This window comes from Hoplias malabaricus, chromosome X1 (assembly GCF_029633855.1).
Source record: "Hoplias malabaricus isolate fHopMal1 chromosome X1, fHopMal1.hap1, whole genome shotgun sequence".
Lineage (NCBI taxonomy): Eukaryota > Metazoa > Chordata > Actinopteri > Characiformes > Erythrinidae > Hoplias > Hoplias malabaricus.
Window position 1 is genome coordinate 10,981,390 of NC_089818.1, and position 72,089 is coordinate 11,053,478.

Here is a 72,089-nt window from a genome sequence, read left to right on the forward strand (position 1 = left end):
GACCAAAAGCAATGGCTGTTGGCTGTAGAAGACTATTTGTAATGACTGTTCTAAGAGTAACTCTTGTTACAGAGCTGCTTGTAAACTAAAAAGCCTCACAACTCAAAATAAATGACTGGCTGTACAATGTTTTTTGTTTGTTTGTTTTTTTATTTGTTTGTTTATTTTTTATTCATTTATTGTTTATTTGTTTATTTTTTAAAAGTTTTGATCTCCTCTTGTGTTTAAATGACTGTAGCCACAATCTTCACAATCGGAGCCTTAAGCTTAAAAGCTTACAGCGCCTAGTGTTCCCTCGCAGTCTCCATTCCAAGTACTAACTAAGCGCACACGATCGGGATTCCTAAGAGTGCTATGGCCAAAAGCAATGGCTGTTGGCTATAGAAGACTATTTGTAATGACTGTTCTAAGAGTAACTCTTGTTACAGAGCTGCTTGTAAACTAAAAAGCCTCACAACTCAAAATAAATGACTGGCTGTACAATGTTTTTTGTTTGTTTGTTTTTTTATTTGTTTGTTTATTTTTTATTCATTTATTGTTTATTTGTTTATTTTTTTAAAGTTTTGATCTCCTCTTGTGTTTAAATGACTGTAGCCACAATCTTCACAATCGGAGCCTTAAGCTTAAAAGCTTACAGCGCCTAGTGTTCCCTGGCAGTCTCCATTCCAAGTACTAACTAAGCGCACACGATCGGGATTCCTAAGAGTGCTATGACCAAAAGCAATGGCTGTTGGCTGTAGAAGACTATTTGTAATGACTGTTCTAAGAGTAACTCTTGTTACAGAGCTGCTTGTAAACTAAAAAGCCTCACAACTCAAAATAAATGACTGGCTGTACAATGTTTTTTGTTTGTTTGTTTTTTTATTTGTTTGTTTATTTTTTATTCATTTATTGTTTATTTGTTTATTTTTTTAAAGTTTTGATCTCCTCTTGTGTTTAAATGACTGTAGCCACAATCTTCACAATCGGAGCCTTAAGCTTAAAAGCTTACAGCGCCTAGTGTTCCCTGGCAGTCTCCATTCCAAGTACTAACTAAGCGCACACGATCGGGATTCCTAAGAGTGCTATGACCAAAAGCAATGGCTGTTGGCTGTAGAAGACTATTTGTAATGACTGTTCTAAGAGTAACTCTTGTTACAGAGCTGCTTGTAAACTAAAAAGCCTCACAACTCAAAATAAATGACTGGCTGTACAATGTTTTTTGTTTGTTTGTTTTTTTATTTGTTTGTTTATTTTTTATTCATTTATTGTTTATTTGTTTATTTTTTAAAAGTTTTGATCTCCTCTTGTGTTTAAATGACTGTAGCCACAATCTTCACAATCGGAGCCTTAAGCTTAAAAGCTTACAGCGCCTAGTGTTCCCTCGCAGTCTCCATTCCAAGTACTAACTAAGCGCACACGATCGGGATTCCTAAGAATGCTATGGCCAAAAGCAATGGCTGTTGGCTATAGAAGACTATTTGTAATGACTGTTCTAAGAGTAACTCTTGTTACAGAGCTGCTTGTAAACTAAAAAGCCTCACAACTCAAAATAAATGACTGGCTGTACAATGTTTTTTGTTTGTTTGTTTTTTTATTTGTTTGTTTATTTTTTATTCATTTATTGTTTATTTGTTTATTTTTTTAAAGTTTTGATCTCCTCTTGTGTTTAAATGACTGTAGCCACAATCTTCACAATCGGAGCCTTAAGCTTAAAAGCTTACAGCGCCTAGTGTTCCCTGGCAGTCTCCATTCCAAGTACTAACTAAGCGCACACGATCGGGATTCCTAAGAGTGCTATGGCCAAAAGCAATGGCTGTTGGCTGTAGAAGACTATTTGTAATGACTGTTCTAAGAGTAACTCTTGTTACAGAGCTGCTTGTAAACTAAAAAGCCTCACAACTCAAAATAAATGACTGGCTGTACAGTGTTTTTTGTTTGTTTGTTTTTTTATTTGTTTGTTTATTTTTATTAATTTATTTTTTATTTGTTTATTTTTTAAAAAGTTTTGATCTCCTCTTGTGTTTAAATGACTGTAGCTACAATCTTCACAATCGGAGCCTTAAGCTTAAAAGCTTACAGCGCCTAGTGTTCCCTGGCAGTCTCCATTCCAAGTATTAACTAAGCCCACAAGATCGGGATTCCTAAGAGTGCTATGGCCAAAAGCAATGGCTGTTGGCTGTAGAAGACTATTTGTAATGACTGTTCTAAGAGTAACTCTTGTTACAGAGCTGCTTGTAAACTAAAAAGCCTCACAACTCAAAATAAATGACTGGCTGTACAATGTTTTTTGTTTGTTTGTTTTTTTATTTGTTTGTTTATTTTTTATTCATTTATTGTTTATTTGTTTATTTTTTTAAAGTTTTGATCTCCTCTTGTGTTTAAATGACTGTAGCTACAATCTTCACAATCGGAGCCTTAAGCTTAAAAGCTTACAGCGCCTAGTGTTCCCTGGCAGTCTCCATTCCAAGTACTAACTAAGCGCACACGATCGGGATTCCTAAGAGTGCTATGGCCAAAAGCAATGGCTGTTGGCTATAGAAGACTATTTGTAATGACTGTTCTAAGAGTAACTCTTGTTACAGAGCTGCTTGTAAACTAAAAAGCCCCACAACTCAAAATAAATAACTGGCTGTACAATGTTTTTTGTTTGTTTGTTTTTTTATTTGTTTGTTTATTTTTTATTCATTTATTGTTTATTTGTTTATTTTTTTAAAGTTTTGATCTCCTCTTGTGTTTAAATGACTGTAGCCACAATCTTCACAATCGGAGCCTTAAGCTTAAAAGCTTACAGCGCCTAGTGTTCCCTGGCAGTCTCCATTCCAAGTACTAACTAAGCGCACACGATCGGGATTCCTAAGAGTGCTATGGCCAAAAGCAATGGCTGTTGGCTGTAGAAGACTATTTGTAATGACTGTTCTAAGAGTAACTCTTGTTACAGAGCTGCTTGTAAACTAAAAAGCCTCACAACTCAAAATAAATGACTGGCTGTACAGTGTTTTTTGTTTGTTTGTTTTTTTATTTGTTTGTTTATTTTTTATTCATTTATTGTTTATTTGTTTATTTTTTTAAAGTTTTGATCTCCTCTTGTGTTTAAATGACTGTAGCCACAATCTTCACAATCGGAGCCTTAAGCTTAAAAGCTTACAGCGCCTAGTGTTCCCTGGCAGTCTCCATTCCAAGTACTAACTAAGCGCACACGATCGGGATTCCTAAGAGTGCTATGGCCAAAAGCAATGGCTGTTGGCTGTAGAAGACTATTTGTAATGACTGTTCTAAGAGTAACTCTTGTTACAGAGCTGCTTGTAAACTAAAAAGCCTCACAACTCAAAATAAATGACTGGCTGTACAATGTTTTTTGTTTGTTTGTTTTTTTATTTGTTTGTTTATTTTTTATTCATTTATTGTTTATTTGTTTATTTTTTTAAAGTTTTGATCTCCTCTTGTGTTTAAATGACTGTAGCTACAATCTTCACAATCGGAGCCTTAACCTTAAAAACTTACAGCGCCTAGTGTTCCCTGGCAGTCTCCATTCCAAGTACTAACTAAGCGCACACGATCGGGATTCCTAAGAGTGCTATGGCCAAAAGCAATGGCTGTTGGCTATAGAAGACTATTTGTAATGACTGTTCTAAGAGTAACTCTTGTTACAGAGCTGCTTGTAAACTAAAAAGCCCCACAACTCAAAATAAATAACTGGCTGTACAATGTTTTTTGTTTGTTTGTTTTTTTATTTGTTTGTTTATTTTTTATTCATTTATTGTTTATTTGTTTATTTTTTTAAAGTTTTGATCTCCTCTTGTGCTTAAATGACTGTAGCCACAATCTTCACAATCGGAGCCTTAAGCTTAAAAGCTTACAGCGCCTAGTGTTCCCTGGCAGTCTCCATTCCAAGTATTAACTAAGCGCACAAGATCGGGATTCCTAAGAGTGCTATGGCCAAAAGCAATGGCTGTTGGCTGTAGAAGACTATTTGTAATGACTGTTCTAAGAGTAACTCTTGTTACAGAGCTGCTTGTAAACTAAAAAGCCTCACAACTCAAAATAAATAACTGGCTGTACAATGTTTTTTGTTTGTTTGTTTTTTTATTTGTTTGTTTATTTTTTATTCATTTATTGTTTATTTGTTTATTTTTTTAAAGTTTTGATCTCCTCTTGTGTTTAAATGACTGTAGCTACAATCTTCACAATCGGAGCCTTAAGCTTAAAAGCTTACAGCGCCTAGTGTTCCCTGGCAGTCTCCATTCCAAGTACTAACTAAGCGCACACGATCGGGATTCCTAAGAGTGCTATGGCCAAAAGCAATGGCTGTTGGCTATAGAAGACTATTTGTAATGACTGTTCTAAGAGTAACTCTTGTTACAGAGCTGCTTGTAAACTAAAAAGCCCCACAACTCAAAATAAATAACTGGCTGTACAATGTTTTTTGTTTGTTTGTTTTTTTATTTGTTTGTTTATTTTTTATTCATTTATTGTTTATTTGTTTATTTTTTTAAAGTTTTGATCTCCTCTTGTGTTTAAATGACTGTAGCCACAATCTTCACAATCGGAGCCTTAAGCTTAAAAGCTTACAGCGCCTAGTGTTCCCTGGCAGTCTCCATTCCAAGTACTAACTAAGCGCACACGATCGGGATTCCTAAGAGTGCTATGGCCAAAAGCAATGGCTGTTGGCTGTAGAAGACTATTTGTAATGACTGTTCTAAGAGTAACTCTTGTTACAGAGCTGCTTGTAAACTAAAAAGCCTCACAACTCAAAATAAATGACTGGCTGTACAGTGTTTTTTGTTTGTTTGTTTTTTTATTTGTTTGTTTATTTTTTATTCATTTATTGTTTATTTGTTTATTTTTTTAAAGTTTTGATCTCCTCTTGTGTTTAAATGACTGTAGCCACAATCTTCACAATCGGAGCCTTAAGCTTAAAAGCTTACAGCGCCTAGTGTTCCCTGGCAGTCTCCATTCCAAGTACTAACTAAGCGCACACGATCGGGATTCCTAAGAGTGCTATGGCCAAAAGCAATGGCTGTTGGCTGTAGAAGACTATTTGTAATGACTGTTCTAAGAGTAACTCTTGTTACAGAGCTGCTTGTAAACTAAAAAGCCTCACAACTCAAAATAAATGACTGGCTGTACAATGTTTTTTGTTTGTTTGTTTTTTTATTTGTTTGTTTATTTTTTATTCATTTATTGTTTATTTGTTTATTTTTTTAAAGTTTTGATCTCCTCTTGTGTTTAAATGACTGTAGCTACAATCTTCACAATCGGAGCCTTAACCTTAAAAACTTACAGCGCCTAGTGTTCCCTGGCAGTCTCCATTCCAAGTACTAACTAAGCGCACACGATCGGGATTCCTAAGAGTGCTATGGCCAAAAGCAATGGCTGTTGGCTATAGAAGACTATTTGTAATGACTGTTCTAAGAGTAACTCTTGTTACAGAGCTGCTTGTAAACTAAAAAGCCCCACAACTCAAAATAAATAACTGGCTGTACAATGTTTTTTGTTTGTTTGTTTTTTTATTTGTTTGTTTATTTTTTATTCATTTATTGTTTATTTGTTTATTTTTTTAAAGTTTTGATCTCCTCTTGTGCTTAAATGACTGTAGCCACAATCTTCACAATCGGAGCCTTAAGCTTAAAAGCTTACAGCGCCTAGTGTTCCCTGGCAGTCTCCATTCCAAGTATTAACTAAGCGCACAAGATCGGGATTCCTAAGAGTGCTATGGCCAAAAGCAATGGCTGTTGGCTGTAGAAGACTATTTGTAATGACTGTTCTAAGAGTAACTCTTGTTACAGAGCTGCTTGTAAACTAAAAAGCCTCACAACTCAAAATAAATAACTGGCTGTACAATGTTTTTTGTTTGTTTGTTTTTTTATTTTATTTTTTTTTTTTATTCATTTATTGTTTATTTGTTTATTTTTTTAAAGTTTTGATCTCCTCTTGTGTTTAAATGACTGTAGCCACAATCTTCACAATCGGAGCCTTAAGCTTAAAAGCTTACAGCGCCTAGTGTTCCCTGGCAGTCTCCATTCCAAGTACTAACTAAGCGCACACGATCGGGATTCCTAAGAGTGCTATGGCCAAAAGCAATGGCTGTTGGCTATAGAAGACTATTTGTAATGACTGTTCTAAGAGTAACTCTTGTTACAGAGCTGCTTGTAAACTAAAAAGCCCCACAACTCAAAATAAATAACTGGCTGTACAATGTTTTTTGTTTGTTTGTTTTTTTTATTTGTTTGTTTATTTTTTATTCATTTATTGTTTATTTGTTTATTTTTTTAAAGTTTTGATCTCCTCTTGTGTTTAAATGACTGTAGCCACAATCTTCACAATCGGAGCCTTAAGCTTAAAAGCTTACAGCGCCTAGTGTTCCCTGGCAGTCTCCATTCCAAGTACTAACTAAGCGCACACGATCGGGATTCCTAAGAGTGCTATGGCCAAAAGCAATGGCTGTTGGCTGTAGAAGACTATTTGTAATGACTGTTCTAAGAGTAACTCTTGTTACAGAGCTGCTTGTAAACTAAAAAGCCTCACAACTCAAAATAAATGACTGGCTGTACAGTGTTTTTTGTTTGTTTGTTTTTTTATTTGTTTGTTTATTTTTTATTCATTTATTGTTTATTTGTTTATTTTTTAAAAAGTTTTGATCTCCTCTTGTGTTTAAATGACTGTAGCTACAATCTTCACAATCGGAGCCTTAAGCTTAAAAGCTTACAGCGCCTAGTGTTCCCTGGCAGTCTCCATTCCAAGTATTAACTAAGCGCACAAGATCGGGATTCCTAAGAGTGCTATGGCCAAAAGCAATGGCTGTTGGCTGTAGAAGACTATTTGTAATGACTGTTCTAAGAGTAACTCTTGTTACAGAGCTGCTTGTAAACTAAAAAGCCTCACAACTCAAAATAAATAACTGGCTGTACAATGTTTTTTGTTTGTTTGTTTTTTTATTTGTTTGTTTATTTTTTATTCATTTATTGTTTATTTGTTTATTTTTTTAAAGTTTTGATCTCCTCTTGTGTTTAAATGACTGTAGCTACAATCTTCACAATCGGAGCCTTAAGCTTAAAAGCTTACAGCGCCTAGTGTTCCCTGGCAGTCTCCATTCCAAGTATTAACTAAGCGCACAAGATCGGGATTCCTAAGAGTGCTATGGCCAAAAGCAATGGCTGTTGGCTGTAGAAGACTATTTGTAATGACTGTTCTAAGAGTAACTCTTGTTACAGAGCTGCTTGTAAACTAAAAAGCCTCACAACTCAAAATAAATGACTGGCTGTACAATGTTTTTTGTTTGTTTGTTTTTTTATTTGTTTGTTTATTTTTTATTCATTTATTGTTTATTTGTTTATTTTTTTAAAGTTTTGATCTCCTCTTGTGTTTAAATGACTGTAGCTACAATCTTCACAATCGGAGCCTTAAGCTTAAAAGCTTACAGCGCCTAGTGTTCCCTGGCAGTCTCCATTCCAAGTATTAACTAAGCGCACAAGATCGGGATTCCTAAGAGTGCTATGGCCAAAAGCAATGGCTGTTGGCTGTAGAAGACTATTTGTAATGACTGTTCTAAGAGTAACTCTTGTTACAGAGCTGCTTGTAAACTAAAAAGCCTCACAACTCAAAATAAATAACTGGCTGTACAATGTTTTTTGTTTGTTTGTTTTTTTATTTGTTTGTTTATTTTTTATTCATTTATTGTTTATTTGTTTATTTTTTTAAAGTTTTGATCTCCTCTTGTGTTTAAATGACTGTAGCCACAATCTTCACAATCGGAGCCTTAAGCTTAAAAGCTTACAGCGCCTAGTGTTCCCTGGCAGTCTCCATTCCAAGTACTAACTAAGCGCACACGATCGGGATTCCTAAGAGTGCTATGGCCAAAAGCAATGGCTGTTGGCTGTAGAAGACTATTTGTAATGACTGTTCTAAGAGTAACTCTTGTTACAGAGCTGCTTGTAAACTAAAAAGCCTCACAACTCAAAATAAATAACTGGCTGTACAATGTTTTTTGTTTGTTTGTTTTTTTATTTGTTTGTTTATTTTTTATTCATTTATTGTTTATTTGTTTATTTTTTTAAAGTTTTGATCTCCTCTTGTGTTTAAATGACTGTAGCTACAATCTTCACAATCGGAGGCTTAAGCTTAAAAGCTTACAGCGCCTAGTGTTCCCTGGCAGTCTCCATTCCAAGTATTAACTAAGCGCACAAGATCGGGATTCCTAAGAGTGCTATGGCCAAAAGCAATGGCTGTTGGCTGTAGAAGACTATTTGTAATGACTGTTCTAAGAGTAACTCTTGTTACAGAGCTGCTTGTAAACTAAAAAGCCTCACAACTCAAAATAAATAACTGGCTGTACAATGTTTTTTGTTTGTTTGTTTTTTTATTTGTTTGTTTATTTTTTATTCATTTATTGTTTATTTGTTTATTTTTTTAAAGTTTTGATCTCCTCTTGTGTTTAAATGACTGTAGCCACAATCTTCACAATCGGAGCCTTAAGCTTAAAAGCTTACAGCGCCTAGTGTTCCCTGGCAGTCTCCATTCCAAGTACTAACTAAGCGCACACGATCGGGATTCCTAAGAGTGCTATGGCCAAAAGCAATGGCTGTTGGCTATAGAAGACTATTTGTAATGACTGTTCTAAGAGTAACTCTTGTTACAGAGCTGCTTGTAAACTAAAAAGCCCCACAACTCAAAATAAATAACTGGCTGTACAATGTTTTTTGTTTGTTTGTTTTTTCATTTGTTTGTTTATTTTTTATTCATTTATTGTTTATGTGTTTATTTTTTTAAAGTTTTGATCTCCTCTTGTGCTTAAATGACTGTAGCCACAATCTTCACAATCGGAGCCTTAAGCTTAAAAGCTTACAGCGCCTAGTGTTCCCTGGCAGTCTCCATTCCAAGTATTAACTAAGCGCACAAGATCGGGATTCCTAAGAGTGCTATGGCCAAAAGCAATGGCTGTTGGCTGTAGAAGACTATTTGTAATGACTGTTCTAAGAGTAACTCTTGTTACAGAGCTGCTTGTAAACTAAAAAGCCTCACAACTCAAAATAAATAACTGGCTGTACAATGTTTTTTGTTTGTTTGTTTTTTTATTTGTTTGTTTATTTTTTATTCATTTATTGTTTATTTGTTTATTTTTTTAAAGTTTTGATCTCCTCTTGTGTTTAAATGACTGTAGCCACAATCTTCACAATCGGAGCCTTAAGCTTAAAAGCTTACAGCGCCTAGTGTTCCCTGGCAGTCTCCATTCCAAGTACTAAGTGCACACGATCGGGATTCCTAAGAGTGCTATGACCAAAAGCAATGGCTGTTGGCTGTAGAAGACTATTTGTAATGACTGTTCTAAGAGTAACTCTTGTTACAGAGCTGCTTGTAAACTAAAAAGCCTCACAACTCAAAATAAATGACTGGCTGTACAATGTTTTTTGTTTGTTTGTTTTTTTATTTGTTTGTTTATTTTTTATTCATTTATTGTTTATTTGTTTATTTTTTTAAAGTTTTGATCTCCTCTTGTGTTTAAATGACTGTAGCCACAATCTTCACAATCGGAGCCTTAAGCTTAAAAGCTTACAGCGCCTAGTGTTCCCTGGCAGTCTCCATTCCAAGTACTAACTAAGCGCACACGATCGGGATTCCTAAGAGTGCTATGGCCAAAAGCAATGGCTGTTGGCTATAGAAGACTATTTGTAATGACTGTTCTAAGAGTAACTCTTGTTACAGAGCTGCTTGTAAACTAAAAAGCCCCACAACTCAAAATAAATAACTGGCTGTACAATGTTTTTTGTTTGTTTGTTTTTTTATTTGTTTGTTTATTTTTTATTCATTTATTGTTTATTTGTTTATTTTTTTAAAGTTTTGATCTCCTCTTGTGCTTAAATGACTGTAGCCACAATCTTCACAATCGGAGCCTTAAGCTTAAAAGCTTACAGCGCCTAGTGTTCCCTGGCAGTCTCCATTCCAAGTATTAACTAAGCGCACAAGATCGGGATTCCTAAGAGTGCTATGGCCAAAAGCAATGGCTGTTGGCTGTAGAAGACTATTTGTAATGACTGTTCTAAGAGTAACTCTTGTTACAGAGCTGCTTGTAAACTAAAAAGCCTCACAACTCAAAATAAATAACTGGCTGTACAATGTTTTTTGTTTGTTTGTTTTTTTATTTGTTTGTTTATTTTTTATTCATTTATTGTTTATTTGTTTATTTTTTTAAAGTTTTGATCTCCTCTTGTGTTTAAATGACTGTAGCCACAATCTTCACAATCGGAGCCTTAAGCTTAAAAGCTTACAGCGCCTAGTGTTCCCTGGCAGTCTCCATTCCAAGTACTAACTAAGTGCACACGATCGGGATTCCTAAGAGTGCTATGACCAAAAGCAATGGCTGTTGGCTGTAGAAGACTATTTGTAATGACTGTTCTAAGAGTAACTCTTGTTACAGAGCTGCTTGTAAACTAAAAAGCCTCACAACTCAAAATAAATGACTGGCTGTACAATGTTTTTTGTTTGTTTGTTTTTTTATTTGTTTGTTTATTTTTTATTCATTTATTGTTTATTTGTTTATTTTTTTTAAAGTTTTGATCTCCTCTTGTGTTTAAATGACTGTAGCCACAATCTTCACAATCGGAGCCTTAAGCTTAAAAGCTTACAGCGCCTAGTGTTCCCTGGCAGTCTCCATTCCAAGTACTAACTAAGTGCACACGATCGGGATTCCTAAGAGTGCTATGACCAAAAGCAATGGCTGTTGGCTGTAGAAGACTATTTGTAATGACTGTTCTAAGAGTAACTCTTGTTACAGAGCTGCTTGTAAACTAAAAAGCCTCACAACTCAAAATAAATGACTGGCTGTACAATGTTTTTTGTTTGTTTGTTTTTTTATTTGTTTGTTTATTTTTTATTCATTTATTGTTTATTTGTTTATTTTTTTTAAAGTTTTGATCTCCTCTTGTGTTTAAATGACTGTAGCCACAATCTTCACAATCGGAGCCTTAAGCTTAAAAGCTTACAGCGCCTAGTGTTCCCTGGCAGTCTCCATTCCAAGTACTAACTAAGCGCACACGAACGGGATTCCTAAGAGTGCTATGGCCAAAAGCAATGGCTGTTGGCTATAGAAGACTATTTGTAATGACTGTTCTAAGAGTAACTCTTGTTACAGAGCTGCTTGTAAACTAAAAAGCCTCACAACTCAAAATAAATGACTGGCTGTACAGTGTTTTTTGTTTGTTTGTTTTTTTATTTGTTTGTTTATTTTTATTCATTTATTGTTTATTTGTTTATTTTTTAAAAAGTTTTGATCTCCTCTTGTGTTTAAATGACTGTAGCTACAATCTTCACAATCGGAGCCTTAAGCTTAAAAGCTTACAGCGCCTAGTGTTCCCTGGCAGTCTCCATTCCAAGTATTAACTAAGCGCACAAGATCGGGATTCCTAAGAGTGCTATGGCCAAAAGCAATGGCTGTTGGCTGTAGAAGACTATTTGTAATGACTGTTCTAAGAGTAACTCTTGTTACAGAGCTGCTTGTAAACTAAAAAGCCTCACAACTCAAAATAAATGACTGGCTGTACAATGTTTTTTGTTTGTTTGTTTTTTTATTTGTTTGTTTATTTTTTATTCATTTATTGTTTATTTGTTTATTTTTTTAAAGTTTTGATCTCCTCTTGTGTTTAAATGACTGTAGCTACAATCTTCACAATCGGAGCCTTAAGCTTAAAAGCTTACAGCGCCTAGTGTTCCCTGGCAGTCTCCATTCCAAGTACTAACTAAGCGCACACGATCGGGATTCCTAAGAGTGCTATGGCCAAAAGCAATGGCTGTTGGCTATAGAAGACTATTTGTAATGACTGTTCTAAGAGTAACTCTTGTTACAGAGCTGCTTGTAAACTAAAAAGCCCCACAACTCAAAATAAAGAACTGGCTGTACAATGTTTTTTGTTTGTTTGTTTTTTTATTTGTTTGTTTATTTTTTATTCATTTATTGTTTATTTGTTTATTTTTTTAAAGTTTTGATCTCCTCTTGTGTTTAAATGACTGTAGCCACAATCTTCACAATCGGAGCCTTAAGCTTAAAAGCTTACAGCGCCTAGTGTTCCCTGGCAGTCTCCATTCCAAGTACTAACTAAGCGCACACGATCGGGATTCCTAAGAGTGCTATGGCCAAAAGCAATGGCTGTTGGCTGTAGAAGACTATTTGTAATGACTGTTCTAAGAGTAACTCTTGTTACAGAGCTGCTTGTAAACTAAAAAGCCTCACAACTCAAAATAAAGAACTGGCTGTACAATGTTTTTTGTTTGTTTGTTTTTTTATTTGTTTGTTTATTTTTTATTCATTTATTGTTTATTTGTTTATTTTTTTAAAGTTTTGATCTCCTCTTGTGTTTAAATGACTGTAGCCACAATCTTCACAATCGGAGCCTTAAGCTTAAAAGCTTACAGCGCCTAGTGTTCCCTGGCAGTCTCCATTCCAAGTACTAACTAAGCGCACACGATCGGGATTCCTAAGAGTGCTATGGCCAAAAGCAATGGCTGTTGGCTGTAGAAGACTATTTGTAATGACTGTTCTAAGAGTAACTCTTGTTACAGAGCTGCTTGTAAACTAAAAAGCCCCACAACTCAAAATAAAGAACTGGCTGTACAATGTTTTTTGTTTGTTTGTTTTTTTATTTGTTTGTTTATTTTTTATTCATTTATTGTTTATTTGTTTATTTTTTTAAAGTTTTGATCTCCTCTTGTGTTTAAATGACTGTAGCTACAATCTTCACAATCGGAGCCTTAAGCTTAAAAGCTTACAGCGCCTAGTGTTCCCTGGCAGTCTCCATTCCAAGTATTAACTAAGCGCACAAGATCGGGATTCCTAAGAGTGCTATGGCCAAAAGCAATGGCTGTTGGCTGTAGAAGACTATTTGTAATGACTGTTCTAAGAGTAACTCTTGTTACAGAGCTGCTTGTAAACTAAAAAGCCTCACAACTCAAAATAAATAACTGGCTGTACAATGTTTTTTGTTTGTTTGTTTTTTTATTTGTTTGTTTATTTTTTATTCATTTATTGTTTATTTGTTTATTTTTTTAAAGTTTTGATCTCCTCTTGTGTTTAAATGACTGTAGCTACAATCTTCACAATCGGAGCCTTAAGCTTAAAAGCTTACAGCGCCTAGTGTTCCCTGGCAGTCTCCATTCCAAGTATTAACTAAGCGCACAAGATCGGGATTCCTAAGAGTGCTATGGCCAAAAGCAATGGCTGTTGGCTGTAGAAGACTATTTGTAATGACTGTTCTAAGAGTAACTCTTGTTACAGAGCTGCTTGTAAACTAAAAAGCCTCACAACTCAAAATAAATGACTGGCTGTACAATGTTTTTTGTTTGTTTGTTTTTTTATTTGTTTGTTTATTTTTTATTCATTTATTGTTTATTTGTTTATTTTTTTAAAGTTTTGATCTCCTCTTGTGTTTAAATGACTGTAGCTACAATCTTCACAATCGGAGCCTTAAGCTTAAAAGCTTACAGCGCCTAGTGTTCCCTGGCAGTCTCCATTCCAAGTATTAACTAAGCGCACAAGATCGGGATTCCTAAGAGTGCTATGGCCAAAAGCAATGGCTGTTGGCTGTAGAAGACTATTTGTAATGACTGTTCTAAGAGTAACTCTTGTTACAGAGCTGCTTGTAAACTAAAAAGCCTCACAACTCAAAATAAATAACTGGCTGTACAATGTTTTTTGTTTGTTTGTTTTTTTATTTGTTTGTTTATTTTTTATTCATTTATTGTTTATTTGTTTATTTTTTTAAAGTTTTGATCTCCTCTTGTGTTTAAATGACTGTAGCCACAATCTTCACAATCGGAGCCTTAAGCTTAAAAGCTTACAGCGCCTAGTGTTCCCTGGCAGTCTCCATTCCAAGTACTAACTAAGCGCACACGATCGGGATTCCTAAGAGTGCTATGGCCAAAAGCAATGGCTGTTGGCTATAGAAGACTATTTGTAATGACTGTTCTAAGAGTAACTCTTGTTACAGAGCTGCTTGTAAACTAAAAAGCCCCACAACTCAAAATAAATAACTGGCTGTACAATGTTTTTTGTTTGTTTGTTTTTTTATTTGTTTGTTTATTTTTTATTCATTTATTGTTTATTTGTTTATTTTTTTTTAAGTTTTGATCTCCTCTTGTGTTTAAATGACTGTAGCTACAATCTTCACAATCGGAGCCTTAAGCTTAAAAGCTTACAGCGCCTAGTGTTCCCTGGCAGTCTCCATTCCAAGTATTAACTAAGCGCACAAGATCGGGATTCCTAAGAGTGCTATGGCCAAAAGCAATGGCTGTTGGCTGTAGAAGACTATTTGTAATGACTGTTCTAAGAGTAACTCTTGTTACAGAGCTGCTTGTAAACTAAAAAGCCTCACAACTCAAAATAAATAACTGGCTGTACAATGTTTTTTGTTTGTTTGTTTTTTTATTTGTTTGTTTATTTTTTATTCATTTATTGTTTATTTGTTTATTTTTTTAAAGTTTTGATCTCCTCTTGTGTTTAAATGACTGTAGCCACAATCTTCACAATCGGAGCCTTAAGCTTAAAAGCTTACAGCGCCTAGTGTTCCCTGGCAGTCTCCATTCCAAGTATTAACTAAGCGCACAAGATCGGGATTCCTAAGAGTGCTATGGCCAAAAGCAATGGCTGTTGGCTGTAGAAGACTATTTGTAATGACTGTTCTAAGAGTAACTCTTGTTACAGAGCTGCTTGTAAACTAAAAAGCCTCACAACTCAAAATAAATAACTGGCTGTACAATGTTTTTTGTTTGTTTGTTTTTTTATTTGTTTGTTTATTTTTTATTCATTTATTGTTTATTTGTTTATTTTTTTAAAGTTTTGATCTCCTCTTGTGTTTAAATGACTGTAGCCACAATCTTCACAATCGGAGCCTTAAGCTTAAAAGCTTACAGCGCCTAGTGTTCCCTGGCAGTCTCCATTCCAAGTACTAACTAAGCGCACACGATCGGGATTCCTAAGAGTGCTATGGCCAAAAGCAATGGCTGTTGGCTATAGAAGACTATTTGTAATGACTGTTCTAAGAGTAACTCTTGTTACAGAGCTGCTTGTAAACTAAAAAGCCCCACAACTCAAAATAAATAACTGGCTGTACAATGTTTTTTGTTTGTTTGTTTTTTTATTTGTTTGTTTATTTTTTATTCATTTATTGTTTATTTGTTTATTTTTTTAAAGTTTTGATCTCCTCTTGTGTTTAAATGACTGTAGCCACAATCTTCACAATCGGAGCCTTAAGCTTAAAAGCTTACAGCGCCTAGTGTTCCCTGGCAGTCTCCATTCCAACTACTAACTAAGCGCACACGATCGGGATTCCTAAGAGTGCTATGGCCAAAAGCAATGGCTGTTGGCTGTAGAAGACTATTTGTAATGACTGTTCTAAGAGTAACTCTTGTTACAGAGCTGCTTGTAAACTAAAAAGCCTCACAACTCAAAATAAATGACTGGCTGTACAGTGTTTTTTGTTTGTTTGTTTTTTTATTTGTTTGTTTATTTTTTATTCATTTATTGTTTATTTGTTTATTTTTTAAAAAGTTTTGATCTCCTCTTGTGTTTAAATGACTGTAGCTACAATCTTCACAATCGGAGCCTTAAGCTTAAAAGCTTACAGCGCCTAGTGTTCCCTGGCAGTCTCCATTCCAAGTATTAACTAAGCGCACAAGATCGGGATTCCTAAGAGTGCTATGGCCAAAAGCAATGGCTGTTGGCTGTAGAAGACTATTTGTAATGACTGTTCTAAGAGTAACTCTTGTTACAGAGCTGCTTGTAAACTAAAAAGCCTCACAACTCAAAATAAATAACTGGCTGTACAATGTTTTTTGTTTGTTTGTTTTTTTATTTGTTTGTTTATTTTTTAATTCATTTATTGTTTATTTGTTTATTTTTTTAAAGTTTTGATCTCCTCTTGTGTTTAAATGACTGTAGCCAAAATCTTCACAATCGGAGCCTTAAGCTTAAAAGTTTACAGCGCCTAGTGTTCCCTGGCAGTCTCCATTCCAAGTATTAACTAAGCGCACAAGATCGGGATTCCTAAGAGTGCTATGGCCAAAAGCAATGGCTGTTGGCTGTAGAAGACTATTTGTAATGACTGTTCTAAGAGTAACTCTTGTTACAGAGCTGCTTGTAAACTAAAAAGCCTCACAACTCAAAATAAATAACTGGCTGTACAATGTTTTTTGTTTGTTTGTTTTTTTATTTGTTTGTTTATTTTTTATTCATTTATTGTTTATTTGTTTATTTTTTTAAAGTTTTGATCTCCTCTTGTGTTTAAATGACTGTAGCCACAATCTTCACAATCGGAGCCTTAAGCTTAAAAGCTTACAGCGCCTAGTGTTCCCTGGCAGTCTCCATTCCAAGTACTAACTAAGCGCACACGATCGGGATTCCTAAGAGTGCTATGGCCAAAAGCAATGGCTGTTGGCTATAGAAGACTATTTGTAATGACTGTTCTAAGAGTAACTCTTGTTACAGAGCTGCTTGTAAACTAAAAAGCCCCACAACTCAAAATAAATAACTGGCTGTACAATGTTTTTTGTTTGTTTGTTTTTTTATTTGTTTGTTTATTTTTTATTCATTTATTGTTTATTTGTTTATTTTTTTTTAAGTTTTGATCTCCTCTTGTGTTTAAATGACTGTAGCTACAATCTTCACAATCGGAGCCTTAAGCTTAAAAGCTTACAGCGCCTAGTGTTCCCTGGCAGTCTCCATTCCAAGTATTAACTAAGCGCACAAGATCGGGATTCCTAAGAGTGCTATGGCCAAAAGCAATGGCTGTTGGCTGTAGAAGACTATTTGTAATGACTGTTCTAAGAGTAACTCTTGTTACAGAGCTGCTTGTAAACTAAAAAGCCTCACAACTCAAAATAAATAACTGGCTGTACAATGTTTTTTGTTTGTTTGTTTTTTTATTTGTTTGTTTATTTTTTATTCATTTATTGTTTATTTGTTTATTTTTTTAAAGTTTTGATCTCCTCTTGTGTTTAAATGACTGTAGCCACAATCTTCACAATCGGAGCCTTAAGCTTAAAAGCTTACAGCGCCTAGTGTTCCCTGGCAGTCTCCATTCCAAGTATTAACTAAGCGCACAAGATCGGGATTCCTAAGAGTGCTATGGCCAAAAGCAATGGCTGTTGGCTGTAGAAGACTATTTGTAATGACTGTTCTAAGAGTAACTCTTGTTACAGAGCTGCTTGTAAACTAAAAAGCCTCACAACTCAAAATAAATAACTGGCTGTACAATGTTTTTTGTTTGTTTGTTTTTTTATTTGTTTGTTTATTTTTTATTCATTTATTGTTTATTTGTTTATTTTTTTAAAGTTTTGATCTCCTCTTGTGTTTAAATGACTGTAGCCACAATCTTCACAATCGGAGCCTTAAGCTTAAAAGCTTACAGCGCCTAGTGTTCCCTGGCAGTCTCCATTCCAACTACTAACTAAGCGCACACGATCGGGATTCCTAAGAGTGCTATGGCCAAAAGCAATGGCTGTTGGCTGTAGAAGACTATTTGTAATGACTGTTCTAAGAGTAACTCTTGTTACAGAGCTGCTTGTAAACTAAAAAGCCTCACAACTCAAAATAAATGACTGGCTGTACAGTGTTTTTTGTTTGTTTGTTTTTTTATTTGTTTGTTTATTTTTTATTCATTTATTGTTTATTTGTTTATTTTTTAAAAAGTTTTGATCTCCTCTTGTGTTTAAATGACTGTAGCTACAATCTTCACAATCGGAGCCTTAAGCTTAAAAGCTTACAGCGCCTAGTGTTCCCTGGCAGTCTCCATTCCAAGTATTAACTAAGCGCACAAGATCGGGATTCCTAAGAGTGCTATGGCCAAAAGCAATGGCTGTTGGCTGTAGAAGACTATTTGTAATGACTGTTCTAAGAGTAACTCTTGTTACAGAGCTGCTTGTAAACTAAAAAGCCTCACAACTCAAAATAAATAACTGGCTGTACAATGTTTTTTGTTTGTTTGTTTTTTTATTTGTTTGTTTATTTTTTATTCATTTATTGTTTATTTGTTTATTTTTTTAAAGTTTTGATCTCCTCTTGTGTTTAAATGACTGTAGCTACAATCTTTACAATCGGAGCCTTAAGCTTAAAAGCTTACAGCGCCTAGTGTTCCCTGGCAGTCTCCATTCCAAGTATTAACTAAGCGCACAAGATCGGGATTCCTAAGAGTGCTATGGCCAAAAGCAATGGCTGTTGGCTGTAGAAGACTATTTGTAATGACTGTTCTAAGAGTAACTCTTGTTACAGAGCTGCTTGTAAACTAAAAAGCCTCACAACTCAAAATAAATGACTGGCTGTACAATGTTTTTTGTTTGTTTGTTTTTTTATTTGTTTGTTTATTTTTTATTCATTTATTGTTTATTTGTTTATTTTTTTTTAAGTTTTGATCTCCTCTTGTGTTTAAATGACTGTAGCTACAATCTTCACAATCGGAGCCTTAAGCTTAAAAGCTTACAGCGCCTAGTGTTCCCTGGCAGTCTCCATTCCAAGTATTAACTAAGCGCACAAGATCGGGATTCCTAAGAGTGCTATGGCCAAAAGCAATGGCTGTTGGCTGTAGAAGACTATTTGTAATGACTGTTCTAAGAGTAACTCTTGTTACAGAGCTGCTTGTAAACTAAAAAGCCTCACAACTCAAAATAAATAACTGGCTGTACAATGTTTTTTGTTTGTTTGTTTTTTTATTTGTTTGTTTATTTTTTATTCATTTATTGTTTATTTGTTTATTTTTTTAAAGTTTTGATCTCCTCTTGTGTTTAAATGACTGTAGCCACAATCTTAACAATCGGAGCCTTAAGCTTAAAAGCTTACAGCGCCTAGTGTTCCCTGGCAGTCTCCATTCCAAGTATTAACTAAGCGCACAAGATCGGGATTCCTAAGAGTGCTATGGCCAAAAGCAATGGCTGTTGGCTGTAGAAGACTATTTGTAATGACTGTTCTAAGAGTAACTCGTGTTACAGAGCTGCTTGTAAACTAAAAAGCCTCACAACTCAAAATAAATAACTGGTTGTACAATGTTTTTTGTTTGTTTGTTTTTTTATTTGTTTGTTTATTTTTTATTCATTTATTGTTTATTTGTTTATTTTTTTAAAGTTTTGATCTCCTCTTGTGTTTAAATGACTGTAGCCACAATCTTCACAATCGGAGCCTTAAGCTTAAAAGCTTACAGCGCCTAGTGTTCCCTGGCAGTCTCCATTCCAAGTACTAACTAAGTGCACACGATCGGGATTCCTAAGAGTGCTATGACCAAAAGCAATGGCTGTTGGCTGTAGAAGACTATTTGTAATGACTGTTCTAAGAGTAACTCTTGTTACAGAGCTGCTTGTAAACTAAAAAGCCTCACAACTCAAAATAAATAACTGGCTGTACAATGTTTTTTGTTTGTTTGTTTTTTTATTTGTTTGTTTATTTTTTATTCATTTATTGTTTATTTGTTTATTTTTTTAAAGTTTTGATCTCCTCTTGTGTTTAAATGACTGTAGCTACAATCTTTACAATCGGAGCCTTAAGCTTAAAAGCTTACAGCGCCTAGTGTTCCCTGGCAGTCTCCATTCCAAGTATTAACTAAGCGCACAAGATCGGGATTCCTAAGAGTGCTATGGCCAAAAGCAATGGCTGTTGGCTGTAGAAGACTATTTGTAATGACTGTTCTAAGAGTAACTCTTGTTACAGAGCTGCTTGTAAACTAAAAAGCCTCACAACTCAAAATAAATGACTGGCTGTACAATGTTTTTTGTTTGTTTGTTTTTTTATTTGTTTGTTTATTTTTTATTCATTTATTGTTTATTTGTTTATTTTTTTTTAAGTTTTGATCTCCTCTTGTGTTTAAATGACTGTAGCTACAATCTTCACAATCGGAGCCTTAAGCTTAAAAGCTTACAGCGCCTAGTGTTCCCTGGCAGTCTCCATTCCAAGTATTAACTAAGCGCACAAGATCGGGATTCCTAAGAGTGCTATGGCCAAAAGCAATGGCTGTTGGCTGTAGAAGACTATTTGTAATGACTGTTCTAAGAGTAACTCTTGTTACAGAGCTGCTTGTAAACTAAAAAGCCTCACAACTCAAAATAAATAACTGGCTGTACAATGTTTTTTGTTTGTTTGTTTTTTTATTTGTTTGTTTATTTTTTATTCATTTATTGTTTATTTGTTTATTTTTTTAAAGTTTTGATCTCCTCTTGTGTTTAAATGACTGTAGCCACAATCTTAACAATCGGAGCCTTAAGCTTAAAAGCTTACAGCGCCTAGTGTTCCCTGGCAGTCTCCATTCCAAGTATTAACTAAGCGCACAAGATCGGGATTCCTAAGAGTGCTATGGCCAAAAGCAATGGCTGTTGGCTGTAGAAGACTATTTGTAATGACTGTTCTAAGAGTAACTCGTGTTACAGAGCTGCTTGTAAACTAAAAAGCCTCACAACTCAAAATAAATAACTGGCTGTACAATGTTTTTTGTTTGTTTGTTTTTTTATTTGTTTGTTTATTTTTTATTCATTTATTGTTTATTTGTTTATTTTTTTAAAGTTTTGATCTCCTCTTGTGTTTAAATGACTGTAGCCACAATCTTCACAATCGGAGCCTTAAGCTTAAAAGCTTACAGCGCCTAGTGTTCCCTGGCAGTCTCCATTCCAAGTACTAACTAAGCGCACACGATCGGGATTCCTAAGAGTGCTATGGCCAAAAGCAATGGCTGTTGGCTATAGAAGACTATTTGTAATGACTGTTCTAAGAGTAACTCTTGTTACAGAGCTGCTTGTAAACTAAAAAGCCCCACAACTCAAAATAAATAACTGGCTGTACAATGTTTTTTGTTTGTTTGTTTTTTTATTTGTTTGTTTATTTTTTATTCATTTATTGTTTATTTGTTTATTTTTTTAAAGTTTTGATCTCCTCTTGTGTTTAAATGACTGTAGCCACAATCTTCACAATCGGAGCCTTAAGCTTAAAAGCTTACAGCGCCTAGTGTTCCCTGGCAGTCTCCATTCCAAGTACTAACTAAGCGCACACGATCGGGATTCCTAAGAGTGCTATGGCCAAAAGCAATGGCTGTTGGCTGTAGAAGACTATTTGTAATGACTGTTCTAAGAGTAACTCTTGTTACAGAGCTGCTTGTAAACTAAAAAGCCTCACAACTCAAAATAAATGACTGGCTGTAGAATGTTTTTTGTTTGTTTGTTTTTTTATTTGTTTGTTTATTTTTTATTCATTTATTGTTTATTTGTTTATTTTTTTAAAGTTTTGATCTCTTCTTGTGTTTAAATGACTGTAGCTACAATCTTCACAATCGGAGCCTTAACCTTAAAAACTTACAGCGCCTAGTGTTCCCTGGCAGTCTCCATTCCAAGTACTAACTAAGCGCACACGATCGGGATTCCTAAGAGTGCTATGGCCAAAAGCAATGGCTGTTGGCTATAGAAGACTATTTGTAATGACTGTTCTAAGAGTAACTCTTGTTACAGAGCTGCTTGTAAACTAAAAAGCCCCACAACTCAAAATAAATAACTGGCTGTACAATGTTTTTTGTTTGTTTGTTTTTTTATTTGTTTGTTTATTTTTTATTCATTTATTGTTTATTTGTTTATTTTTTTAAAGTTTTGATCTCCTCTTGTGCTTAAATGACTGTAGCCACAATCTTCACAATCGGAGCCTTAAGCTTAAAAGCTTACAGCGCCTAGTGTTCCCTGGCAGTCTCCATTCCAAGTATTAACTAAGCGCACAAGATCGGGATTCCTAAGAGTGCTATGGCCAAAAGCAATGGCTGTTGGCTGTAGAAGACTATTTGTAATGACTGTTCTAAGAGTAACTCTTGTTACAGAGCTGCTTGTAAACTAAAAAGCCTCACAACTCAAAATAAATAACTGGCTGTACAATGTTTTTTGTTTGTTTGTTTTTTTATTTGTTTGTTTATTTTTTATTCATTTATTGTTTATTTGTTTATTTTTTTAAAGTTTTGATCTCCTCTTGTGTTTAAATGACTGTAGCTACAATCTTCACAATCGGAGCCTTAAGCTTAAAAGCTTACAGCGCCTAGTGTTCCCTGGCAGTCTCCATTCCAAGTATTAACTAAGCGCACAAGATCGGGATTCCTAAGAGTGCTATGGCCAAAAGCAATGGCTGTTGGCTGTAGAAGACTATTTGTAATGACTGTTCTAAGAGTAACTCTTGTTACAGAGCTGCTTGTAAACTAAAAAGCCTCACAACTCAAAATAAATAACTGGCTGTACAATGTTTTTTGTTTGTTTGTTTTTTTATTTGTTTGTTTATTTTTTATTCATTTATTGTTTATTTGTTTATTTTTTTAAAGTTTTGATCTCCTCTTGTGTTTAAATGACTGTAGCCACAATCTTCACAATCGGAGCCTTAAGCTTAAAAGCTTACAGCGCCTAGTGTTCCCTGGCAGTCTCCATTCCAAGTATTAACTAAGCGCACAAGATCGGGATTCCTAAGAGTGCTATGGCCAAAAGCAATGGCTGTTGGCTGTAGAAGACTATTTGTAATGACTGTTCTAAGAGTAACTCGTGTTACAGAGCTGCTTGTAAACTAAAAAGCCTCACAACTCAAAATAAATAACTGGCTGTACAATGTTTTTTGTTTGTTTGTTTTTTTATTTGTTTGTTTATTTTTTATTCATTTATTGTTTATTTGTTTATTTTTTTAAAGTTTTGATCTCCTCTTGTGTTTAAATGACTGTAGCCACAATCTTCACAATCGGAGCCTTAAGCTTAAAAGCTTACAGCGCCTAGTGTTCCCTGGCAGTCTCCATTCCAAGTACTAACTAAGCGCACACGATCGGGATTCCTAAGAGTGCTATGGCCAAAAGCAATGGCTGTTGGCTATAGAAGACTATTTGTAATGACTGTTCTAAGAGTAACTCTTGTTACAGAGCTGCTTGTAAACTAAAAAGCCCCACAACTCAAAATAAATAACTGGCTGTACAATGTTTTTTGTTTGTTTGTTTTTTTATTTGTTTGTTTATTTTTTATTCATTTATTGTTTATTTGTTTATTTTTTTAAAGTTTTGATCTCCTCTTGTGTTTAAATGACTGTAGCCACAATCTTCACAATCGGAGCCTTAAGCTTAAAAGCTTACAGCGCCTAGTGTTCCCTGGCAGTCTCCATTCCAAGTACTAACTAAGCGCACACGATCGGGATTCCTAAGAGTGCTATGGCCAAAAGCAATGGCTGTTGGCTGTAGAAGACTATTTGTAATGACTGTTCTAAGAGTAACTCTTGTTACAGAGCTGCTTGTAAACTAAAAAGCCTCACAACTCAAAATAAATGACTGGCTGTACAATGTTTTTTGTTTGTTTGTTTTTTTATTTGTTTGTTTATTTTTTATTCATTTATTGTTTATTTGTTTATTTTTTTAAAGTTTTGATCTCTTCTTGTGTTTAAATGACTGTAGCTACAATCTTCACAATCGGAGCCTTAACCTTAAAAACTTACAGCGCCTAGTGTTCCCTGGCAGTCTCCATTCCAAGTACTAACTAAGCGCACACGATCGGGATTCCTAAGAGTGCTATGGCCAAAAGCAATGGCTGTTGGCTATAGAAGACTATTTGTAATGACTGTTCTAAGAGTAACTCTTGTTACAGAGCTGCTTGTAAACTAAAAAGCCCCACAACTCAAAATAAATAACTGGCTGTACAATGTTTTTTGTTTGTTTGTTTTTTTATTTGTTTGTTTATTTTTTATTCATTTATTGTTTATTTGTTTGTTTTTTTAAAGTTTTGATCTCCTCTTGTGCTTAAATGACTGTAGCCACAATCTTCACAATCGGAGCCTTAAGCTTAAAAGCTTACAGCGCCTAGTGTTCCCTGGCAGTCTCCATTCCAAGTATTAACTAAGCGCACAAGATCGGGATTCCTAAGAGTGCTATGGCCAAAAGCAATGGCTGTTGGCTGTAGAAGACTATTTGTAATGACTGTTCTAAGAGTAACTCTTGTTACAGAGCTGCTTGTAAACTAAAAAGCCTCACAACTCAAAATAAATAACTGGCTGTACAATGTTTTTTGTTTGTTTGTTTTTTTATTTGTTTGTTTATTTTTTATTCATTTATTGTTTATTTGTTTATTTTTTTAAAGTTTTGATCTCCTCTTGTGTTTAAATGACTGTAGCCACAATCTTCACAATCGGAGCCTTAAGCTTAAAAGCTTACAGCGCCTAGTGTTCCCTGGCAGTCTCCATTCCAAGTACTAACTAAGCGCACACGATCGGGATTCCTAAGAGTGCTATGACCAAAAGCAATGGCTGTTGGCTGTAGAAGACTATTTGTAATGACTGTTCTAAGAGTAACTCTTGTTACAGAGCTGCTTGTAAACTAAAAAGCCTCACAACTCAAAATAAATGACTGGCTGTACAATGTTTTTTGTTTGTTTGTTTTTTTATTTGTTTGTTTATTTTTTATTCATTTATTGTTTATTTGTTTATTTTTTTAAAGTTTTGATCTCCTCTTGTGTTTAAATGACTGTAGCCACAATCTTCACAATCGGAGCCTTAAGCTTAAAAGCTTACAGCGCCTAGTGTTCCCTGGCAGTCTCCATTCCAAGTACTAACTAAGCGCACACGATCGGGATTCCTAAGAGTGCTATGACCAAAAGCAATGGCTGTTGGCTGTAGAAGACTATTTGTAATGACTGTTCTAAGAGTAACTCTTGTTACAGAGCTGCTTGTAAACTAAAAAGCCTCACAACTCAAAATAAATGACTGGCTGTACAATGTTTTTTGTTTGTTTGTTTTTTTATTTGTTTGTTTATTTTTTATTCATTTATTGTTTATTTGTTTATTTTTTAAAAGTTTTGATCTCCTCTTGTGTTTAAATGACTGTAGCCACAATCTTCACAATCGGAGCCTTAAGCTTAAAAGCTTACAGCGCCTAGTGTTCCCTGGCAGTCTCCATTCCAAGTACTAACTAAGCGCACACGATCGGGATTCCTAAGAGTGCTATGGCCAAAAGCAATGGCTGTTGGCTATAGAAGACTATTTGTAATGACTGTTCTAAGAGTAACTCTTGTTACAGAGCTGCTTGTAAACTAAAAAGCCTCACAACTCAAAATAAATGACTGGCTGTACAATGTTTTTTGTTTGTTTGTTTTTTTATTTGTTTGTTTATTTTTTATTCATTTATTGTTTATTTGTTTATTTTTTTAAAGTTTTGATCTCCTCTTGTGTTTAAATGACTGTAGCCACAATCTTCACAATCGGAGCCTTAAGCTTAAAAGCTTACAGCGCCTAGTGTTCCCTGGCAGTCTCCATTCCAAGTACTAACTAAGCGCACACGATCGGGATTCCTAAGAGTGCTATGGCCAAAAGCAATGGCTGTTGGCTATAGAAGACTATTTGTAATGACTGTTCTAAGAGTAACTCTTGTTACAGAGCTGCTTGTAAACTAAAAAGCCCCACAACTCAAAATAAATAACTGGCTGTACAATGTTTTTTTGTTTGTTTGTTTTTTTATTTGTTTGTTTATTTTTTATTCATTTATTGTTTATTTGTTTATTTTTTTAAAGTTTTGATCTCCTCTTGTGTTTAAATGACTGTAGCCACAATCTTCACAATCGGAGCCTTAAGCTTAAAAGCTTACAGCGCCTAGTGTTCCCTGGCAGTCTCCATTCCAAGTACTAACTAAGCGCACACGATCGGGATTCCTAAGAGTGCTATGGCCAAAAGCAATGGCTGTTGGCTGTAGAAGACTATTTGTAATGACTGTTCTAAGAGTAACTCTTGTTACAGAGCTGCTTGTAAACTAAAAAGCCTCACAACTCAAAATAAATGACTGGCTGTACAGTGTTTTTTGTTTGTTTGTTTTTTTATTTGTTTGTTTATTTTTATTAATTTATTGTTTATTTGTTTATTTTTTAAAAAGTTTTGATCTCCTCTTGTGTTCAAATGACTGTAGCTACAATCTTCACAATCGGAGCCTTAAGCTTAAAAGCTTACAGCGCCTAGTGTTCCCTGGCAGTCTCCATTCCAAGTACTAACTAAGCGCACACGATCGGGATTCCTAAGAGTGCTATGGCCAAAAGCAATGGCTGTTGGCTGTAGAAGACTATTTGTAATGACTGTTCTAAGAGTAACTCTTGTTACAGAGCTGCTTGTAAACTAAAAAGCCTCACAACTCAAAATAAATGACTGGCTGTACAATGTTTTTTGTTTGTTTGTTTTTTTATTTGTTTGTTTATTTTTATTAATTTATTGTTTATTTGTTTATTTTTTTAAAGTTTTGATCTCCTCTTGTGTTTAAATGACTGTAGCTACAATCTTCACAATCGGAGCCTTAAGCTTAAAAGCTTACAGCGCCTAGTGTTCCCTGGCAGTCTCCATTCCAAGTACTAACTAAGCGCACACGATCGGGATTCCTAAGAGTGCTATGGCCAAAAGCAATGGCTGTTGGCTATAGAAGACTATTTGTAATGACTGTTCTAAGAGTAACTCTTGTTACAGAGCTGCTTGTAAACTAAAAAGCCCCACAACTCAAAATAAATAACTGGCTGTACAATGTTTTTTGTTTGTTTGTTTTTTTATTTGTTTGTTTATTTTTTATTCATTTATTGTTTATTTGTTTATTTTTTTAAAGTTTTGATCTCCTCTTGTGTTTAAATGACTGTAGCCACAATCTTCACAATCGGAGCCTTAAGCTTAAAAGCTTACAGCGCCTAGTGTTCCCTGGCAGTCTCCATTCCAAGTACTAACTAAGCGCACACGATCGGGATTCCTAAGAGTGCTATGGCCAAAAGCAATGGCTGTTGGCTGTAGAAGACTATTTGTAATGACTGTTCTAAGAGTAACTCTTGTTACAGAGCTGCTTGTAAACTAAAAAGCCTCACAACTCAAAATAAATGACTGGCTGTACAGTGTTTTTTGTTTGTTTGTTTTTTTATTTGTTTGTTTATTTTTTATTCATTTATTGTTTATTTGTTTATTTTTTAAAAAGTTTTGATCTCCTCTTGTGTTTAAATGACTGTAGCTACAATCTTCACAATCGGAGCCTTAAGCTTAAAAGCTTACAGCGCCTAGTGTTCCCTGGCAGTCTCCATTCCAAGTATTAACTAAGCGCACAAGATCGGGATTCCTAAGAGTGCTATGGCCAAAAGCAATGGCTGTTGGCTGTAGAAGACTATTTGTAATGACTGTTCTAAGAGTAACTCTTGTTACAGAGCTGCTTGTAAACTAAAAAGCCTCACAACTCAAAATAAATAACTGGCTGTACAATGTTTTTTGTTTGTTTGTTTTTTTATTTGTTTGTTTATTTTTTATTCATTTATTGTTTATTTGTTTATTTTTTTAAAGTTTTGATCTCCTCTTGTGTTTAAATGACTGTAGCCACAATCTTCACAATCGGAGCCTTAAGCTTAAAAGCTTACAGCGCCTAGTGTTCCCTGGCAGTCTCCATTCCAAGTACTAACTAAGCGCACACGATCGGGATTCCTAAGAGTGCTATGGCCAAAAGCAATGGCTGTTGGCTGTAGAAGACTATTTGTAATGACTGTTCTAAGAGTAACTCTTGTTACAGAGCTGCTTGTAAACTAAAAAGCCTCACAACTCAAAATAAATGACTGGCTGTACAGTGTTTTTTGTTTGTTTGTTTTTTTATTTGTTTGTTTATTTTTTATTCATTTATTGTTTATTTGTTTATTTTTTAAAAAGTTTTGATCTCCTCTTGTGTTTAAATGACTGTAGCTACAATCTTCACAATCGGAGCCTTAAGCTTAAAAGCTTACAGCGCCTAGTGTTCCCTGGCAGTCTCCATTCCAAGTATTAACTAAGCGCACAAGATCGGGATTCCTAAGAGTGCTATGGCCAAAAGCAATGGCTGTTGGCTGTAGAAGACTATTTGTAATGACTGTTCTAAGAGTAACTCTTGTTACAGAGCTGCTTGTAAACTAAAAAGCCTCACAACTCAAAATAAATAACTGGCTGTACAATGTTTTTTGTTTGTTTGTTTTTTTATTTGTTTGTTTATTTTTTATTCATTTATTGTTTATTTGTTTATTTTTTTAAAGTTTTGATCTCCTCTTGTGTTTAAATGACTGTAGCCACAATCTTCACAATCGGAGCCTTAAGCTTAAAAGCTTACAGCGCCTAGTGTTCCCTGGCAGTCTCCATTCCAAGTACTAACTAAGCGCACACGATCGGGATTCCTAAGAGTGCTATGGCCAAAAGCAATGGCTGTTGGCTGTAGAAGACTATTTGTAATGACTGTTCTAAGAGTAACTCTTGTTACAGAGCTGCTTGTAAACTAAAAAGCCTCACAACTCAAAATAAATAACTGGCTGTACAATGCTTTTTGTTTGTTTGTTTTTTTATTTGTTTGTTTATTTTTTATTCATTTATTGTTTATTTGTTTATTTTTTTAAAGTTTTGATCTCCTCTTGTGTTTAAATGACTGTAGCTACAATCTTCACAAACGGAGCCTTAAGCTTAAAAGCTTACAGCGCCTAGTGTTCCCTGGCAGTCTCCATTCCAAGTATTAACTAAGCGCACAAGATCGGGATTCCTAAGAGTGCTATGGCCAAAAGCAATGGCTGTTGGCTGTAGAAGACTATTTGTAATGACTGTTCTAAGAGTAACTCTTGTTACAGAGCTGCTTGTAAACTAAAAAGCCTCACAACTCAAAATAAATGACTGGCTGTACAGTGTTTTTTGTTTGTTTGTTTTTTTATTTGTTTGTTTATTTTTTATTCATTTATTGTTTATTTGTTTATTTTTTAAAAAGTTTTGATCTCCTCTTGTGTTTAAATGACTGTAGCTACAATCTTCACAATCGGAGCCTTAAGCTTAAAAGCTTACAGCGCCTAGTGTTCCCTGGCAGTCTCCATTCCAAGTATTAACTAAGCGCACAAGATCGGGATTCCTAAGAGTGCTATGGCCAAAAGCAATGGCTGTTGGCTGTAGAAGACTATTTGTAATGACTGTTCTAAGAGTAACTCTTGTTACAGAGCTGCTTGTAAACTAAAAAGCCTCACAACTCAAAATAAATAACTGGCTGTACAATGTTTTTTGTTTGTTTGTTTTTTTATTTGTTTGTTTATTTTTTATTCATTTATTGTTTATTTGTTTATTTTTTTAAAGTTTTGATCTCCTCTTGTGTTTAAATGACTGTAGCCACAATCTTCACAATCGGAGCCTTAAGCTTAAAAGCTTACAGCGCCTAGTGTTCCCTGGCAGTCTCCATTCCAAGTACTAACTAAGCGCACACGATCGGGATTCCTAAGAGTGCTATGGCCAAAAGCAATGGCTGTTGGCTGTAGAAGACTATTTGTAATGACTGTTCTAAGAGTAACTCTTGTTACAGAGCTGCTTGTAAACTAAAAAGCCTCACAACTCAAAATAAATAACTGGCTGTACAATGTTTTTTGTTTGTTTGTTTTTTTATTTGTTTGTTTATTTTTTATTCATTTATTGTTTATTTGTTTATTTTTTTAAAGTTTTGATCTCCTCTTGTGTTTAAATGACTGTAGCTACAATCTTCACAATCGGAGCCTTAAGCTTAAAAGCTTACAGCGCCTAGTGTTCCCTGGCAGTCTCCATTCCAAGTATTAACTAAGCGCACAAGATCGGGATTCCTAAGAGTGCTATGGCCAAAAGCAATGGCTGTTGGCTGTAGAAGACTATTTGTAATGACTGTTCTAAGAGTAACTCTTGTTACAGAGCTGCTTGTAAACTAAAAAGCCTCACAACTCAAAATAAATGACTGGCTGTACAATGTTTTTTGTTTGTTTGTTTTTTTATTTGTTTGTTTATTTTTTATTCATTTATTGTTTATTTGTTTATTTTTTTTAAAGTTTTGGTCTCCTCTTGTGTTTAAATGACTGTAGCCACAATCTTCACAATCGGAGCCTTAAGCTTAAAAGCTTACAGCGCCTAGTGTTCCCTGGCAGTCTCCATTCCAAGTACTAACTAAGCGCACACGATCGGGATTCCTAAGAGTGCTATGGCCAAAAGCAATGGCTGTTGGCTGTAGAAGACTATTTGTAATGACTGTTCTAAGAGTAACTCTTGTTACAGAGCTGCTTGTAAACTAAAAAGCCTCACAACTCAAAATAAATGACTGGCTGTACAATGTTTTTTGTTTGTTTGTTTTTTTATTTGTTTGTTTATTTTTTATTCATTTATTGTTTATTTGTTTATTTTTTTAAAGTTTTGATCTCCTCTTGTGTTTAAATGACTGTAGCCACAATCTTCACAATCGGAGCCTTAAGCTTAAAAGCTTACAGCGCCTAGTGTTCCCTGGCAGTCTCCATTCCAAGTATTAACTAAGCGCACAAGATCGGGATTCCTAAGAGTGCTATGGCCAAAAGCAATGGCTGTTGGCTGTAGAAGACTATTTGTAATGACTGTTCTAAGAGTAACTCTTGTTACAGAGCTGCTTGTAAACTAAAAAGCCTCACAACTCAAAATAAATAACTGGCTGTACAATGTTTTTTGTTTGTTTGTTTTTTTATTTGTTTGTTTATTTTTTATTCATTTATTGTTTATTTGTTTATTTTTTTAAAGTTTTGATCTCCTCTTGTGTTTAAACGACTGTAGCTACAATCTTCACAATCGGAGCCTTAAGCTTAAAAGCTTACAGCGCCTAGTGTTCCCTGGCAGTCTCCATTCCAAGTATTAACTAAGCGCACAAGATCGGGATTCTTAAGAGTGCTATGGCCAAAAGCAATGGCTGTTGGCTGTAGAAGACTATTTGTAATGACTGTTCTAAGAGTAACTCTTGTTACAGAGCTGCTTGTAAACTAAAAAGCCTCACAACTCAAAATAAATGACTGGCTGTACAATGTTTTTTGTTTGTTTGTTTTTTTATTTGTTTGTTTATTTTTTATTCATTTATTGTTTATTTGTTTATTTTTTTAAAGTTTTGATCTCCTCTTGTGTTTAAATGACTGTAGCCACAATCTTCACAATCGGAGCCTTAAGCTTAAAAGCTTACAGCGCCTAGTGTTCCCTGGCAGTCTCCATTCCAAGTATTAACTAAGCGCACAAGATCGGGATTCCTAAGAGTGCTATGGCCAAAAGCAATGGCTGTTGGCTGTAGAAGACTATTTGTAATGACTGTTCTAAGAGTAACTCTTGTTACAGAGCTGCTTGTAAACTAAAAAGCCTCACAACTCAAAATAAATAACTGGCTGTACAATGTTTTTTGTTTGTTTGTTTTTTTATTTGTTTGTTTATTTTTTATTCATTTATTGTTTATTTGTTTATTTTTTTAAAGTTTTGATCTCCTCTTGTGTTTAAACGACTGTAGCTACAATCTTCACAATCGGAGCCTTAAGCTTAAAAGCTTACAGCGCCTAGTGTTCCCTGGCAGTCTCCATTCCAAGTATTAACTAAGCGCACAAGATCGGGATTCCTAAGAGTGCTATGGCCAAAAGCAATGGCTGTTGGCTGTAGAAGACTATTTGTAATGACTGTTCTAAGAGTAACTCTTGTTACAGAGCTGCTTGTAAACTAAAAAGCCTCACAACTCAAAATAAATGACTGGCTGTACAATGTTTTTTGTTTGTTTGTTTTTTTATTTGTTTGTTTATTTTTTATTCATTTATTGTTTATTTGTTTATTTTTTTAAAGTTTTGATCTCCTCTTGTGTTTAAATGACTGTAGCCACAATCTTCACAATCGGAGCCTTAAGCTTAAAAGCTTACAGCGCCTAGTGTTCCCTGGCAGTCTCCATTCCAAGTACTAACTAAGCGCACACGATCGGGATTCCTAAGAGTGCTATGGCCAAAAGCAATGGCTGTTGGCTGTAGAAGACTATTTGTAACTAGAGGTCTGCATTTCCAGGAGGAAACGCGAGATGTTGCGCCGCCTAAACCCCTGCCCCCCGATCCGCGTCTTTACCGCTTAAAGCGAGGTCCTCGATACGGTAAACCCGCGTGGGTCACTAGGCGACGCTTATGGTGAAGGAGTTTACTGCTAAGCTGTCGGTAGTGGGATGTTAAGAGAGCACTCTCCCACAGCAGTTTACATTGGACTCTATGGAGCTGTGTAGGCCGTGAAAGGAAAACGGGGTCAAAGGTCATGAAGCGGGTGGGCTATCGGCCTATAGTTTCACGTGGTGGGACCGTGGACTCTCGGGTCTGCCCGTTTGAGTTCTGGTGTCTCTAGCTCGAAAACTGACCGTGTGACAGCAGTTTTAAAGTTTGACAAAAGTTTATGGACATTTTTCCATTCATTCCTATGGGAGTAAAGATGAAACTTCAAATGCTTCCTGTGCGAAAACTATGTAACTTTTCCAAAAGCTGTATACAAGCCCGCATCCCACAGGGAAGCTCTACGAAACAAACTTTGAACGGAGTCGATATCTCGAAAACTGTGGGCGGAGTTAACCGGACAAGAATGAACGATCCTCAGAATGAAGGGCAGCAAACGTAGCACTAGAGGTCTGCATTTCCAGGAGGAAACGCGAGATGTTGCGCCGCCTAAACCCCCGTCCCCCGATCCGCGTCTTTCCCGCTTAAAGCGAGGTCCTCGATACGGTAAACCCGCGTGGGTCACTAGGCGACGCTTATGGTGAAGGAGTTTACTGCTAAGCTGTTGGTAGTGGGATGTTAAGAGAGCTCTCTCCCACAGCAGTTTACATTGGACTCTATGGAGCTCTGTAGGCCGTGAATGGAAAACGGGGTCAAAGGTCATGAAGCGGGCGGGCTATCGGCCCATAATTTCACGTGGTGGGACCGTGGACCCTCGGGTCTACCCGTTTGAGTTCTGGTGTCTATAGCTCGAAAACTGACCGTGTGACAGCAGTTTGAAAGTTTGACAAAAGTTTATGGACATTTTTCCATTCATTCCTATGGGAGAAAAGTTGAAACTTCAAATGCTTACTGTGCCAAAACTATGTAACTTTTCCAAAAGATGTATACAAGCCCGCATCCCACAGGGAAGCTGTACGAAACAAACTTTGAACGGAGTCGATATCTCGAAAACTGTGGGCGGAATTAACCGGACAAGGAATGAAGATCCTCAGAATGAAGGGCAGCAAACGTAACACTAGAGGTCTGCATTTCCAGGAGGAAACGCGAGATGTTGCGCCGCCTAAACCCCTGCCCCCCGATCCGCGTCTTTCCCGCTTAAAGCGAGGTCCTCGATACGGTAAACCCGCGTGGGTCACTAGGCGACGCTTATGGTGAAGGAGTTTACTGCTAAGCTGTCGGTAGTGGGATGTTAAGAGAGCACTCTCCCACAGCAGTTTACATTGGACTCTATGGAGCTGTGTAGGCCGTGAATGGAAAACGGGGTCAAAGGTCATGAAGCGGGTGGGCTATCGGCCTATAATTTCAGGTGGTGGGACCGTGGACTCTCGGGTCTGCCCATTTGAGTTCTGGTGTCTGTAGCTCGAAAACTGACCGTGTGACAGCACTTTGAAAGTTTGACAAAAGTTTATGGACATTTTTCCATTCATTCCTATGGGAGAAAACACGAAACTTCAAATGCTTACTGTGCAAAAACTATGTAACTTTTCCAAAAGCTGTATACAAGCCCGCATCCCACAGGGAAGCTGTACGAATGAAACTTTGAACGGAGTCGATATCTCAAAAACTGTGGGCGGAGTTAACCGGACAAGAATGAACGATCCTCAGAATGAAGGGCAGCAAACGTAACACTAGAGGTCTGCATTTCCAGGAGGAAACGCGAGATGTTGCGCCGCCTAAACCCCCGCCCCCCGATCCGCGTCTTTCTCGCTTAAAGCGAGGTCCTCGATACGGTAAACCCGCGTGGGTCACTAGGCGACGCCTATGGTGAAGGAGTTTACTGCTAAGCTGTCGGTAGTGGGATGTTAAGAGAGCACTCTCCCACAGCAGTTTACATTGGACTCTATGGCGCTCTGTAGGCCGTGAATGGAAAACGGGGTCAAAGGTCATGAAGCGGGTGGGCTATCGGCCTATAGTTTCACGTGGTGGGACCTTGGACTCTCGGGTCTGCCCGTTTGAATTCTGGTGTCTGTAGCTCGAAAACTGAGCGTGTGAAAGCAGTTTGAAAGTTTGACAAATGTTTATGGACATTTTTCCATTCATTCCTATAGGAGAAAAGATGAAACTTCAAAGGCTTACTGTGCAAAAACTATGCAACTTTTCCAAAAGCTGTATACAAGCCCGCATCCCACAGGGCAGCTCTACGAAACAAACTTTGAACGGAGTCGATATCTCGAAAACTGTGGGCGGAGTTAACCGGACAAGAATGAACGATCCTCAGAATGAAGGGCAGCAAACGTAACATTAAGAAACCCACAGTTGTATTGACACGTCCACCTTTAAAAATGACCACTTTAAATAAAGCTTAAAATGTCGAAAAGACAGGCAGTATATTGTGAATGAGGTATTCTTAAAAAATTCCACCTTAAGAAACCCTGGATAATTAAGACGTCCCCCTTAAAAATGACCTTTAAAGTGTTACAGACTGCCTGTGTATTTCTGTGGCCCTCACAGCTCTTCCCCTCAGTCTCTGCTTCTGCCCCTCCCCCTCCCCCCTCTGTCTCTCTCACACGCACGCTCACAGAATACAACTGACAGACTCATGATTCAATGAATTTCGACCGGGGAGCACCCTCCAAAAAATCACCCGTAGCTCGAAAACTTTTCCCAACCAAAATTGAACGAAGCATACCGTAGCGACAAGGAGAGTCTTGTGGTCGAGATGGTGTAAAAAATTTTTCAGTTTGAGCGAGAATTGATGGTGTAAAGATGAGTTAAAAAAGGGCAAATTTGAGAAAATTTGGCTTTCTGAAAATACATTGAACTCTATGGGAGCCGAAACGTCCTACTGCCAAACAAATCTTCATAACTCCAGAACCGTATCTTCAAATGATTTAAAATCTACATATTTTAGAAAGGGGAAGTTTCTCTACCATTTGAAAGTAAAATGAAGTCTGTAGGTGAAAGTATAAGGAAGTTATGGCAAAATGTTCGGCTAAAAGTTGAATATCGAAAAAGGACAGGCATATTCATTTCAATGTATTCCTATGGGAGCGTACCCACCCTCCGAACAAATGCTTATAGCTCAGAAAAGATATCCCAAATGGCTAAACTGCATATACCGTTGCGACAAGGAGAGTCCAAGGAAGAAGCTGGTATAAAAAATTAGCAGTTTGAGCGAGAATTGACCATGTTATGACGAGTTAAAAACAGGAGAAAAATTTAGAAACCGCACTCTGAGCCGCTCCAAAAATACATTGAACTCTATGGGAGCCAAAACCCTCCCTAGTGCCGAACAAAAATGCATAACTCAAAAACCGTATTTTCGATTATGTTCAAATTTACAGATGCTAGAAAGGACAAGTTTCTCTATCATTTAAAATTTAAATGAAGTTTTTAGGTGAAAGTATGAGAACGTTATGGTGAATTGTTCGGCTGAAAAGTGAAAAAACGGTTTTGGCCAGTGAACCCAGAGTGTCTATGATGTCACCCACTCTAAATGTCTTCCATACAAGTGAATGGAGGGATATTCAAGGAGGAATAGAAAGAGAGGGATGAGTGCGAGAGGTCCGAAAACGGAAGTGACGGGTCCCGGTGCGCCCGGGTCCGACCGTCTGAAATCTCGTGTCCGTAGCTTGAAAATTGACCGAGTTAGAGCAGTTCGAAAATTAATTCCATAGAAATGACTGGGAAAAAACAGAGCGAAAAACGAGTGTAGCGGACGAACGAGTGCGGGTATCGGAAAGCTGTATACAAGCCCACATCGTCGCTATAGGACGCACGATTTCCAGGTGGAACGGAGTCGATAGCTCGAAAGCTGCGGGACTAGTTAGGCGGACAAGGAAACGCGGAATAATAAAAATAATAATAAAAATAATAATAATAATAATATGACTTAAGAAGAACAATATATTGCGCGCTGCTGCTTAAAGCAGCAGGCGCAACATAACTAGAGGTCTGCATTTCCAGGAGGAAACGCGAGATGTTGCGCCGCCTAAACCCCCGCCCCCCGATCCGCGTCTTTCCCGCTTAAAGCGAGGCCCTCGATACGGTAAACCAGCGTGGGTCACTAGGCGACGCTTATGGTGAAGGAGTTTACTGCTAAGCTGTCGGTAGTGGGATGTTAAGAGAGCACTCTCCCACAGCAGTTTACATTGGACTCTATGGAGCTCTGTAGGCCGTGAAAGGAAAACGGGGTCAAAGGTCATGAAGCGGGTGGGCTATCGGCCCATAAATTCACGTGGTGGGACCGTGGACTCTCGGGTGTGCCCGTTTGAATTCTGGTGTCTCTAGCTCGAAAACTGACTGTGTGACAGCAGTTTTAAAGTTTGACAAAAGTTTATGGACATTTTCCCATTCATTCCTATGGGAGAAAAGATGAAACTTCAAAGGCTTACTGTGCGAAAACTATGCAACTTTTCCAAAAGCTGTATACAAGCCCGCATCCCACAGGGAAGCTCTACGAAACAAACTTTGAACGGAGTCGATATCTCGAAAACTGTGGGCGGAGTTAACCGGACAAGAACGAACGATCCTCAGAATGAAGGGCAGCAAACGTAACACTAGAGGTCTGCATTTCCAGGAGGAAACGCGAGATGTTGCGCCGCCTAAACCCCTGCCCCCCGATCCGCGTCTTTCCCGCTTAAAGCGAGGTCCTCGATACGGTAGACCCGCGTGGGTCACTAGGCGACGCTTATGGTGAAGGAGTTTACTGCTAAGCTGTCGGTAGTGGGATGTTAAGAGAGCACTCTCCCACACCAGTTTACATTGGACTCTATGGAGCTCTGTAGGCCGTGAATGGAAAACGGGGTCAAAGGTCATGAAGCGGGCGGGGTATCGGCCTATAATTTCACGTGGTGGGACCGTGGACTCTCGGGTCTGCCCGTTTGAGTTCTGGTGTCTCTAGCTCGAAAACTGACCGTGTGACGGCAGTTTGAAAGTTTGACAAAAGTTTATGGACATTTTTCCATTCATTCCTATGGGAGAAAACACGAAACTTCAAATGCTTACTGTGCGAAAACTATGCAACTTTTCCAAAAGCTGTATACAAGCCCGCATCCCACAGGGAAGCTCTACGAAACAAACTTTGAACGGAGTCGATATCTCGAAAACTGTGGGCGGAGTTAACCGGACAAGAACGAACGATCCTCAGAATTAAGGGCAGCAAACGTAACACTAGAGGTCTGCATTTCCAGGAGGAAACGCGAGATGTTGCGCCGCCTAAACCCCCGTCCCCCGATCCGCGTCTTTCCCGCTTAAAGCGAGGTCCTCGATACGGTAAACCCGCGTGGGTCACTAGGCGACGCTTATGGTGAAGGAGTTTACTGCTAAGCTGTCGGTAGTGGGATGTTAATAGAGCACTGTCCCACAGCAGTTTACATTGGACTCTATGGAGCTGTGTAGGCCGTGAATGGAAAACGGGGTCAAAGGTCATGAAGCGGGTGGCCTATCGGCCCATAATTTTACGTGGTGGGACCGTGGACTCTCGGGTCTGACCGTTTGAGTTCTGGTGTCTCTAGCTCGAAAACTGACCGTGTGACAGCAGTTTGAAAGTTTGACAAAAGTTTATGGACATTTTTCCATTCATTCCTATGGGAGATAAGATGAAACTTCAAATGCTTACTGTGCGAAAACTATGTAACTTTTCCAAAAGCTGTATACAAGCCCGCATCACACAGGGCAGCTCTACGAAACAAACTTTGAACGGAGTCGATATCTCGAAAACTGTGGGCGGAGTTAACCGGACAAGAATGAACGATCCTCAGAATGAAGGGCAGCAAACGTAACACTAGAGGTCTGCATTTCCAGGAGGAAACGCGAGATGTTGCGCCGCCTAAACCCCCGTCCCCCGATCCGCGTCTTTCCCGCTTAAAGCGAGGTCCTCGATACGGTAAACCCGCGTGGGTCACTAGGCGACGCTTATGGTGAAGGAGTTTACTGCTAAGCTGTCGGTAGTGGGATGTTAAGAGAGCACTCTCCCACAGCAGTTTACATTGGACTCTATGGAGCTCTGTAGGCCGTGAATGGAAAACGGGGTCAAAGGTCATGAAGCGGGCGGGGTATCGGCCTATAATTTCACGTGGTGGGACCTTGGACTCTCGGGTCTGCCCGTTTGAATTCTGGTGTCTCTAGCTCGAAAACTGAGCGTGTGACAGCAGTTTGAAAGTTTGACAAAAGTTTATGGACATATTTCCATTCATTCCTATGGGACGAAAGATGAAACTTCAAAGGCTTACTGTGCTAAAACTATGCAACTTTTCCAAAAGCTGTATACAAGCCCGCATCCCACAGGGAAGCTCTACGAATGAAACTTTGAACGGAGTCGATATCTCGAAAACTGTGGGCGGAGTTAACCGGACAAGAACGAACGATCCTCAGAATGAAGGGCAGCAAACGTAACACCAGGAGGAAACGCGAGATGTTGCGCCGCCTAAACCCCCGTCCTCCGATCCGCGTCTTTCCCGCTTAAAGCGAGGTCCTCGGTACGGTAAACCCACGTGGGTCACTAGGCGACGCTTATGGTGAAGGAGTTTACTGCTAAGCTGTCGGTAGTGGGATGTTAAGAGAGCTCTCTCCCACAGCAGTTTACATTGGACTCTATGGAGCTCTGTAGGCCGTGAAAGGAAAACGGGGTTAAAGGTCATGAAGCGGGTGGGCTATCGGCCCATAAATTCACGTGGTGGGACCGGGGACTCTCGGGTGTGCCCGTTTGAATTCTGGTGTCTCTAGCTCGAAAACTGACTGTGTGACAGCAGTTTTAAAGTTTGACAAAAGTTTATGGACATTTTCCCATTCATTCCTATGGGAGAAAAGATGAAACTTCAAAGGCTTACTGTGCGAAAACTATGCAACTTTTCCAAAAGCTGTATACAAGCCCGCATCCCACAGGGAAGCTCTACGAAACAAACTTTGAACGGAGTCGATATCTCGAAAACTGTGGGCGGAGTTAACCGGACAAGAATGAACGATCCTCAGAATGAAGGGCAGCAAACGTAACACTAGAGGTCTGCATTTCCAGGAGGAAACGCGAGATGTTGCGCCGCCTAAACCCCCGCCCCCCGATCCGCGTCTTTACCGCTTAAAGCGAGGTCCTCGATACGGTAAACCCGCGTGGGTCACTAGGCGACGCTTATGGTGAAGGAGTTTACTGCTAAGCTGTCGGTAGTGGGATGTTAAGAGAGCACTGTCCCACAGCAGTTTACATTGGACTCTATGGAGCTGTGTAGGCCGTGAATGGAAAACGGGGTCAAAGGTCATGAAGCGGGCGGGGTATCGGCCCATAACTTTACGTGGCGGGACCGTGGACCCTCGGGTCTGCCCGTTTGAGTTCTGGTGTCTGTAGCTCGAAAACTGACCGTGTGACAGCAGTTTGAAAGTTTGACAAAAGTTTATGGACATTTTTCCATTCATTCCTATGGGAGAAAAGATGAAACTTCAAAGGCTTACTTTGCAAAAACTATGCAACTTTTCCAAAAGCTGTATACAAGCCCGCATCCCACAGGGCAGCTCTACGAAACAAACTTTGAACGGAGTCGATATCTCGAAAACTGTGGGCGGAGTTAACCGGACAAGAATGAACGATCCTCAGAATGAAGGGCAGCAAACGTAACACGAGATGTTGCGCCGCCTAAACCCCCGTCCCCCGATCCGCGTCTTTCCCGCTTAAAGCGAGGTCCTCGATACGGTAAACCCGCGTGGGTCACTAGGCGACGCTTATGGTGAAGGAGTTTACTGCTAAGCTGTCGGTAGTGGGATGTTAAGAGAGCACTGTCCCACAGCAGTTTACATTGGACTCTATGGAGCTCTGTAGGCCGTGAATGGAAAACGATACATTTTGAATTCCACCTTTAAAAACAATTCCACCTTAAGAAACCCAGAATTGTATTGAAATGTCCACATCACAGGCCAAAAGAGTCTTAAAAGCAAAAAAAGATGGCCAATACATTTTAAATACCACCTTAATAAAAATTCCACCTTAAGAAACCCACAGTTGTATTGACACGTCCACCTTTAAAAATGACCACTTTAAATAAAGCTTAAAATGTCGAAAAGACAGGCAGTATATTGTAAATGAGGTATTCTTAAAAAATTCCACCTTAAGAAACCCTGGATAATTAAGATGTCCCCCTTAAAAATGACCTTTAAAGTGTTACAGACTGCCTGTGTATTTCTGTGGCCCTCACAGCTCTCCCTGTCAGTCTCTGCCTCTGCCCCTCCCCCTCCCCCCTCTGTCTCTCTCACACGCATGCTCACAGAATACAACTGACAGACTCATGATTCAATGAATTTCGACCGGGGAGCACCCTCCAAAAAATCACCCGTAGCTCGAAAACTTTTCCCAACCAAAATTGAACGAAGCATACCGTAGCGACAAGGAGAGTCTTGTGCTCGAGATGGTGTAAAAATTTTTGCACTTTGAGCGAGATTTGATGGTGTAATTACGAGTTAAAAACAGGCAAAGTTTTGAAAATCTGCGTGCTGACCCGCTCTTAAAATACATTGAGCTCTATGGGAGGAAAACCCTCCCAAGTGTCAAACAAAAATTCATAACTCAAGAACGGTATTCTCAAACGGTCTGAAACTTACAAGTTTGAGAAAGGGGAAATTTCTCTACCATTTAAAATTTAAATGAAGTCTGTAGGTGAAAGTATTAGGAAGTTATGGTGAAATGTTCGGCAGAAAATTGAAAAAGAAAAAAAATAATTTCAATGGGTTCCTATGGGAGCGTACCCACCCTCCGAACAAATGCTTATAGCTCGGAAAGTTTTCCTCACATCACTTAACCGTATATACCGTTGCGACAAGGAGAGTCTGGGGATCGATATGGTATAAAAAATTTGCAGATTAAGTGAGAATTGAGCATGTTATGACGAGTTAAAAACAGGAGAAAATTTTAGAAACCGCACTCTGAGCTGCTCCAAAAATACATTGAACCCTATGGGAGCCGAAACCGTCCCTAGTGCCGAACAAAAATTCATAACTCAAAAACCGTATTTTCAATAATGTTCAAATTTAGAGGTCTCAGAAAGGACAAGTTTCTCTACCATTTAAAATTTAAATGAAGTTTCTAGGTGAAACTATGAGGAAGTTATGGCGATTTGTTCGGCTGAAAAGTGAAAAAACGGCTTTTTGCCACTGAAACTACAGTGGATGACATCACCCCCACTCTAAGAGCCTCCCATTGAAATGAATGGAGGGATTTTGAAGGAGGAAAAGAAAGGGAAGGATGAGTGCAAAAATTCCGAAAACGGAAGTGATGGGAGCCGGTACGCCCGGGTCCGACCGTCTGAAATCCCGTGTCCGTAGCTTGAAAAATGACCGAGTTAGAGCACTTTGAAAATTAATTCCATAGAAATGACTGGGGAAAAACAGAGCGAAAAACGAGTGTAGCGGACGAACGAGTGCGGGTATCGGAAAGCTGTATACAAGCCCACATCGTCGCTATAGGACGCACGATTTCCAGGTGGAACGGAGTCGATAGCTCGAAAGCTGCGGGACTAGTTAAGCGGACAAGGAAACGCGGAATAATAAAAATAATAATAAAAATAATAATAATATGACTTACGGATAACAATATATTGCGCCGCTGCTTAAAGCAGCAGGCGCAACATAACTAGAGGTCTGCATTTCCAGGAGGAAACGCGAGATGTTGCGCCGCCTAAACCCCTGCCCCCCGATCCGCGTCTTTCCCGCTTAAAGCGAGGTCCTCGATACGGTAAACCCGCGTGGGTCACTAGGCGACGCTTATGCTGAAGGAGTTTACTGCTAAGCTGTCGGTAGTGGGATGTTAAGAGAGCACTCTCCCACAGCAGTTTACATTGGACTCTATGGAGCTCTGTAGGCCGTGAATGGAAAACGGGGTCAAAGGTCATGAAGCGGGTGGGCTATCGGCCCATAATTTCACGTGGCGGGACCGTGGACTCTCGGGTCTGCCCGTTTGAATTCTGGTGTCTCTAGCTCGAAAACTGAGCGTGTGACAGCAGTTTGAAAGTTTGACAAAAGTTTATGGACATTTTTCCATTCATTCCTATGGGAGAAAAGATTAAACTTCAAATGCTTACTGTGCAAAAACTATGCAACTTTTCCAAAAGCTGTATACAAGCCCGCATCCCACAGGGCAGCTCTACGAAACAAACTTTGAACGGAGTCGATATCTCGAAAACTGTGGGCGGAGTTAACCGGACAAGAACGAACGATCCTCAGAATGAAGGGCAGCAAACGTAACACTAGAGGTCTGCATTTCCAGGAGGAAACGCGAGATGTTGCGCCGCCTAAACCCCTGCCCCCCGATCCGCGTCTTTCCCGCTTAAAGCGAGGTCCTCGATACGGTAAACCCGCGTGGGTCACTAGGCGACGCTTATGGTGAAGGAGTTTACTGCTAAGCTGTCGGTAGTGGGATGTTAAGAGAGCACTCTCCCACAGCAGTTTACATTGGACTCTATGGAGCTGTGTAGGCCGTGAATGGAAAACGGGGTCAAAGGTCATGAAGCGGGTGGGCTATCGGCCCATAATTTTACGTGGTGGGACCGTGGACTCTCGGGTCTGCCCGTTTGAGTTCAGGTGTCTCTAGCTCGAAAACTGACCGTGTGACAGCAGTTTAAAAGTTTGACAAAAGTTTATGGACATTTTTCCATTCATTCCTATGGGAGTAAGGATGAAATTTCAAATGCTTACTGTGCGAAAACTATGCAACTTTTCCAAAAGCTGTATACAAGCCCGCATCCCACAGGGAAGCTCTACAAAACAAACTTTGAACGGAGTCGATATCTCGAAAACTGTGGGCGGAGTTAACCGGACAAGAATGAACGATCCTCAGAATGAAGGGCAGCAAACGTAGCACCAGGAGGAAACGCGAGATGTTGCGCCGCCTAAACCCCTGCCCCCCGATCCGCGTCTTTCCCGCTTAAAGCGAGGTCCTCGACACGGTAAACCCGCGTGGGTCACTAGGCGACGCTTATGGTGAAGGAGTTTACTGCTAAGCTGTTGGTAGTGGGATGTTAAGAGAGCACTGTCCCACAGCAGTTTACATTGGACTATGTGGAGCTGTGTAGGCCGTGAATGGAAAACGGGGTCAAAGGTCATGAAGCGGGTGGGCTATCGGCCCATAATTTCACGTGGTGGGACCTTGGACTCTCGGGTCTGCCCGTTTGAGTTCTGGTGTCTCTAGCTCGAAAACTGAGCGTGTGACAGCAGTTTGAAAGTTTGACAAAAGTTTATGGACATTTTTCCATTCATTCCTATGGGAGAAAAGATGAAACTTCAAATGCTTACTGTGCGAAAACTATGCAACTTTTCCAAAAGCTGTATACAAGCCCGCATCCCACAGGGAAGCTCTACGAATGAAACTTTGAACGGAGTCGATATCTCGAAAACTGTGGGCGGAGTTAACCGGACAAGAATGAACGATCCTCAGAATGAAGGGCAGCAAACGTAACACTAGAGGTCTGCATTTCCAGGAGGAAACGCGAGATGTTGCGCCGCCGAAACCCCTGCCCCCTGATCCGCGTCTTTCCCGCTTAAAGCGAGGTCCTCGGTACGGTAAACCCACGTGGGTCACTAGGCGACGCTTATGGTGAAGGAGTTTACTGCTAAGCTGTCGGTAGCGGGATGTTAGGAGAGCACTCTCCCACAGCAGTTTACATTGGACTCTATGGAGCTCTGTAGGCCGTGAAAGGAAAACGGGGTCAAAGGTCATGAAGCGGGTGGGCTATCGGCCCATAGTTTCACGTGCTGGGACCGTGGACCCTCGGGTCTGCCCGTTTGAGTTCTGGTGTCTCTAGCTAGAAAACTGACCGTGTAACAGCAGTTTTAAAGTTTGACAAAAGTTTATGGACATTTTTCCATTCATTCCTATGGGAGTAAAGATGAAACTTCAAATGCTTCCTGTGCGAAAACTATGTAACTTTTCCAAAAGCTGTATACAAGCCCGCATCCCACAGGGAAGCTCTACGAAACAAACTTTGAACGGAGTCGATATCTCGAAAACTGTGGGCGGAGTTAACCGGACAAGAACGAACGATCCTCAGAATGAAGGGCAGCAAACGTAACACTAGAGGTCTGCATTTCCAGGAGGAAACGCGAGATGTTGCGCCGCCGAATCCCCCGTCCCCCGATCCGCGTCTTTCCCGCTTAAAGCGAGGTCCTCGATACGGTAAACCCGCGTGGGTCACTAGGCGACGCTTATGGTGAAGGAGTTTACTGCTAAGCTGTCGGTAGTGGGATGTTAAGAGAGCACTCTCCCACAGCAGTTTACATTGGACTCTATGGAGCTCTGTAGGCCGTGAAAGGAAAACGGGGTCAAAGGTCATGAAGCGGGTGGGCTATCGGCCCATAGTTTCACGTGCTGGGACCGTGGACCCTCGGGTCTGCCCGTTTGAGTTCTGGTGTCTCTAGCTCGAAAACTGACCGTGTGACAGCAGTTTTAAAGTTTGACAAAAGTTTATGGACATTTTTCCATTCATTCCTATGGGAGTAAAGATGAAACTTCAAATGCTTCCTGTGCGAAAACTATGTAACTTTTCCAAAAGCTGTATACAAGCCCGCATCCCACAGGGAAGCTCTACGAAACAAACTTTGAACGAAGTCGATATCTCGAAAACTGTGGGCGGAGTTAACCGGACAAGAATGAACGATCCTCAGAATGAAGGGCAGCAAACGTAACACTAGAGGTCTGCATTTCCAGGAGGAAACACGAGATGTTGCGCCGCTGAAACCCCTGCCCCCCGATCCGCGTCTTTCCCGCTTAAAGCGAGGTCCTCGGTACGGTAAACCCGCGTGGGTCACTAGGCGACGCTTATGGTGAAGGAGTTTACTGCTAAGCTGTCGGTAGTGGGATGTTAAGAGAGCACTCTCCCACAGCAGTTTACATTGGACTCTATGGAGCTCTGTAGGCCGTGAATGGAAAACGGGGTGAAAGGTCATGAAGCGGGTGGGCTATCGGCCTATAATTTCTCGTGGTGGGACCTTGGACTCTCGGGTCTGCCCGTTTGAATTCTGGTGTCTCTAGCTCGAAAACTGAGCGTGTGACAGCAGTTTGAAAGTTTGACAAAACTTTATGGACATTTTTCCATTCATTCCTATGGGAGTAAAGATGAAACTTCAAATGCTTCCTGTGCGAAAACTATGTAACTTTTCCAAAAGCTGTATACAAGCCCGCATCCCGCAGCTCTACGAATGAAACTTTGAACGGAGTCGATATCTCGAAAACTGTGGGCGGAGTTAACCGGACAAGAATGAACGATCCTCAGAATTAAGGGCAGCAAACGTAACACTAGAGGTCTGCATTTCCAGGAGGAAACGCGAGATGTTGCGCCGCCTAAACCCCCGTCCCCCGATCCGCGTCTTTTCCGCTTAAAGCGAGGTCCTCGGTACGGAAACCCTCGTGGGTCACTAGGCCACGCTATGGTGAAGGAGTTGACTGCTAAGCTGTTGGTAGTGGGATGTTAAGAGAGCAGTCTCCCACAGCAGTTTACATTGGACTCTATGGAGCTCAGTAGGCCGTGAAAGGAAAACGGGGTCAAAGGTCATGAAGCAGGTGGGCTATCGGCCCATAAGTTTACGTGGTGGGACCGTGGACCCTCGGGTCTGCCCGTTTGACTTCTGGTGTCTCTAGCTCGAAAACTGAGCGTGTGACAGCAGTTTGAAAGTTTGACAAAAGTTTATGGACATTTTTCCATTCATTCCTATGGGAGTAAAGATGAAACTTTAAATGCTTACTGTGCGAAAACTATGCAACTTTTCCAAAAGCTGTATACAAGCCCGCATCCCATAGGGCAGCTCTACGAGACAAACTTTGAACGGAGTCGATATCTCGAAAACTGTGGGCGGAGTTAACCGGACAAGAATGAACGATCCTCAGAATGAAGGGCAGCAAACGTAGCACTAGAGGTCTGCATTTCCAGGAGGAAACGCGAGATGTTGCGCCGCCTAAACCCCCGTCCCCCGATCCGCGTCTTTCCCGCTTAAAGCGAGGTCCTCGATACGGTAAACCCGCGTGGGTCACTAGGCGACGCTTATGGTGAAGGAGTTTACTGCTAAGCTGTCGGTAGTGGGATGTTAAGAGAGCACTCTCCCACACCAGTTTACATTGGACTCTATGGAGCTCTGTAGGCCGTGAATGGAAAACGGGGTCAAAGGTCATGAAGCGGGCGGGGTATCGGCCTATAATTTCACGTGGTGGGACCGTGGACTCTCGGGTCTGCCCGTTTGAGTTCTGGTGTCTCTAGCTCGAAAACTGACCGTGTGACGGCAGTTTGAAAGTTTGACAAAAGTTTATGGACATTTTTCCATTCATTCCTATGGGAGTAAGGATGAAACTTCAAATGCTTACTGTGCGAAAACTATGCAACTTTTCCAAAAGCTGTATACAAGCCCGCATCCCACAGGGAAGCTCTACGAAACAAACTTTGAACGGAGTCGATATCTCGAAAACTGTGGGCGGAGTTCACCGGACAAGAACGAACGATCCTCAGAATTAAGGGCAGCAAACGTAACACTAGAGGTCTGCATTTCCAGGAGGAAACGCGAGATGTTGCGCCGCCTAAACCCCCGCCCCCCGATCCGCGTCTTAAAATGTTGAAAAGACAGCCAGTATATTGTGAATGAGGTATTCTTAAAAAATTCCACCTTAAGAAACCCTGGATAATTAAGACGTCCCCCTTAAAAATGACCTTTAAAGTGTTACAGACTGCCTGTGTATTTCTGTGGCCCTCACAGCTCTCCCCGTCAGTGTCTGCCTCTGCCCCTCCCCCTCCCCCCTCTGTCTCTCTCACACGCACGCTCACAGAATACAACTGACAGACTCACGATTCAATGAATTTCGACCGGGGAGCACCCTCCAAAAAATCACCCGTAGCTCGAAAACTTTTCCCAACCAAAATTGAACGAAGCATACCGTAGCGACAAGGAGAGTCTTGTGCTCGAGATGGTGTAAAAATTTTTGCACTTTGAGCGAGATTTGATGGTGTAATTACGAGTTAAAAACAGGCAAAGTTTTGAAAATCTGCGTGCAGACCCGCTCTTAAAATACATTGAGCTCTATGGGAGGAAAACCCTCCCAAGTGTCAAACAAAAATTCATAACTCAAGAACGGTATTCTCAAACGGTCTGAAACTTACAAGTGTGAGAAAGGGGAAATTTCTCTACCATTTAAAGTTTAAATGAAGTCTGTAGGTGAAAGTATAAGGAAGTTATGGTGAAATGTTCGGCAGAAAATTGAAAAAGAAAAAAAAAAATTTCAATGGGTTCCTATGGGAGCGTACCCACCCTCCGAACAAATGCTTATAGCTCGGAAAGTTTTCCCCACATCACTTAACCGTATATACCGTTGCGACAAGGAGAGTCTGGGGATCGATGTGGTATAAAAAAATTGCAGATTAAGTGAGAATTGAGCATGTTATGACGAGTTAAAAACAGGAGAAATTTTTAGAAACCGCACTCTGAGCTGCTCCAAAAATACATTGAACCCTATGGGAGCCGAAACCCTCCCTAGTGCCGAACAAAAATTCATAACTCAAAAACCGTATTTTCAATAATGTTCAAATTTAGAGGTCTTAGAAAGGACAAGTTTCTCTACCATTTAAAATTTAAATGAAGTTTCTAGGTGAAAGTATGAGGAAGTTATGGCGATTTGTTCGGCTGAAAAGTGAAAAACCCGTTTTCTGAGAAGGAATCTACAGTGTATGATGTCACCCACTCTAAGAGCCTCCCATTGAAATGAATGGAGGGATTTTGAAGGAGTGATAGAAAGGGAAGGATGAGTGCAAAAATTCCGAAAACGGAAGTGATGGGAGCCGGTACGCCCGGGTCCGACCGTCTGAAATCCCGTGTCCGTAGCTTGAAAAATGACCGAGTTAGAGCACTTTGAAAATTAATTCCATAGAAATGACTGGGGAAAAACGGAGCGATAAACGAGTGTAGCGGACGAACGAGTGCGGGTATTGGAAAGCTGTATACAAGCCCACATCGTCGCTATAGGACGCACGATTTCCAGGTGGAACGGAGTCGATAGCTCGAAAGCTGCGGGACTAGTTAGGCGGACAAGGAAACGCGGAATAATAAAAATAATAATAAAAATAATAATAATAATAATATGACTTAAGAAGAACAATATATTGCGCGCTGCTGCTTAAAGCAGCAGGCGCAACATAACTAGAGGTCTGCATTTCCAGGAGGAAACGCGAGATGTTGCGCCGCCTAAACCCCTGCCCCCCGATCCGCATCTTTTCCGCTTAAAGCGAGGTCCTCGATACGGTAAACCCGCGTGGGTCACTAGGCGACGCTTATGGTGAAGGAGTTTACTGCTAAGCTGTCGGTAGTGGGATGTTAAGAGAGCACTCTCCCACAGCAGTTTACATTGGACTCTATGGAGCTGTGTAGGCCGTGAAAGGAAAACGGGGTCAAAGGTCATGAAGCGGGCGGGCTATCGGCCCATAATTTTACGTGGTGGGACCGTGGACCCTCGGGTCTACCCGTTTGAATTCTGGTGTCTGTAGCTCGAAAACTGACCGTGTGACAGCACTTTGAAAGTTTGACAAAAGTTTATGGACATTTTTCCATTCATTCCTATGGGAGTAAAGAGGAAACTTCAAATGGTTACTGTGCGAAAACTATGCAACTTTTCCAAAAGCTGTATACAAGCCCGCATCCCACAGGGAAGCTCTACGAAACAAACTTTGAACGGAGTCGATATCTCGAAAACTGTGGGCGGAGTTAACCGGACAAGAATGAACGATCCTCAGAATGAAGGGCAGCAAACGTAACACTAGAGGTCTGCATTTCCAGGAGGAAACGCGAGATGTTGCGCCGCCTAAACCCCCGTCCCCCGATCCGCGTCTTTACCGCTTAAAGCGATGTCCTCGATACGGTAAACCCGCGTGGGTCACTAGGCGACGCTTATGGTGAAGGAGTTTACTGCTAAGCTGTCGGTAGTGGGATGTTAAGAGAGCTCTCTCCCACAGCAGTTTACATTGGACTCTATGGAGCTCTGTAGGCCGTGAATGGAAAATGGGGTCAAAGGTCATGAAGCGGGTGGGCTATCGGCCCATAATTTCACGTGGTGGGACCGTGGACTCTCGGGTCTGCCCGTTTGAGTTCTGGTGTGTCTAGCTCGAAAACTGACCGTGTGACAGCAGTTTGAAAGTTTGACAAAAGTTTATGGACATTTTTCCATTCATTCCTATGGGAGTAAAGATGAAAGTTCAAATGCTTACTGTGCGAAAACTATGTAACTTTTCCAAAAGCTGTATACAAGCCCGCATCCCACAGGGCAGCTCTACGAAACAAACTTTGAAGGGAGTCGATATCTCGAAAACTGTGGGCGGAGTTAACCGGACAAGAATGAACGATCCTCAGAATGAAGGGCAGCAAACGTAACACCAGGAGGAAACGCGAGATGTTGCGCCACCTAAACCCCCGTCCCCCGATCCGCGTCTTAAAATGTTGAAAAGACAGCCAGTATATTGTGAATGAGGTCTTTTTTAAAAATTCCACCTTAAGAAACCCTGGATAATTAAGACGTCCCCCTTAAAAATGACCTTTAAAGTGTTACAGACTGCCTGTGTATTTCTGTGGCCCTCACAGCTCTCCCCGTCAGTGTCTGCCTCTGCCCCTCCCCCTCCCCCCTCTCTGTCTCTCTCACACGCACGCTCACAGAATACAACTGACAAACTCACGATTCAATGAATTTCGACCGGGGAGCACCCTCCAAAAAATCACCCGTAGCTCGAAAACTTTTCCCAACCAAAATTGAACGAAGCATACCGTAGCGACAAGGAGAGTCTGGTGCTCGAGATGGTGTAAAAATTTTTGCACTTTGAGCGAGATTTGATGGTGTAATTACGAGTTAAAAACAGGCAAAGTTTTGAAAATCTGCGTGCCGACCCGCTCTTAAAATACATTGAGCTCTATGGGAGGAAAACCCTCCCAAGTGTCAAACAAAAATTCATAACTCAAGAACGGTATTCTCAAACGGTCTGAAACTTACAAGTGTGAGAAAGGGGAAATTTCTCTACCATTTAAAGTTTAAATGAAGTCTGTAGGTGAAAGTATAAGGAAGTTATGGTGAAATGTTCGGCAGAAAATTGAAAAAGAAAAAAAATCATTTCAATGGGTTCCTATGGGAGCGTACCCACCCTCCGAACAAATGCTTATAGCTCGGAAAGTTTTCCTCACATCACTTAACCGTATATACCGTTGCGACAAGGAGAGTCTGGGGATCGATATGGTATAAAAAATTTGCAGATTAAGTGAGAATTGAGCATGTTATGACGAGTTAAAAACAGGAGAAAATTTTAGAAACCGCACTCTGAGCTGCTCCAAAAATACATTGAACCCTATGGGAGCCGAAACCCTCCCTAGTGCCGAACAAAAATTCATAACTCAAAAACCGTATTTTCAATAATGTTCAAATTTAGAGGTCTTAGAAAGGACAAGTTTCTCTACCATTTAAAATTTAAATGAAGTTTCTAGGTGAAAGTATGAGGAAGTTATGGCGAATTGTTCGGCTGAAAAGTGAAAAAACGGCTTTTTGCCACTGAAACTACAGTGTATGATGTCACCCACTCTAAGAGCCTCCCATTGAAATGAATGGAGGGATTTTAAAGGAGTGATAGAAAGGGAAGGATGAGTGCAAAAATTCCGAAAACGGAAGTGATGGGAGCCGGTACGCCCGGGTCCGACCGTCTGAAATCCCGTGTCCGTAGCTTGAAAAATGACCGAGTTAGAGCACTTTGAAAATTAATTCCATAGAAATGACTGGGGAAAAACGGAGCGATAAACGAGTGTAGCGGACGAACGAGTGCGGGTATCGGAAAGCTGTATACAAGCCCACATCGTCGCTGTAGGACGCACGATTTCCAGATGGAACGGAGTCGATAGCTCGAAAGCTGCGGGACTAGTTAGGCGGACAAGGAAACGCGGAATAATAAAAATAATAATAAAAATAATAATAATAATAATATGACTTAAGAAGAACAATATATTGCGCGCTGCTGCTTAAAGCAGCAGGCGCAACATAACTAGAGGTCTGCATTTCCAGGAGGAAACGCGAGATGTTGCGCCGCCTAAACCCCCGTCCCCCGATCTGCGTCTTTCCCGCTTAAAGCGAGGTCCTCGACACGGTAAACCCGCGTGGGTCACTAGGCGACGCTTATGGTGAAGGAGTTTACTGCTAAGCTGTCGGTAGTGGGATGTTAAGAGAGCATTCTCCCACAGCAGTTTACATTGGACTCTATGGAGCTCTGTAGGCCGTGAATGGAAAACGATACATTTTGAATTCCACCTTTAAAAACAATTCCACCTTAAGAAACCCAGAATTGTATTGAAATGTCCACATCACAGGCCAAAAGAGTCTTAAAAGCAAAAAAAGATGGCCAATACATTTTAAATACCACCTTAATAAAAATTCCACCTTAAGAAACCCACAGTTGTATTGACACGTCCACCTTTAAAAATGACCACTTTAAATAAAGCTTAAAATGTCGAAAAGACAGGCAGTATATTGTGAATGAGGTATTCTTAAAAATTTCCACCTTAAGAAACCCTGGATAATTAAGAAGTCCCCCTTAAAAATGACCTTTAAAGTGTTACAGACTGCCTGTGTATTTCTGTGGCCCTCACAGCTCTCCCCCTCAGTGTCTGCCTCTGCCCCTCCCCCTCCCCCCTCTGTCTCTCACACGCACGCTCACAGAATACAACTGACAGACTCATGATTCAATGAATTTCGACCGGTGGCGCACCTTCCAAAAAACCTCAAATATCTCAAAAACTTTTCCAGGTCCAAAAATGAACGAAGCATACCGTAGCGACAAGGAGAGTCTGGTGCTCGAGATGGTGTAAAAATTTTTGCACTTTGAGCGAGATTTGATGGTGTAATTACGAGTTAAAAACAGGCAAAGTTTTGAAAATCTGCGTGCCGAGCCGCTCTTAAAATACATTGAGCTCTATGGGAGGAAAACCCTCCCAAGTGTCAAACAAAAATTCATAACTCAAGAACGGTATTCTCAAACGGTCTGAAACTTACAAGTGTGAGAAAGGGGAAATTTCTCTACCATTTAAAGTTTAAATGAAGTCTGTAGGTGAAAGTATAAGGAAGTTATGGTGAAATGTTCGGCAGAAAATTGAAAAAGAAAAAAAATCATTTCAATGGGTTCCTATGGGAGCGTACCCACCCTCCGAACAAATGCTTATAGCTCGGAAAGTTTTCCTCACATCACTTAACCGTATATACCGTTGCGACAAGGAGAGTCTGGGGATCGATATGGTATAAAAAATTTGCAGATTAAGTGAGAATTGAGCATGTTATGACGAGTTAAAAACAGGAGAAAATTTTAGAAACCGCACTCTGAGCTGCTCCAAAAATACATTGAACCCTATGGGAGCCGAAACCCTCCCTAGTGCCGAACAAAAATTCATAACTCAAAAACCGTATTTTCAATAATGTTCAAATTTAGAGGTCTTAGAAAGGACAAGTTTCTCTACCATTTAAAATTTAAATGAAGTTTCTAGGTGAAAGTATGAGGAAGTTATGGCGAATTGTTCGGCTGAAAAGTGAAAAAACGGCTTTTTGCCACTGAAACTACAGTGTATGATGTCACCCACTCTAAGAGCCTCCCATTGAAATGAATGGAGGGATTTTAAAGGAGTGATAGAAAGGGAAGGATGAGTGCAAAAATTCCGAAAACGGAAGTGATGGGAGCCGGTACGCCCGGGTCCGACCGTCTGAAATCCCGTGTCCGTAGCTTGAAAAATGACCGAGTTAGAGCACTTTGAAAATTAATTCCATAGAAATGACTGGGGAAAAACGGAGCGATAAACGAGTGTAGCGGACGAACGAGTGCAGGTATCGGAAAGCTGTATACAAGCCCACATCGTCGCTATAGGACGCACGATTTCCAGGTGGAACGGAGTCGATAGCTCGAAAGCTGCGGGACTAGTTAGGCGGACAAGGAAACGCGGAATAATAAAAATAATAATAATAAAAATAATAATAATATGACTTACGGATAACAATATATTGCGCGCTGCTGAAGCAGCTTGCGCAACATAACTAGAGGTCTGCATTTCCAGGAGGAAACGCGAGATGTTGCGCCGCCTAAACCCCTGCCCCCCGATCCGCGTCTTTCCCGCTTAAAGCGAGGTCCTCGATACGGTAAACCCACATGGGTCACTAGGCGACGCTTATGGTGAAGGAGTTTACTGCTAAGCTGTCGGTAGTGGGATGTTAAGAGAGCACTCTCCCACAGCAGTTTACATTGGACTCTATGGAGCTGTGTAGGCCGTGAATAGAAAACGGGGTCAAAGGTCATGAAGCGGGTGGGCTATCGGCCCATAATTTCACGTGGCGGGACCGTGGACTCTCGGGTCTGCCCGTTTGAATTCTGGTGTCTCTAGCTCGAAAACTGACCGTGTGACAGCAGTTTGAAAGTTTGACAAAAGTTTATGGACATTTTTCCATTCATTCCTATGGGAGTAAAGATGAAACTTCAAATGCTTACTGTGCGAAAACTATGTAACTTTTCCAAAAGCTGTATACAAGCCCGCATCACACAGGGAAGCTCTACGAATGAAACTTTGAACGGAGTCGATATCTCGAAAACTGTGGGCGGAGTTAACCGGACAAGAATGAACGATCCTCAGAATGAAGGGCAGCAAACGTAACACTAGAGGTCTGCATTTCCAGGAGGAAACGCGAGATGTTGCGCCGCCTAAACCCCTGCCCCCCGATCCGCGTCTTTACCGCTTAAAGCGAGGCCCTCGGTACGGAAACCCTCGTGGGTCACTAGGCGACGCCTATGGTGAAGGAGTTTACTGCTAAGCTGTTGGTAGTGGGATGTTAAGAGAGCACTCTTCCACAGCAGTTTACATTGGACTCTATGGAGCTCTGTAGGCCGTGAATGGAAAACGGGGTCAAAGGTCATGAAGCGGGTGGGCTATCGGCCTATAGTTTCACGTGGTGGGACCGTGGACCCTCGGGTCTGCCCGTTTGAGTTCTGGTGTCTGTAGCTCGAAAACTGACCGTGTGACAGCAGTTTAAAAGTTTGACAAAAGTTTATGGACACTTTTCCATTCATTCCTATGGGAGAAAAGTTGAAACTTCAAATGCTTACTGTGCAAAAACTATGTAACTTTTCCAAAAGCCGTATACAAGCCCGCATCCCACAGGGAAGCTGTACGAAACAAACTTTGAACGGAGTCGATATCTCGAAAACTGTGGGCGGAGTTAACCGGACAAGAATGAACGATCCTCAGAATGAAGGGCAGCAAACGTAACACTAGAGGTCTGCATTTCTAGGAGGAAACGCGAGATGTTGCGCCGCCGAATCCCTCGTCCCCCGATCCGCGTCTTTCTCGCTTAAAGCGAGGTCCTCGGTACGGAAACCCTCCTGGGTCACTAGGCGACGCCTATGGTGAAGGAGTTTACTGCTAAGCTGTTGGTAGTGGGATGTTAAGAGAGCACTCTCCCACAGCAGTTTACATTGGACTCTATGGAGCTCAGTAGGGTGTGAATGGAAAACGATACATTTTGAATTCCACCTTTAAAAACAATTCCACCTTAAGAAACCCAGAATTGTATTGAGATGTCCACATCGCAGGCCAAAAGAGTCTTAAAAGCAAAAAAATATGGCCAATACATTTTAAATAGCACCTTAAGAAAAATTCCACCTTAAGAAACCCACAATTGTATTGAGACGTCCACCTTTAAAAATGACCACGTGAAATAAAGCTTAAAAAGCTGTTGAAAAGACAGTCAGTATATTGTGAACGAGGTATTATTAAAAAATTCCACCTTAAGAAACCCTGGATAATTAAGACGTCCCCCTTAAAAATGACCTTTAATGTGTTACAGACTGCCTGTGTATTTCTGTGGCCCTCACAGCTCTCCCCCTCAGTGTCAGCCTCTGCCCCTCCCCCTCCCCCCTCTCTCTCTCTCACACGCACGCTCACAGAATACAACTGACAGACTCATGATTCAATGAATTTCGACCAGGGGGGGGACCCTCCAAAAAACCTCAAATATCTCAAAAACTTTTCCAGGTCCAAAAATGAACGAAGCATACCGTAGCGACAAGGAGAGTCTGGTGCTCGAGATGGTGTAAAAATTTTTGCACTTTGAGCGAGAATTGATGGTGTAATTACGAGTTAAAAACAGGCAAAGTTTTGAAAATCTGCGTGCCGACCCGCTCTTAAAATGCATTGAGCTCTATGGGAGGAAAACCCTCCCAAGTGTGGAACAAAAATTCATAACTCAAGAACGGTATTCTCAAACGGTCTGAAATTTACAAGTGTGAGAAAGGGGAAATTTCTCTACCATTTAAAGTTTAAATGAAGTCTGTAGGTGAAAGTATAAGGAAGTTATGGTGAAATGTTCGGCAGAAAATTGAAAAAGGAAAAAAATAATTTCAATGGGTTCCTATGGGAGCGTACCCACCCTCCGAACAAATGCTTATAGCTCGGAAACATTTCCCCACATCACTTAACCGTATATACCGTTGCGACAAGGAGAGTCTGGGGATCGATATGGTATAAAAATGTTGCAGATTAAGTGAGAATTGAGCATGTTATGACGAGTTAAAAACAGGAGAAAATTTTAGAAACCGCACTCTGAGCTGCTCCAAAAATACATTGAACCCTATGGGAGCCGAAACCGTCCCTAGTGCCGAACAAAAATTCATAACTCAAAACCGTATTTTCAATAATGTTCAAATTTAGAGGTCTCAGAAAGGACAAGTTTCTCTACCATTTAAAATTTAAATGAAGTTTCTAGGTGAAAGTATGAGGAAGTTATGGCGAATTGTTCGGCTGAAAAGTGAAAAAACGGTTTTGGCCATGAAATCTAGAGTGGCGATGATGTCACGCACTGTACCCATCCTCCATTCAAATGAATGGGGGGATTTTGAAGGAGGAATAGAAAGGGAAGGATGAGTGCAAAAATTCCGAAAACGGAAGTGATGGGACCCGGTACGCCCGGGTCCGACCGTCTGAAATCCCGTGTCCGTAGCTTGAAAAATGACCGAGTTAGAGCACTTTGAAAATTAATTCCATAGAAATGACTGGGGAAAAACGGAGCGATAAACGAGTGTAGCGGACGAACGAGTGCGGGTATCGGAAAGCTGTATACAAGCCCACATCGTCGCTATAGGACGCACGATTTCCAGGTGGAACGGAGTCGATAGCTCGAAAGCTGCGGGACTAGTTAGGCGGACAAGGAAACGCGGAATAATAAAAATAATAATAATAAAAATAATAATAATATGACTTACGGATAACAATATATTGCGCGCTGCTGAAGCAGCTTGCGCAACATAACTAGAGGTCTGCATTTCCAGGAGGAAACGCGAGATGTTGCGCCGCCGAAACCCCCGTCCCCCGATCCGCGTCTTAAAATGTTGAAAAGACAGCCAGTATATTGTGAATGAGGCATTCTTTAAAAATTCCACCTTAAGAAACCCTGGATAATTAAGACGTCCCCCTTAAAAATGACCTTTAAAGTGTTACAGACTGCCTGTGTATTTCTGTGGCCCTCACACCTCTCCCCCTCAGTGTGTGCCTCTGCCCCTCCCCCTCCCCCCTCTGTCTCTCTCACACGCACGCTCACAGAACACAACTGACAGACTCAGGATTCAATGAATTTCGACCGGGGGGACCCTTCAAAAAATGACCCGTAGCTCGAAAACTTTTCCCAACCAAAATTGAACGAAGCATACCGTAGCGACAAGGAGAGTCTGCCGCTCGAGATGGTGTAAAAAATTTTTCAGTTTGAGCGAGAATTGATGGTGTAAAGATGAGTTAAAAAAGGGCAAATTTGAGAAAATTTGGCTTTCTGAAAATACATTGAACTCTATGGGAGCCGAAACGTCCTACTGCCAAACAAATCTTCATAACTCCAGAACCGTATCTTCAAATGATTTAAAATCTACATATTTTAGAAAGGGGAAGTTTCTCTACCATTTGAAAGTAAAATGAAGTCTGTAGGTGAAAGTATAAGGAAGTTATGGCAAAATGTTCGGCTAAAAGTTGAATATCGAAAAAGGACAGGCATATTCATTTCAATGTATTCCTATGGGAGCGTACCCACCCTCCGAACAAATGCATATAGCTCAGAAAAGATATCCCAAATGGCTAAACAGCATATACCGTTGCGACAAGGAGAGTCTAAGGAAGAAGCTGGTATAAAAAATTAGCAGTTTGAGCGAGAATTGACCGTGTTATGACGAGTTAAAAACAGGAGAAAAATTTAGAAACCGCACTCTGAGCCGCTCCAAAAATACATTGAACTCTATGGGAGCCAACACCCTCCCTAGTGCCGAACAAAAATTCATAACTCAAAAACCGTATTTTCAATAATGTTCAAATCTAGAGGTCTTAGAAAGGACAAGTTTCTCTACCATTTAAAATTTAAATGAAGTTTCTAGGTGAAAGTATGAGGACGTTATGGCGAATTGTTTGGCTGAAAAGTGAAAAAACGTTTTTGGCCAGTGAACCCAGAGTGTCTATGACGTCACCCACTGTAAATGTCTTCCATACAAGTGAATGGAGGGATATTCAAGGAGGGATAGAAAGAGAAGGATGAGTGCGAGAGGTCCGAAAACGGAAGTGACGGGTCCCGGTGCGCCCGGGTCCGACCGTCTGAAATCTCGTGTCCGTAGCTTGAAAATTGACCGAGTTATAGCAGTTTGAAAATTAATTCCATAGAAATGACTGGGGAAAAACGGAGCGATAAACGAGTGTAGCGGACGAACGAGTGCGGGTATCGGAAAGCTGTATACAAGCCCACATCGTCGCTATAGGACGCACGATTTCCAGGTGGAACGGAGTCGATAGCTCGAAAGCTGCGGGACTAGTTAGGCGGACAAGGAAACGTGGAATAATAAGAAGAAGAAGAATAATAAGAATATGACTTTCGGATAACAATATATTGCGCGCTGCTGAAGCAGCTTGCGCAACATAACTAGAGGTCTGCATTTCCAGGAGGAAACGCGAGATGTTGCGCCGCCTAAACCCCCGCCCCCCGATCCGCGTCTTTACCGCTTAAAGCGAGGTCCTCGATACGGTAAACCCGCGTGGGTCACTAGGCGACGCTTATGCTGAAGGAGTTTACTGCTAAGCTGTTGGTAGTGGGATGTTAAGAGAGCACTGTCCCACAGCAGTTTACATTGGACTCTATGGAGCTGTGTAGGCCGTGAATGGAAAACGGGGTCAAAGGTCATGAAGCGGGTGGGCTATCGGCCTATAATTTCACGTGGTGGGACCTTGGACCCTCGGGTCTGCCCGTTTGAGTTCTGGTGTCTGTAGCTCGAAAACTGACCGTGTGACAGCACTTTGAAAGTTTGACAAAAGTTTATGGACATTTTTCCATTCATTCCTATGGGAGAAAACACGAAACTTCAAATGCTTACTGTGCAAAAACTATGTAACTTTTCCAAAAGCTGTATACAAGCCCGCATCCCACAGGGAAGCTGTACGAATGAAACTTTGAACGGAGTCGATATCTCAAAAACTGTGGGCGGAGTTAACCGGACAAGAATGAACGATCCTCAGAATGAAGGGCAGCAAACGTAACACTAGAGGTCTGCATTTCCAGGAGGAAACGCGAGATGTTGCGCCGCCTAAACCCCCGCCCCCCGATCCGCGTCTTTACCGCTTAAAGCGAGGTCCTCGATACGGTAAACCCGCGTGGGTCACTAGGCGACGCTTATGCTGAAGGAGTTTACTGCTAAGCTGTTGGTAGTGGGATGTTAAGAGAGCACTGTCCCACAGCAGTTTACATTGGACTCTATGGAGCTGTGTAGGCCGTGAATGGAAAACGGGGTCAAAGGTCATGAAGCGGGTGGGCTATCGGCCTATAATTTCACGTGGTGGGACCTTGGACCCTCGGGTCTGCCCGTTTGAGTTCTGGTGTCTGTAGCTCGAAAACTGACCGTGTGACAGCACTTTGAAAGTTTGACAAAAGTTTATGGACATTTTTCCATTCATTCCTATGGGAGAAAACACGAAACTTCAAATGCTTACTGTGCAAAAACTATGTAACTTTTCCAAAAGCTGTATACAAGCCCGCATCCCACAGGGAAGCTGTACGAATGAAACTTTGAACGGAGTCGATATCTCAAAAACTGTGGGCGGAGTTAACCGGACAAGAATGAACGATCCTCAGAATGAAGGGCAGCAAACGTAACACTAGAGGTCTGCATTTCCAGGAGGAAACGCGAGATGTTGCGCCGCCTAAACCCCCGTCCCCCGATCCGCGTCTTAAAATGTTGAAAAGACAGCCAGTATATTGTGAATGAGGTCTTTTTTAAAAATTCCACCTTAAGAAACCCTGGATAATTAAGACGTCCCCCTTAAAAATGACCTTTAAAGTGTTACAGACTGCCTGTGTATTTCTGTGGCCCTCACAGCTCTCCCCCTCAGTGTCAGCCTCTGCCCCTCCCCCTCCCCCCTCTCTCTCTCTCACACGCACGCTCACAGAATACAACTGACAGACTCATGATTCAATGAATTTTGACCAGGGGGGGGACCCTCCAAAAAACCTCAAATATCTCAAAAACTTTTCCAGGTCCAAAAATGAACGAAGCATACCGTAGCGACAAGGAGAGTCTGGTGCTCGAGATGGTGTAAAAATTTTTGCACTTTGAGCGAGAATTGATGGTGTAATTACGAGTTAAAAACAGGCAAAGTTTTGAAAATCTGCGTGCCGACCCGCTCTTAAAATGCATTGAGCTCTATGGGAGGAAAACCCTCCCAAGTGTGGAACAAAAATTCATAACTCAAGAACGGTATTCTCAAACGGTCTGAAACTTACAAGTGTGAGAAAGGGGAAATTTCTCTACCATTTAAAGTTTAAATGAAGTCTGTAGGTGAAAGTATAAGGAAGTTATGGTGAAATGTTCGGCAGAAAATTGAAAAAGGAAAAAAATAATTTCAATGGGTTCCTATGGGAGCGTACCCACCCTCCGAACAAATGCTTATAGCTCGGAAACATTTCCCCACATCACTTAACCGTATATACCGTTGCGACAAGGAGAGTCTGGGGATCGATATGGTATAAAAATGTTGCAGATTAAGTGAGAATTGAGCATGTTATGACGAGTTAAAAACATTAGAAAATTTTAGAAACCGCACTCTGAGCCGCTCTAAAAATACATAGAACCCTATGGGAGCCGAAACCGTCCCTAGTGCCGAACAAAAATTCATAACTCAAAAACCGTATTTTCAATAATGTTCAAATTTAGAGGTCTCAGAAAGGACAAGTTTCTCTACCATTTAAAATTTAAATGAAGTTTCTAGGTGAAAGTATGAGGAAGTTATGGCGAATTGTTCGGCTGAAAAGTGAAAAAACGGTTTTGGCCATGAAATCTAGAGTGGCGATGATGTCACGCACTGTACCCATCCTCCATTCAAATGAATGGGGGGATTTTGAAGGAGGAATAGAAAGGGAAGGATGAGTGCAAAAATTCCGAAAACGGAAGTGATGGGACCCGGTACGCCCGGGTCCGACCGTCTGAAATCCCGTGTCCGTAGCTTGAAAAATGACCGAGTTAGAGCACTTTGAAAATTAATTCCATAGAAATGACTGGGGAAAAACGGAGCGATAAACGAGTGTAGCGGACGAACGAGTGCGGGTATCGGAAAGCTGTATACAAGCCCACATCGTCGCTATAGGACGCACGATTTCCAGGTGGAACGGAGTGGATAGCTCGAAAGCTGCGGGACTAGTTAGGCGGACAAGGAAACGCGGAATAATAAAAATAATAATAATAAAAATAATAATAATATGACTTACGGATAACAATATATTGCGCGCTGCTGAAGCAGCTTGCGCAACATAACTAGAGGTCTGCATTTCCAGGAGGAAACGCGAGATGTTGCGCCGCCGAAACCCCCGCCCCCCGATCCGCGTCTTTCCCGCTTAAAGCGAGGTCCTCGATACGGTAAACCCGCGTGGGTCACTAGGCGACGCTTATGGTGAAGGAGTTTACTGCTAAGCTGTCGGTAGTGGGATGTTAAGAGAGCACTCTCCCACAGCAGTTTACATTGGACTCTGTGGAGCTCAGTAGGCCGTGAATGGAAAACGGGGTCAAAGGTCATGAAGCGGGTGGGCTATCGGCCCATAATTTCACGTGGGGGGACCGTGGACTCTCGGGTCTGTCCGTTTGAGTTCTGGTGTCTCTAGCTCGAAAACTGAGCGTGTGACAGCAGTTTGAAAGTTTGACAAAAGTTTATGGACATTTTTCCATTCATTCCTATGGGAGAAAAGATGAAACTTCAAATGCTTACTGTGCAAAAACTATGCAACTTTTCCAAAAGCTGTATACAAGCCCGCATCCCACAAGGAAGCTGTACGAAACAAACTTTGAACGGAGTCGATATCTCGAAAACTGTGGGCGGAGTTAACCGGACAAGAATGAACGATCCTCAGAATGAAGGGCAGCAAACGTAACACTAGAGGTCTGCATTTCCAGGAGGAAACGCGTGATGTTGCGCCGCCTAAACCCCTGCCCCCCGATCCGCGTCTTTCCCGCTTAAAGCGAGGCCGTCGGTAAGTAAACCCGCGTGGGTCACTAGGCGACGCTTATGGTGAAGGAGTTTACTGCTAAGCTGTTGGTAGTGGGATGTTAAGAGAGCACTCTCCCACAGCAGTTTACATTGGACTCTATGGAGCTCAGTAGGCCGTGAATGGAAAACGGGGTCAAAGGTCATGAAGCGGGTGGGCTATCGGCCCATAATTTTACGTGGTGGGACCGTGGACCTTCGGGTCTGCCCGTTTGAGTTCTGGTGTCTCTAGCTCGAAAACTGACCGTGTGACAGCAGTTTGAATGTTTGACAAAAGTTTATGGACATTTTTCCATTCATTCCTATGGGAGAAAACACGAAACTTCAAGTGCTTACTGTGCAAAAACTATGTAACTTTTCCAAAACCTGTATACAAGCCCGCATCCCACAGGGAAGCTCTACGAAACAAACTTTGAACGGAGTCGATATCTCGAAAACTGTGGGCGGAGTTAACCGGACAAGAATGAACGATCCTCAGAATGAAGGGCAGCAAACGTAACACGAGATGTTGCGCCGCCTAAACCCCCGTCCCCCGATCTGCGTCTTTCCCGCTTAAAGCGAGGTCCTCGACACGGTAAACCCGCGTGGGTCACTAGGCGACGCTTATGGTGAAGGAGTTTACTGCTAAGCTGTCGGTAGTGGGATGTTAAGAGAGCATTCTCCCACAGCAGTTTACATTGGACTCTATGGAGCTCTGTAGGCCGTGAATGGAAAACGATACATTTTGAATTCCACCTTTAAAAACAATTCCACCTTAAGAAACCCAGAATTGTATTGAAATGTCCACATCACAGGCCAAAAGAGTCTTAAAAGCAAAAAAAGATGGCCAATACATTTTAAATACCACCTTAATAAAAATTCCACCTTAAGAAACCCACAGTTGTATTGACACGTCCACCTTTAAAAATGACCACTTTAAATAAAGCTTAAAATGTCGAAAAGACAGGCAGTATATTGTGAATGAGGTATTCTTAAAAAATTCCACCTTAAGAAACCCTGGATAATTAAGAAGTCCCCCTTAAAAATGACCTTTAAAGTGTTACAGACTGCCTGTGTATTTCTGTGGCCCTCACAGCTCTCCCCCTCAGTGTCTGCCTCTGCCCCTCCCCCTCCCCCCTCTGTCTCTCACACGCACGCTCACAGAATACAACTGACAGACTCATGATTCAATGAATTTCGACCGGTGGCGCACCTTCCAAAAAACCTCAAATATCTCAAAAACTTTTCCAGGTCCAAAAATGAACGAAGCATACCGTAGCGACAAGGAGAGTCTGGTGCTCGAGATGGTGTAAAAATTTTTGCACTTTGAGCGAGATTTGATGGTGTAATTACGAGTTAAAAACAGGCAAAGTTTTGAAAATCTGCGTGCCGAGCCGCTCTTAAAATACATTGAGCTCTATGGGAGGAAAACCCTCCCAAGTGTAAAACAAAAATTCATAACTCAAGAACGGTATTCTCAAACGGTCTGAAACTTACAAGTCTGAGAAAGGGGAAATTTCTCTACCATTTAAAGTTTAAATGAAGTCTGTAGGTGAAAGTATAAGGAAGTTATGGTGAAATGTTCGGCAGAAAATTGAAAAAGAAAAAAAATCATTTCAATGGGTTCCTATGGGAGCGTACCCACCCTCCGAACAAATGCTTATAGCTCGGAAAGTTTTCCTCACATCACTTAACCGTATATACCGTTGCGACAAGGAGAGTCTGGGGATCGATATGGTATAAAAAATTTGCAGATTAAGTGAGAATTGAGCATGTTATGACGAGTTAAAAACAGGAGAAAATTTTAGAAACCGCACTCTGAGCTGCTCCAAAAATACATTGAACCCTATGGGAGCCGAAACCCTCCCTAGTGCCGAACAAAAATTCATAACTCAAAAACCGTATTTTCAATAATGTTCAAATTTAGAGGTCTTAGAAAGGACAAGTTTCTCTACCATTTAAAATTTAAATGAAGTTTCTAGGTGAAAGTATGAGGAAGTTATGGCGATTTGTTCGGCTGAAAAGTGAAAAAACGGCTTTTTGCCACTGAAACTACAGTGTATGATGTCACCCACTCTAAGAGCCTCCCATTGAAATGAATGGAGGGATTTTGAAGGAGTGATAGAAAGGGAAGGATGAGTGCAAAAATTCCGAAAACGGAAGTGATGGGAGCCGGTACGCTCGGGTCCGACCGTCTGAAATCCCGTGTCCGTAGCTTGAAAAATGACCGAGTTAGAGCACTTTGAAAATTAATTCCATAGAAATGACTGGGGAAAAACGGAGCGATAAACGAGTGTAGCGGACGAACGAGTGCAGGTATCGGAAAGCTGTATACAAGCCCACATCGTCGCTATAGGACGCACGATTTCCAGGTGGAACGGAGTCGATAGCTCGAAAGCTGCGGGACTAGTTAGGCGGACAAGGAAACGCGGAATAATAAAAATAATAATAATAAAAATAACTAGAGGTCTGCATTTCCAGGAGGAAACGCGAGATGTTGCGCCGCCTAAACCCCCGCCCCCCGATCCGCGTCTTTCCCGCTTAAAGCGAGGTCCTCGATACGGTAAACCCACGTGGGTCACTAGGCGACGCTTATGGTGAAGGAGTTTACTGCTAAGCTGTTGGTAGTGGGATGTTAAGAGAGCAGTCTCCCACAGCAGTTTACATTGGACTCTATGGAGCTCTGTAGGTCGTGAATGGAAAACGGGGTCAAAGGTCATGAAGCGGGTGGGCTATCGGCCTATAATTTCAGGTGGTGGGACCGTGGACCCTCGGGTCTGACCGTTTGAATTCTGGTGTCTGTAGCTCGAAAAATGACCGTGTGACAGCAATTTGAAAGTTTGACAAAAGTTTATGGACATTTTTCCATTCATTCCTATGAGAGAAAAGATGAAACTTCAAATGCTTACTGTGCGAAAACTATGCAACTTTTCCAAAAGCTGTATACAAGCCCGCATCCCACAGGGAAGCTCTACGAATGAAACTTTGAACGGAGTCGATATCTCGAAAACTGTGGGCGGAGTTAACCGGACAAGAACAAACGATCCTCAGAATGAAGGGCAGCAAACGTAACACTAGAGGTCTGCATTTCCAGGAGGAAACGCGAGATGTTGCGCCGCCTAAACCCCTGCCCCCCGATCCGCGTCTTTCACGCTTAAAGCGAGGTCCTCGATACGGTAAACCCGCGTGGGTCACTAGGCGACGCCTATGGTGAAGGAGTTTACTGCTAAGCTGTCGGTAGTGGGATGTTAAGAGAGCACTCTCCCACAGCAGTTTACATTGGACTCTATGGAGCTGTGTAGGCCGTGAATGGAAAACGGGGTCAAAGGTCATGAAGCGGGTGGGCTATCGGCCTATAGTTTCACGTGGTGGGACCGTGGACCCTCGGGTCTGCCCGTTTGAGTTCTGGTGTCTCTAGCTCGAAAACTGACCGTGTGACAGCAGTTTAAAAGTTTGACAAAAGTTTATGGACACTTTTCCATTCATTCCTATGGGAGAAAAGGTGAAACTTCAAATGCTTACTGTGCTAAAACTATGTAACTTTTCCAAAAGCTGTATACAAGCCCGCATCCCACAGGGAAGCTCTACGAATGAAACTTTGAACGGAGTCGATATCTCGAAAACTGTGGGCGGAGTTAACCGGACAAGAATGAACGATCCTCAGAATGAAGGGCAGCAAACGTAACACTAGAGGTCTGCATTTCCAGGAGGAAACGCGAGATGTTGCGCCGCCTAAACCCCCGCCCCCCGATCCGCGTCTTTCCCGCTTAAAGCGAGGTCCTCGATACGGTAAACCCGCGTGGGTCACTAGGCGACGCTTATGGTGAAGGAGTTTACTGCTAAGCTGTCGGTAGTGGGATGTTAAGAGAGCACTCTCCCACAGCAGTTTACATTGGACTCTACGGAGCTCTGTAGGCCGTGAATGGAAAACGGGGTCAAAGGTCATGAAGCGGGCGGGGTATCGGCCTATAATTTCACGTGGTGGGACCTTGGACTCTCGGGTCTGCCCGTTTGAATTCTGGTGTCTCTAGCTCGAAAACTGAGCGTGTGACAGCAGTTTGAAAGTTTGACAAAAGTTTATGGACATATTTCCATTCATTCCTATGGGACAAAAGATGAAACTTCAAATGCTTACTGTGCTAAAACTATGCAACTTTTCCAAAAGCTGTATACAAGCCCGCATCCCACAGGGAAGCTCTACGAATGAAACTTTGAACGGAGTCGATATCTCGAAAACTGTGGGCGGAGTTAACCGGACAAGAACGAACGATCCTCAGAATGAAGGGCAGCAAACGTAACACCAGGAGGAAACGCGAGATGTTGCGCCGCCTAAACCCCTGCCCCCCGATCCGCGTCTTTCCCGCTTAAAGCGAGGTCCTCGACACGGTAAACCCGCGTGGGTCACTAGGCGACGCTTATGGTGAAGGAGTTTACTGCTAAGCTGTTGGTAGTGGGATGTTAAGAGAGCACTGTCCCACAGCAGTTTACATTGGACTATGTGGAGCTGTGTAGGCCGTGAATGGAAAACGGGGTCAAAGGTCATGAAGCGGGTGGGCTATCGGCCCATAATTTCACGTGGTGGGACCTTGGACTCTCGGGTCTGCCCGTTTGAGTTCTGGTGTCTCTAGCTCGAAAACTGAGCGTGTGACAGCAGTTTGAAAGTTTGACAAAAGTTTATGGACATTTTTCCATTCATTCCTATGGGAGTAAAGATGAAACTTCAAATGCTTACTGTGCTAAAACTATGCAACTTTTCCAAAAGCTGTATACAAGCCCGCATCCCACAGGGAAGCTCTACGAATGAAACTTTGAACGGAGTCGATATCTCGAAAACTGTGGGCGGAGTTAACCGGACAAGAATGAACGATCCTCAGAATGAAGGGCAGCAAACGTAACACTAGAGGTCTGCATTTCCAGGAGGAAACGCGAGATGTTGCGCCGCCTAAACCCCCGCCCCCCAATCCGCGTCTTTACCGCTTAAAGCGAGGTCCTCGATACGGTAAACCCGCGTGGGTCACTAGGCGACGCTTATGGTGAAGGAGTTTACTGCTAAGCTGTTGGTAGTGGGATGTTAAGAGAGCACTGTCCCACAGCAGTTTACATTGGACTCTATGGAGCTGTGTAGGCCGTGAATGGAAAACGGGGTCAAAGGTCATGAAGCGGGCGGGGTATCGGCCTATAATTTCACGTGGCGGGACCGTGGACTCTCGGGTCTGCCCGTTTGAATTCTGGTGTCTGTAGCTCGAAAACTGAGCGTGTGACAGCAGTTTGAAAGTTTGACAAAAGTTTATGGACATTTTTCCATTCATTCCTATGGGAGTAAAGATGAAACTTCAAATGCTTACTGTGCAAAAACTATGTAACTTTTCCAAAAGCTGTATACAAGCCCACATCCCACAGGGAAGCTCTACGAATGAAACTTTGAACGGAGTCGATATCTCGAAAACTGTGGGCGGAGTTAACCGGACAAGAATGAACGATCCTCAGAATGAAGGGCAGCAAACGTAACACTAGAGGTCTGCATTTCCAGGAGGAAACGCGAGATGTTGCGCCGCCTAAACCCCCGTCCCCCGATCCGCGTCTTTCCCGCTTAAAGCGAGGTCCTCGATACGGTAAACCCACGTGGGTCACTAGGCGACGCTTATGGTGAAGGAGTTTACTGCTAAGCTGTCGGTAGTGGGATGTTAAGAGAGCACTCTCCCACAGCAGTTTACATTGGACTCTATGGAGCTGTGTAGGCCGTGAATGGAAAACGATACATTTTGAATTCCACCTTTAAAAACAATTCCACCTTAAGAAACCCAGAATTGTATTGAAATGTCCACATCACAGGCCAAAAGAGTCTTAAAAGCAAAAAAAGATGGCCAATACATTTTAAATACCACCTTAATAAAAATTCCACCTTAAGAAACCCACAGTTGTATTGACACGTCCACCTTTAAAAATGACCACTTTAAATAAAGCTTAAAATGTCGAAAAGACAGGCAGTATATTGTGAATGAGGTATTCTTAAAAAAATTCCACCTTAAGAAACCCTGGATAATTAAGATGTCCCCCTTAAAAATGACCTTTAAAGTGTTACAGACTGCCTGTGTATTTCTGTGGCCCTCACAGCTCTTCCCCTCAGTCTCTGCCTCTGCCCCTCCCCCTCCCCCCTCTGTCTCTCTCACACGCACGCTCACAGAATACAACTGACAGACTCATGATTCAATGAATTTCGACCGGTGGCGCACCTTCCAAAAAACCTCAAATATCTCAAAAACTTTTCCAGGTCCAAAAATGAACGAAGCATACCGTAGCGACAAGGAGAGTCTGGTGCTCGAGATGGTGTAAAAATTTTTGCACTTTGAGCGAGATTTGATGGTGTAATCACGAGTTAAAAACAGGCAAAGTTTTGAAAATCTGCGTGCCGAGCCGCTCTTAAAATACATTGAGCTCTATGGGAGGAAAACCCTCCCAAGTGTGGAACAAAAATTCATAACTCAAGAACGGTATTCTTAAACGGTCTGAAACTTACAAGTGTGAGAAAGGGGAAATTTCTCTACCATTTAAAGTTTAAATGAAGTCTGTAGGTGAAAGTATAAGGAAGTTATGGTGAAATGTTCGGCAGAAAATTGAAAAAGAAAAAAAATAATTTCAATGGGTTCCTATGGGAGCGTACCCACCCTCCGAACAAATGCTTATAGCTCGGAAAGTTTTCCTCACATCACTTAACCGTATATACCGTTGCGACAAGGAGAGTCTGGGGATCGATATGGTATAAAAAATTTGCAGATTAAGTGAGAATTGAGCATGTTATGACGAGTTAAAAACAGGAGAAAATTTTAGAAACCGCACTGTGAGCTGCTCCAAAAATACATTGAACCCTATGGGAGCCGAAACCCTCCCTAGTGCCGAACAAAAATTCATAACTCAAAAACCGTATTTTCAATAATGTTCAAATTTAGAGGTCTTAGAAAGGACAAGTTTCTCTACCATTTAAAATTTAAATGAAGTTTCTAGGTGAAAGTATGAGGAAGTTATGGCAATTTGTTCGGCTGAAAAGTGAAAAACCCGTTTTCTGAGAAGGAATCTACAGTGTATGATGTCACCCACTCTAAGAGCCTCCCATTGAAATGAATGGAGGGATTTTGAAGGAGTGATAGAAAGGGAAGGATGAGTGCAAAAATTCCGAAAACGGAAGTGATGGGAGCCGGTACGCCCGGGTCCGACCGTCTGAAATCCCGTGTCCGTAGCTTGAAAAATGACCGAGTTAGAGCACTTTGAAAATTAATTCCATAGAAATGACTGGGGAAAAACGGAGCGATAAACGAGTGTAGCGGACGAACGAGTGCGGGTATCGGAAAGCTGTATACAAGCCCACATCGTCGCTATAGGACGCACGATTTCCAGGTGGAACGGAGTCGATAGCTCGAAAGCTGCGGGACTAGTTAGGCGGACAAGGAAACGCGGAATAATAAGAATAAAAATAATAATAATATGACTTAAGAAGAACAATATATTGCGCCGCTGCTTAAAGCAGCAGGCGCAACATAACTAGAGGTCTGCATTTCCAGGAGGAAACGCGAGATGTTGCGCCGCCTAAACCCCCGTCCCCCGATCCGCGTCTTTCCCGCTTAAAGCGAGGTCCTCGATACGGTAAACCCGCGTGGGTCACTAGGCGACGCTTATGGTGAAGGAGTTTACTGCTAAGCTGTCGGTAGTGGGATGTTAAGAGAGCACTCTCCCACAGCAGTTTACATTGGACTCTATGGAGCTCTGTAGGCCGTGAATGGAAAACGGGGTCAAAGGTCATGAAGTGGGTGGGCTATCGGCCTATAATTTTACGTGGTGGGACCGTGGACCCTCGGGTCTACCCGTTTGAGTTCTGGTGTCTCTAGCTCGAAAACTGAGCGAGTGACAGCAGTTTTAAAGTTTGACAAAAGTTTATGGACATTTTTCCATTCATTCCTATGGGAGTAAAGATGAAACTTCAAATGCTTACTGTGCGAAAACTATGTAACTTTTCCAAAAGCTGTATACAAGCCCGCATCCCACAGGGAAGCTCTACGAATGAAACTTTGAACGGAGTCGATATCTCGAAAACTGTGGGCGGAGTTAACCGGACAAGAACGAACGATCCTCAGAATGAAGGGCAGCAAACGTAACACTAGAGGTCTGCATTTCCAGGAGGAAACGCGAGATGTTGCGCCGCCTAAACCCCTGCCCCCCGATCCGCGTCTTTCCCGCTTAAAGCGAGGTCCTCGATACGGTAAACCCGCGTGGGTCACTAGGCGACGCTTATGGTGAAGGAGTTTACTGCTAAGCTGTCGGTAGTGGGATGTTAAGAGAGCACTCTCCCACAGCAGTTTACATTGGACTCTATGGAGCTGTGTAGGCCGTGAATGGAAAATGGGGTCAAAGGTCATGACGCGGGTGGGCTATCGACCTATAGTTTCACGTGGTGGGACCGTGGACTCTCGGGTCTGCCCGTTTGAGTTCTGGTGTCTCTAGCTCGAAAACTGACCGTGTGACAGCAGTTTGAAAGTTTGACAAAAGTTTATGGACATTTTTCCATTCATTCCTATGGGAGTAAAGATGAAACTTCAAATGCTTACTGTGCGAAAACTATGTAACTTTTCCAAAAGCTGTATACAAGCCCGCATCCCACAGGGAAGCTCTACGAAACAAACTTTGAACGGAGTCGATATCTCGAAAACTATGGGCGGAGTTAACCGGACAAGAACGAACGATCCTCAGAATGAAGGGCAGCAAACGTAACACTAGAGGTCTGCATTTCCAGGAGGAAACGCGAGATGTTGCGCCGCCTAAACCCCCGCCCCCCGATCCGCGTCTTTACCGCTTAAAGCGAGGTCCTCGATACGGTAAACCCGCGTGGGTCACTAGGCGACGCTTATGGTGAAGGAGTTTACTGCTAAGCTGTTGGTAGTGGGATGTTAAGAGAGCACTGTCCCACAGCAGTTTACATTGGACTCTATGGAGCTGTGTAGGCCGTGAATGGAAAACGGGGTCAAAGGTCATGAAGCGGGTGGGCTATCGGCCTATAGTTTCACGTGGTGGGACCGTGGACCCTCGGGTCTGCCCGTTTGAGTTCTGGTGTCTCTAGCTCCAAAACTGACCGTGTGACAGCAGTTTGAAAGTTTGACAAAAGTTTATGGACATTTTTCCATTCATTCCTATGGGAGTAAAGATGAAATTTTATATGCTTACTGTGCGAAAACTATGCAACTTTTCCAAAAGCTGTATACAAGCCCGCATCCCATAGGGAAGCTCTACGAGACAAACTTTGAACGGAGTCGATATCTCGAAAACTGTGGGCGGAGTTAACCGGACAAGAATGAACGATCCTCAGAATGAAGGGCAGCAAACGTAACACTAGAGGTCTGCATTTCCAGGAGGAAACGCGAGATGTTGCGCCGCCTAAACCCCTGCCCCCCGATCCGCGTCTTTCCCGCTTAAAACGAGGTCCTCGATACGGTAAACCTACGTGGGTCACTAGGCGACGCTTATGGTGAAGGAGTTTACTGCTAAGCTGTCGGTAGTGGGATGTTAAGAGAGCACTCTCCCACAGCAGTTTACATTGGACTCTATGGAGCTCTGTAGGCCGTGAAAGGAAAACGGGGTCAAAGGTCATGAAGCGGGTGGGCTATCGGCCCATAATTTCACGTGGTGGGACCGTGGACCCTCGGGTCTGCCCGTTTGAGTTCTGGTGTCTCTAGCTCGAGAACTGAGCGTGTGACAGCAGTTTTAAAGTTTGACAAAAGTTTATGGACATTTTTCCATTCTTTCCTATGGGAGTAAAGATGAAATTCAAATGCTTCCTGTGCGAAAACTATGCAACTTTTCCAAAAGCTGTATACAAGCCCGCATCCCACAGGGAAGCTCTACGAAACAAACTTTGAATGGAGTCGATATCTCGAAAACTGTGGGCGGAGTTAAACGGACAAGAATGAACGATCCTCAGAATTAAGGGCAGCAAACGTAACACTAGAGGTCTGCATTTCCAGGAGGAAACGCGAGATGTTGCGCCGCCTAAACCCCCGCCCCCCGATCCGCGTCTTTCCCGCTTAAAGCGAGGTCCTCGATACGGTAAACCCGCGTGGGTCACTAGGCGACGCTTATGGTGAAGGAGTTTACTGCTAAGCTGTCGGTAGTGGGATGTTAAGAGAGCACTCTCCCACAGCAGTTTACATTGGACTCTATGGAGCTGTGTAGGCCGTGAATGGAAAACGGGGTCAAAGGTCATGAAGCGGGTGGGCTATCGGCCTATAGTTTCACGTGGTGGGACCTTGGACTCTCGGGTCTGCCCGTTTGAATTCTGGTGTCTCTAGCTCGAAAACTGAGCGTGTGACAGCAGTTTGAAAGTTTGACAAAAGTTTATGGACATTTTCCCATTCATTCCTATGGGAGTAAAGATGAAACTTCAAATGCTTACTGTGCAAAAACTATGCAACTTTTCCAAAAGCTGTATACAAGCCCGCATCCCACAGGTAAGCTCTACGAAACAAACTTTGAACGGAGTCGATATCTCGAAAACTGTGGGCGGAGTTAACCGGACAAGAATGAACGATCCTCAGAATTAAGGGCAGCAAACGTAACACTAGAGGTCTGCATTTCCAGGAGGAAACGCGAGATGTTGCGCCGCCTAAACCCCCGTCCCCCGATCCGCGTCTTTA